The 72,089-nt window shown below is 41.7% G+C and overlaps 2 protein-coding genes across 4 annotated transcripts; both read right to left on the bottom strand.

The window, feature by feature from the left end:
* Positions 1–11,882: 11,882 nt before the first annotated feature.
* LOC113013421 (ADP-ribosylation factor-like protein 8A) lies at positions 11,883–19,072 on the bottom strand. Its single transcript, XM_026154298.1, has 7 exons — positions 18,636–19,072; positions 17,220–17,300; positions 16,389–16,462; positions 15,418–15,511; positions 15,003–15,070; positions 14,607–14,677; positions 11,883–13,095 (listed from the first exon to the last, which is right to left on the bottom strand). Exons 1-7 carry the CDS (start codon positions 18,756–18,758, stop codon positions 13,043–13,045), a joined length of 564 nt encoding a protein of 187 aa, XP_026010083.1. The 5' UTR covers positions 18,759–19,072; the 3' UTR covers positions 11,883–13,042.
* Positions 19,073–21,498: 2,426 nt separating this feature from the next.
* Positions 21,499–38,801, bottom strand: LOC113013648 (protein tyrosine phosphatase non-receptor type 7). Of its 3 annotated transcripts, XM_026154719.1 has the most exons (12): positions 34,533–34,842; positions 32,198–32,473; positions 30,514–30,680; positions 30,150–30,330; positions 29,334–29,418; positions 29,163–29,242; positions 26,644–26,781; positions 25,710–25,910; positions 24,887–25,083; positions 22,919–23,032; positions 22,749–22,833; positions 21,499–21,855 (listed from the first exon to the last, which is right to left on the bottom strand). In XM_026154719.1, the coding sequence occupies exons 3-12, from the start codon at positions 30,618–30,620 to the stop codon at positions 21,748–21,750; spliced, it is 1,296 nt and encodes a 431-aa protein (XP_026010504.1). In that variant the 5' UTR covers positions 30,621–30,680; positions 32,198–32,473; positions 34,533–34,842; the 3' UTR covers positions 21,499–21,747. The 3 variants fall into 3 exon arrangements, with proteins under 3 accessions (XP_026010504.1, XP_026010505.1, XP_026010503.1); XM_026154720.1 differs by lacking the exons at positions 32,198–32,473; positions 34,533–34,842 and adding an exon at positions 38,724–38,801; XM_026154718.1 differs by lacking the exon at positions 32,198–32,473.
* Between the last annotated feature and the right edge of the window lie 33,288 nt (positions 38,802–72,089).

Below are 72,089 nucleotides of genomic sequence, written 5' to 3' on the forward strand. Positions count from 1 at the left end.
AGGTTTGCTGTCCCGTAAACTCAATAAGATGAGGCATAGAGCAATTAAATAAGTGTGAACACACTGGAGAAACTGTAAGATCTGGGAACAAGTGGAAAGACAACATTACTGCTGACAGGGCAACAAAGCTTTTAAAACAGGACTTTACAAAATACAAATGTACTGTTCTTCCCCTGCTGTATGTTGCAGGACCTTCCTGAGAAGGTCCTGAGAACTACAACTATAAGGTCCTGAGAAGATTAAAAAGAGAGAGGTGGTTTCCAGAGCCTCGTCCAGCAGCTGAAAATCCATCTTGTTGTTTCCACAGTTGTCAGAAAGCCTGTTTGAGGTCCTTCTCACTTCCCTTTTTAACCGTGTCCTTTTTGTTGCAACATGCTGTTGGTTCCACAGACCCTGACTGGTCGAGGTGTTTTTTTGTGATGCTAAATTTCAGAAACATCAACTTACATGTAATATTCACAGGTCTGTTGAAGATCACGGCTGTAGAATTCTTAAATTTAGCGTTCAGTCAGTGAACCTGTTTTTCATTCTTGTTGGGATTCAACAGCTGTTTTAAAATTTCAACACTGAAAAAAACTCAAGTCCTTCTAAGTTTAGGATTTTCTTTTAACTAAACATTAAAATTTATACAATGTGAAGCAAATAAAAGCAACAAATCCCATATATGCGCTGGAACAGCCAAATAATCAAGTAAAAAGTGAAATGACTCATCACTTTAGCTCAAATTAGTAATACATTTATGTATGTGTCAAATCATTTATGCATTCTTTGATTGGTTTTCATAGAAAATCTTCGTATTTTGGTAAATATAAATGAATGAAACAGGTATGAATTTCACTCTGTGGAGAATTTAAAGGTCCTAATTGTAGCTTCTTGGTTCCTCTCTGAGTTCTTGGTTTGAGGATCTCATTAAAGCTTTTAAAGCATTTGTCCAACATGCTGTTTTAAATGGAGTACAGGGATCCTCTCTCTGAGAAGAGTCTAATAGTGAGGAGGATTTTCCTTCAGCAGAGCCGCTGCTGCTCTGCATGTCAATGACCTCACTACTGTCCTGTCTCCATGGGATACAAGCCCAAATTCTCCCTCACACACACACACACACACACACACACACACACACACACACACACACACACACACACACACACACACACACACACACACACACAGTTCTGTTAATCTCGAAACTCAAACTTTTGTAATCTGTGTGAGCGTCTTTCCTGCCCTGTCTTTGCCTGGTTACTCCGAGCAACCAATGAAGGTTATTTAAAAATGTAAACGTCCTGTAGACGGACAAACGGACACAAAGACGGAGGATAAAACCCCCCGAAAATAGGCTATATGTAAGGACACACATCATCCATAGTGATCTAATCAACCCAACTGATGGATTATCACCACCAATTAATAATTTTCATTACAAAAGAAGCTGTAATTTTTAAAATATGTTTTGTTTTTTCAAAGCTTCTTAAAGTTGGATTAAATATTGGCTGTGAACTCTATTTAATATGTAAAGGGGGAATGCTTCTAAAAAAAATAAGAGTTCATCACATGTATGTGTAAATTACAAAACTGTCGATTAGGATTGTAAGCACCCAATCCAGCTTTCTGAGTCAGGACTGCACCAATATCTGATCCAATAAAAAAGGAGACTTGAGGTGCTGAACTTTATGTAATTTGGTACGTTTATGTAATTTGAGCGCCTCTAAAATCTGCTTATGAATCGTGGATGAAAGAGTGGAACGAGGTGGAGAAACAGGGAGAGTGAGAGAGAGACTGAGTCAGAGTTGGAGGAACAGAGTGTTTCAGGAGGCTGGAGATGTTGTTCTCATTAGCAGTGATGAGAGCTCGCCCCTGTGATCCAAACTGGTGAACAAACCGCCTCTGTTCACTAATGAACGCACACACAGGGGCGACTAGACCTCCATTGGTCATGCGAAAGTGTCACTGGGACAGACTGGATGGGAACCAACTATTGGCTGCAGTTGCATAACAGGAAGGTCACAGGTTCGAGCCCCACATCGGTAGTCGAGGTTGGTGCGTCTTTACTGCTACATTTCTAAATGCAGTTTATAGCCTCTTTTTCTTTTATATGATTAAACTAAAGTTTGGGATTTCATGACTGTAACCTCATGTTTACAGTTTTAGTTGTAATGTAAAAACTTTTCTATTGTTTTAGCAGCACAATGGTGGACAAGCCGAGACAATAATACTCTTACATGTGTATTATGATTAGCCTGCCATCAGTTTAATAACTGTTAGTATTTTTCAAAGAAAGCACAGAAAAACAAACAAACTAAGATTAGCAGTAAAATGTAAAGATTATGTCATTATAAATAATACATCTTTGGGTTTTGGAAGAATTAACACAAAACATAAGTAAATAAATACGAGTGGAAAAGAATATCTAAGACTTTTACAACTTTTTTTTTTTTAACATTTAATGACATTAGCACCCATCCGACCACCAGGGACAAATACCGATTTCTGCACATCTTCATGAGGTAATCTGGTTTTTGATCATAAATTATTATCTTTTTTGCCAATGCTTATTTTCTGTTTGTATTATGTGTCATAATAGTAATGCTAACAATTACTATGATCATTTATTATTTCCAAGGTGCTTGAGAAGGTTGTGGCAGCACAGTTAATTGATTACTTAGAGACTAATCAGCTCATTCATCCAATGCAATTCGGTTTTAGACCAAAATTTTCCACAGAAATGGCAAATTGCTATTTCGTTGAAAATATTAAGTGTAATCTGGATAATGGTAATGTTGTGGGTGCAGTGTTCCTTGACCTAAAAAAGGCTTTTGACACTGTCAGCCATGACATACTTCTTTCCGAGTTGATAAAATTTGACTTTTCAAAGCAGGCAGTTGATTGGTTTGAGTCTCATCTTCACAAAAGAGAGCAGTGTGTGAGGGTTGATAAAGAAAAGTCGTCCATGTTGGAAAACAGAATGGGTTTTCCCCAAGGATCTGTTCTTGTCCCATTGCTGTTTAGTTTGTTTATAAATGATTTGCCTGCCAGTTGTCCAAAAGCTAACTGCCAAATTTGTGCAGATGATGCAGTTATACACGTACCAGCTAAGTCACCTGGCGAGGCAGCAGACACCTTAACGCAGGGGTAGGCAACTCCAGGCCTCGAGTGCCGGTGTCCTGGAGGTTTTAGATGTGTCCATGATCCATCACAGCTGATTTAAAGGGCTAAATGACTCCTCAGCATTTCTTGAAGTTCTCCAGAGGCCTGGTAATGAACTAATCATTTGATTCAGGTGTGTTAACCCAGGGTGCGATCTAAAACCTGCAGGACACCGGCCCTCGAGGCTGGAGTTGCCTACCCCTGCCTTAATGGCACATCTAAATGATGTCTAACAATGGCTGGAACATAATCATCTTGTATTGAATTAAGTTTTTCTATTAGGAAACGAAGTTCATCTGATGATTTTAAAATCAAGTTAAGGAATGAAGAAATAAAGAAGGTCAAAGATTTTGAGTTTTTAGGAATAATTTTAGATTCACATCTTAAATTTGACAAGCATGTAAAGACAAACGATTTCTAAGACGGTCAAGGCTAATCTGAATTGTTTTAAGTTAATTCAGCACTATATACCCACTTCAGCAGCTCAGTTATTTATGCATTCCATGATATTCTCTCATTTTTCATATTGTATGACAGTTTGGACCCAAGCAGCACCATCTACACTTCAGCCTGTGGTGTCCTTATATAACCAGTCTTTAAAAATAATGGATAAAAAATCTGTTCGTTGGCATCACTGTCACATTTTAAAGAATAACTATAATCTACTTAGTTTTAATCATTTGTGTTTTCTTAAATTCGTTTTTAAATGTATAAATAGGATGGCCCAGGAGTGTCTCAATAGATACATCCAGAGACAAGATGGTAATCGTATTACTAGGAGTAAGGTGAACGGCAACTGCAAGATATCATATCGCAGATCTACATTTGGTCAGTCAGCATTTCCCATACAGGCCTGCCATCTGTGGAACACACTTCCAACCTAAATCAAATTGATTACAGACATCAGATCCTTTACATTGAAGGTTAAAGTCTGGTTAAAGGGAAATCATTTTTAATTTAATTTTAATTTATTGTCTATTAATTGTAATTATATTTATGATGTATTTTGGTTTTATGAAAATGTATGTTTTATTGTAAAATGTATCTGTTTTGATTGTAAGCCCAACAAAGGACAATTGTTGAAAATTAGCAATAGCTATAAACGTATGTGTGTTACATCAGTTTCATGTTTTGTACTTGGACTATGTTAAACTGCACTGTCCCTTTAAAATAAATAAATTCAAATTCAAACTGCTTTAAACACAGATCCTAAGGATAAAACTCATCGGGAGACCTTGACCCCACAAATCATGTCAACACACCCAACTGTACAGTGTTAAAAAACTATGGCTAGTTTCCTTCTTTATAACAGCTGTGGGAGGTTTCCTGTATCGCACTCATCTGGATGATAGCGTTGGGAATTACTTCTCTTTGGTTGCCAGATGTTGAGATGCAGAGTTTTAGCAGATCAGTGTCTGCTGGGCTCAGCTCCACCAAACTGGACCTCTCAACTGTGCTAGCACTGTTGGGGCCTTTTGCGCACACACACACACACACACACACACACACACACACACACACACACACACACACACACACACACACACACACACACACACACACACACACACCTGGTACTTTATATCTTAATGTTTAGTCTTCTAATCCAAAAACAAAGGCTCCCATTAGCTTGGCCACATTTACTTTAAATGAATCCAAACCAAAACAACGAAATTCATCAGTCCATTGAAGGCGTCTAATCTTGTGGTGTCAGAAAAGATGCTACTGTGTTTCGTGAGCATAAAATTATTTACAAAGTAAAAAACTAAGCAGATGTTTGACACTAGTAACGCAGGGTTAAAAATGGTCCAAAGCATTTTTAAAACCTGGAAGGATGCAGTGAACCATCACATGCCAGAATCTTCAGTAAACATGATCACTTAAACGTTTGAGGAAAATCAGACGATAACAAATCAACAGTAGAACTCACAGCTCTGTCTCAAAGTGAAAACAAAAGCATTTTCACACATAATGTGACAAAGAATGGCTAATGATAAAAAAAGATGGCTTCGACTTGTCAGAAAGACTGAACTCTGGAGTAATTCAGAAGGGTCACCAGGTCTGATGATTTACTCTCTTCCAGAGTGATGGGCATCCTTGGATAAGAAGAAGAAACACTGATGAAGTGATGCATCTATCACAGCTAGTAATATATCAGTTTTTTTACACAGTGACTGGCCACCAGTCGACAGAGTAACCGTAACCCTGCTGACAATCTTTCAGACGCGCTGCAGAAGCTTGAAGCAGTGATCTGACCCCTGCTATTATCAATACAAGCTCTCAGTGAAAAATGAAAGAAACACTGGACAGAATTAAATATTGTGACATTGCATGAGCTTATTTAAACAATGCCAACATGAATCCATGCCAATAAAATATCAATGCTTTTTTTTCTGGCCCAGCAGTGTATACGGCTTATGATAAAGCTCTGAGCCCTCACAGTGGACCTTTTAAACAGCATAAACATAAGTGTTTGCAGCAGAATTCAGAAGCTCCACATGATAGGACAAATGTCCTGCAGTTCATTATTGGTCACTAATCACTCTCAGGTATTGAGCTGGCTCATAAATTTAGAGTTTTGGAAACAAACATAAAAAATGCTCGATCGGTTTGGTGCATGCAACATAAAAAGGTTTCTCTGTCGTCCTCATTACTTTGCATCTGAAAAGGCAACCTCGCGCTCCCCGTGTGAAATCCACTGATATGGAGAACTTCTCTGGAAAAGTGTGTGTGAATCTTGGCCCTCTTATCGCCAAGATGAGGCCGAGTGAATGAAGAGCAACAAGTGTGTATGTGTGAGGATGTGTGCGTTCATTTGTGTGTCTTCGAGTCCAAGCTCAATGAACACAAACTAATCTGACCTGAATGTCTCATGCATGCATACACACGCACACACACACACACACACACACACACACACACACACACACACACACACACACACACACACACACACACACACACACACACACACACACAAAACCAGGAGCACAATGTTGGTTTTGTTCTGTGGGAAAACTGATGAGGAAAGGAGTTAAGAGGAGGAGGGGAATACCGTTGCCATGGCTACAAGGACGGGGTCCCCGATGGAGAGCTGGGTTGACTCTCACTGGAAACAAATACATGCACACACACACACTGGTGGGACCACCTTGTACTGCAGACAGGAAACTGTGAGGCCTGCTTCTTTGTCGATTGGTATAAAAGTAGTTGCACACACACACACACACACACACACACACACACACTTCACACTATGAAAGAGAAGTTTTGCCCACTTGTCGACAAGTAGCTCAGAGAAAAAAATGGAGGGAGGGTCTGCGGAGAGAGGAATGGATGGATGCAGAGAAGGAGAAATGAGGATAAGGTTAGACTTAGTTGGGAGTTTTTATCAGTGCGATCACGTCACAACCAAATGACCAAATGACCAGCGTTTTCCTTTTTTCCCTTTCAGCTTCTTTTCTTCTGCTTTTTTTGTCCGTCTGCTTTTGAATCGCTGAGAAAACGGAGCTCCACACTGCTTTTTCTCTCCTCTAAACTGTCACTTACCCACCAAAATACAACCCTGAATGGAAAGAGAGTTGCTGGCGTGATGCAACCATACATTCCTCGGGAGGCCGTGCTGGAGGGATTCGACATGCTTCAAACTAAGAGCTTTGTTGAATGTCCATCCATCATACAATAATTTATAAAATGAACTTCATGTTCAAACTAGAGCTGGAACCCATAATCTCGCATGGAAAGTGTTTATTTAGGACAATGAGCATAGACGTCTATAAAACTGTCTGCAACCAGGGGAGTCGCCCTCTGCTGGCCATCACAGAGAATGCAGGGTTAAGGATAGAAAGCAAGTTTAAGGCACTTCCTCGTTGGCTTCATTTTTCCAACCCAGATGTTTTATGTTGTCTGCGCTCTTAACACAGGAATTTTCTACATAAGATATTTAGGAATGTATCTGCTCTAATGGGAAAGCTAGCGTTAGCTGTCATTAGTCCACTGAAAGTCAAGTGAGTGACTTTCAGTTAGTTTCAATCATTCAAAACTAAAGTAAAAAAGAGAGAAAAATAAAGATGTTTAACTTCTTAGTTTGCCATTGACAGCAGCTATTTACCAGTAAAATTCCCTTTATTGCCCTCTTATTAAACAGTAAGTGGCGTCACCTAGTGGCAGTAGAGGGTACTACAACAAACCTACAAAACATCTTCTGGCAGTTACACCATCTCACATTTTTCCTCTGGATTAATCATTAATGTCTTTTTAATCATTAATCACCTTAACTGCAATAAATCTCCAATACCTCCAGTATGTCAGCCCTGTAATGTGTTGGGAATTATAATGAGTGTTGACCACAAGTCATTTATTTTATCGTGGGAACTGTCTCAGTGTACAAATACAGCAGCAGATACATTTCACATCAGTTGTGCCAACATCTGCTGTCTGACTGCTGTTTTCGGTTGTTTCTCTGTGGTCTGCAGCCTCAGAGCAGCTCACAGCCTTCAGTCTCACTGCAATCATGCTTGTCATAGAGCAGCTGAGCTCAGCTGCTCAAGTGACAAATTAGTCTGAATTTGACCCGAAAGCTGACCTAACACACACACACACACACACACACACACACACACACACACACACACACACACACACACACACACACACACACACTGCCCCCTGCTGTCTCATCAGTAATACTGCAGCTCAATTTCACATCGATTTTCCATCAGATATACTGGTTTCTTCCAACATGTCACAGACAATACTGCTCCCTGATTGGCTCAGTCAGTTCTGAATTTGACAGTTTGTTTATAGTCTGAAGCTCTCAGTCAACTGTGTAGTAAAAGTTTTTTAATTTTACAGTTACGCCGTATTTTGTACCTGTTTAGGCTAATAAATAATTACAAAATAAAGAAAAAAGTAATGCTCCCCTTAAAGCTCGATATTTAATTACCTTCGCTCAGACAATGTCTGATTGTACCGTGAGCAAACTCAAGGCAGACCTAGAGGATTACTTACTCTATGGATACTTATTTATAGTTGGATCTATCTATCTACAAACAAATATAATAAAATGTGGTTAAAAAAAAAAAGTAATGTATCACTTTTCGCCATAGTTTTTAATTAGTATCATACACAAGCATGTTTCTATTAAAACACATTATATCAACTTAATTAACCAATAATGTACAAACAGGTTCAAAATGACAGGCTGTCTCACTGTGATCATCCTGCATGTGCAAACTCTGACACACAAAACAACAGAATCAGCAGCATGAGCACAAAGAATCCAGTCAGCATCAGAGCAGAGACGCTTCGCGTTTTGTTCTTTAGAGTCGGCTTCACTTAAAACCAAAAACCAAAACCTTAGGGCATCGCTGAATTTTAGTTTACTTTGTTTTGGTACGTTTCTCTTTCTTGAAAGTTGCAATGTTAACTCTTAAAGTGGTTGAAGTGGTGTGAAAGCTGTTTCACTTATAATAAATCAATAAGTTGCAAAAAAAATGTAAAATTATAAACCTGATGAAGAGGATTTGCAGTACTGGGTGCACACGTATCTGCAGTAATTTTTGAAAGATTAACAAAAAGCTTGGTTTGAAAAGTGCAACACTGTTACTATTTACATGTTTTAGGGTGTGGATTTTTCAGGTTTTTGCTGCTGATTTATGCAAAAATCTTGACAGCTTTCTGAACGCAAGCGCACAGGATGACCATGAAACATTTTACAACACATCCTGCACAATTGTTTTGCACATGCAGGATCACTGGTCTTCACTAGATTATCTGCCATATATAAAAAAAAACCCAAAAAAGCAAAAATCAGGTCAAACTTTCTATCCCAGTGACCATATTCCAGTGTATTCACCTGTAGGAAAAGCACTGCAAGCTTTGTGTGATTCTCCTCAGTCATAAAAACACAATATTTAAGCACATGTCAATACTTTATTGCACTGTTTTACCTTCATCTCCCCTTGTGCACTTGCATTACTTTTCTGACGGTAATACTCAAGTTGACACACTGGATTAAGGCCATTTTATGGTAAAGTTACACCAGAATATGCATTTACATCATCAGGTCCCACAGATATATAATTCCTGTCCTTAGCATGCAAACAGAAGAGGCCAGAGCCAATCAGAGCAGACCTGCAGGGGGATTTCAAGTTTCACACATTCAGAATAACAAGGACAAAAAAGAACCAACAGCTGTTGTTGAATGGTGCTGATCTGTCTTAATGGACTCTTGGCAGGCTGGTAAACTAGTCAAAGTGGCTGGTGAATGTCAGAGTTTACGAGCCGAGGTGGAACTGAAACTATGAATCTCCACTGTTCAGGTATAGACTGTCCATTTTCCCAAATAAAAAGTAAAAGACGGAGAGACTCTACTGTAAATTCCCCTCTGCAGATAAGTCTGTCTGATGGCTCCAATAACTAAACCGAAAAAAAAGAAGAAAAGACTTTGCTGGCTTGATAGATCTCGAGTGGACAAAGTCAGAAACTGTTGTCTGGTTCAGAAAACACCAGAACCTGAAACCTGGAGCAGCTGGAGAGCAAACAGAGCTTTCTGAGGCTGAGGGAGATTCAGTTTTCTCTTTTCTAGCGCTGGTTGTGCTTACTATTGGTTGGTTATGAAAATGCTGCACCTACTGGGGCTGCCAGCTCACGAACACAGCTCCTTCAGATCGCTGGCTCTGGACGGTTGTTAAGAAATAAGCAGCTTTTCACTGTCGGGATAAAGAAGGCCAAACTGCAGATTTAGCGATACCACTGATAATAATATCTGTATAACTTTAACCTCACATTCTTCTAAGTTTTGCACGGAGTTGCTCAGATTTCAACTTCAAAGGGCTGCACTGTCTCAAGCCTCCAGTGCGGAGCGCTTAGCTAATTTTCTCAGGGCTTTTGAACAGAGTTGCTAAAAACTAGAGTTCAGTCGTAGTTTTTTGGCGTGGGAGCATGCATCTTGCACCCTCTGACATTCAATCTCGATTTCCTGAGTCAGCATTTTTAAGAGTTCAGTGTCATACGTCTACCAAGCAAACCTCTCGGAAGCATACATGATCTGTGATCTGTGGAGTTCCTTGGAAGCACAATCTTTTATTGTTGGAACTTCCATTCTAGAGATTTTCAGCTGGGCCAACAGCATTCTTAACAATCACCATTTAAGGTGATATTTAAGACTGTAAATTGAATATTTTGAATTAAAACTGATGTTTTCGACGAATCAAGCACTTTTAAGAGAACCACTTGACCTCCTGTGACTGCACTGCTACAAGAGGTGTTGAGATTAGTTTGTGTTGCTGGTTGTTAGCAGGGTATCTAAAAAAAAGGTTTGGCTGGATTTCCAAGAAAATGTTAGCAAAGTGGGCTGTTTGAATCCTGTTTTTTTCCCCCAATTTCAACAATATTTACCGATCTATATGTTTGTGTCACAGGAACACAGGCTTTACCTAAAATCTTAAGGCAGACTAACCTTATTCGTCGCGACAGTGTAAAGCAGTCTGACCACATTTAAGCAAAGCAACCAAATTACAGAACAAACACGTAATGCTTCTTCCTTTTCCTGTCTGATTGGCTGCTGTCAGGACCAGGATGTCATGTGATCCAACAGGAGTTGACCAAAATGAAATCCAAATGAGACAAACGGGTGACGTGGCATGCCTAAACAATGTTAATGTTAAGCGTGTTCCAGTGCTACGTTATGGAAACCATTTTGGGACATAATTATATGATAACTTGTCAACACTGTGCCTCAACACCTAAAGGTTCAACATTAGCCTGCAGGTCAAGTCCAGCTAACTGAGCACCAACTGAACATATAAATATAAATTATACAAATAAGAGTAAAGTGATATCTGTGTAGCATCATTTTGATACCAGCAACACCCAAAAGAAAGTCCTCTTGTTGTTTTCAATATATACACAAACGTTTGCTGTAGAGAGTTTATGTAGACGCTCACGGCTCCCAAGTGTCAAAAGAAACGATGTGTGCATTTATGTGTGCATGATTTGTAGAAAACGCATCCATTTCAAGACTTAATATGCAAAACTATGACCAAAAAGACACAAATATAACTATGCAAGTAAATGTGAAAGACTCATTTCCAAAACGTGTGATCCAAACTGGGAAATAAAGAGTAAACTGAATTTTTAACTTTCTTAACCAGGTCCTGATTTTAGTTCATTTGTATAATGACTTAATTCTAATTATGAACAGGATATTAAAAAAGTGAACAGGAATATTGTTTGGATTTTAAAATAATAAAAACTGGCAATTATGTCCAGTTTCTGGTGAAAACTTTAGTTCTTTCCAATTTCAGTTCAATTCTGTTTATGTTCATTCGATGGAATTTGATCATTTTCAGACCTTTCTGTGCACAAAATGACAAATAATTTTTAATCCATATTTGCAGTCAGATGAACAAATATGGGCGATACTTATGATGCCATCTTGTGGTGATTATAAATAACACGTTGTCAAATCTGATGTGAGGTATTAATAAGGTGAATAAATATGTGTATAAAAACTTGTAAATTGATCAGCTTCAAAATAAAAATCTGATACGTGAGGGTTTCTCCAAGTCAAGCAAACTACACGGTTTCATTTTGGCCAACATGATGTGATAGCTGCATGTAATCACATGACCCCCGCTGTCCAATCAGCAGACATTTCAGAGCAGTAAACACTAGTCTAGTTAGACAACCATATTCAACTTATGAAGTAAAAAAAAAAAAAAAAAAAACGACAATAAAAAAAAGAAAGAAGCAAAAAAACAAATAGAAAATAAAAAGCTTATTACAGAGATATGAACATAAACACTTCTTCAGTTAAAGTACCATTTCCTTAAGTCTGGACAGATCAGGTTATGTCACAATAAGATTATTAACATTATTCTCATTATTAATATCTTACAAAAAACAAAATTAACAGTGCAATAAAAAGGTATTTAACTCCTCACTCCGCAAGAGAGAGAGAGGAGACGGCGAGGGGCGGGGCTTGGTGACAAGGAAGGACAGAACGAAGGTAACATCCAAAAGAAAAGAAAGGGAACAGAGAGGGAATACAGTGGAGGAGCAGTTTGCAACAGACGGAGGAGGAAGAAGAGGAGGTTCTCAGGATTATACGAAGGATGGAAGATATGGAGGTAGAACGGGAAAATGGGAGAAAGACGAGAAGAAATAAATGATTTGTGGTGATGGCATTTGGAGGGGGCTGAAAAGGCTCATGGGAAATCTTTAGGAAAGATGCACAAAACAGCCGCTCATTAACCAGCTAATAATGCTTAACATGTGTCTTTGTGGCCATTAATCGAAAATAACAGCTTCTCCTGATCATTAAGACTAAAAATGGCTGAAAAACATTTGATCGTTTAAAATCAGGTAATGATGGCGGCTGTTGTGCGAATCTGTAAAGATGCACAGATACCACTTTTCCTGCTGTCAGTCGTCTTTTACCATGCAATCATGCACAGTACTTACAGGTTTTAATGTGTCTGCCTTCATACATGAACAATACAGGTCGGTTCTCTACATAATGCTTCTTTGAATAATGCTTTGAAGAACCAGAAATGGACCATCTAGATCCTTCTGCAGATGCAGGCAAGCAGCCCAAAGTTTGCTTATTGAAACAAAATGGTTGTTTGTTTGGGCCATTTTGGGCTTGTGCTGATTTTGGCTGCATCAGTGCACACGGGGAAATTCTGTAGCCGTGGCTTTGCTTTGGTTTCTTATGTGTTCAACCTGCTATGATACTTCATCAAAAAACAAAGAGGTATCAGTGCATCCAAAGGTGTAGAGGGATCAGGTAACTGGGGCTAGGCGGTATTAAGAGGGGTAGATGACAGAGAGGATAGCTGGGGGGTATTGGGGTAGGTGGGCTTGGCCTGTACTGTTGGGAATGTGTCATTTCTCAGGAACTCCTCTTAGTCCTGGAGTGTTGGATCAACCACTGAAGAGTGATGTCTGCAGAGAGAGATGTGATGTCAGCATTGCATAGAGGCGCTTGAACAGAAATCAGAGAAGAAAAGAAAAGTAAAGAGCAACTTTCAGTTTTAGCTCTTGGCTTGAAGCTCGTTTCTTTAACAAGTTTTATATGTGTAAACACTAATTGAAAACCGTGTACCCTTCAGGCTGGCCATGATGTAAGCTCAGACTGTTGATGGCTCAGCTCTTCTAAGCTGACACATCTCATATACAGAGTGAGCTGGTTAAGCTTCTCCAGCCGGCCCACAGCTGCTCATCTGCAAGCCACTTTACATCCCCAGTTCCTCCATTCAGGCCGTTGCCAGAAAGGGTGTGGATGTCCCATAAATGAGCCATACTGGTAAAAATAAATGACTGTGGATGGGACCATCAACCTTCTTTTGATTATAATGGTGTTTAATCTGAAGTTAAAGGGGGCAAACTTTGTACTGAATATGGTAATGTGCAAATATATATTATATTTGATTATAATATATTGGAGTCTTTGAACGCCTACAGCCTGAAGTCACCAGTCGCTTTCTTCCTACATGTGTTTTCTTTTGTTGTTCTGACTCCACCTTAGCCTGATAAACAGACTCATCATCAACTACTATATCATTTACAAAACGAGTAAGAAATAATTGGTTTCATGATACTTCTCAGCACTTGATGTTTCGTAGTTAATAACTGAGATGTAAAAACTTGTGTCAGACATATTACAAGGATGCTAATGGGACTGTGAGAAATAAGGTCCCCAATGTGCTTTCATAAGAAGTCAAAGCTTTCTTTTTCTCACATTCACACAGTTGAGATGGGCTCCAGTGGCCCCGCGACCCTGAACTGGATAAACGTGAGAGAAGGGATTGATGGATGGATAAAATAAATATGAAGATCTATAATTAATATATTATATTCATTAATACTGACAGTTTTTCTATTCTTTTTTGGTAATAATTGTCTATACAAACTCTTTCATAGTGCTTTTTTTCAATAGCCCGACAGCACTATGAAAGCAACTGCAACATCCTTTGATGTCCACATAAATTCTTGTTAAATGATGAATGAAATTTACTCGTTCATTTAAAGTGACAAAATCAAACCATTTTTTAACAGCTTACCATCACAACCTATTGTTTCTGTGGTTTACGCATGCATAGCACGTGTCTTAATGGAAACCAAAGTTAAGGATCGGCTATCTGCACTGTGTTCTGAACAAACCTCTTGTCTCTGTGGTCTCATTAATGTTTCTCAGGGATTTCACTGCGTCCAGAGACAAAAGTTATCAGCCAAACACACGTACACATGTTTGTGCAATTTAACAGACACTGAGTGTTTTGCTGGTTGACCTTTAGGTTTTTGCCAGAAACTTCAATTTGGCATGGAAATGTAATGATGTGTTTGCTTTGTTTCCACAAAATAACAAAACTGTTCTGAACATAACTTTAGGGCTAATGCACAAAGAACATACGTTTTTTTAAATTTATGAGCATGTGTGTGTGTTTGTGTTGTACCAATGTTGTCTTTCTCTTTGCAGGAGATGGAGTAGCAGCAGATCTCTCTGTCCTGGATTGCCGACAGGTTCCTGATAAGAAACAAACACACACAAGGTCAAAGAAAAATGTATTCCACTCAGAAGGATTTTGAATTTAACTTCGTTTTTTGAGCTAGAATTCATCAAATATTGATGTATGGAAGTGTACAGAAATAGAAAAAAATATGTGACGTCAAAAGGTTGTTTTGCCTTGAGAAAAAAATGTTTGCTCACTGGATGTTTTTTAGGCATTCAGTGAAAAAGTTAATTTTGGACACTGAGTGTGATGATACTACAGCCAATGCACCAAACGACTCCACAGGGGAACATCAGGTCTGAGTCAGAAGTGAGACTCAGCGTGTTGGCGTGGACTTACATCCTCTCTATGAGCTCCTTCTCATCCAAAGCTCCTGGTAGGTCTCTCTTATTCCCCAGAACCAAAACCTGGAGATGCAGGTGAAACAAAAATCAGCTGAACATATTGCAATATTTAATTTTACTTGTTAAATGGCAGCTGTAAACAGCAGACTACCTGCGTAAATAAGGAAAAGGCCTGAGCTTGATCTAAGTCAAACAGTTAACTCTGGTTATTTCTTAAATGTGCTCTCCCCTCATTTCCTCTAGTGGCTTGATAACTGCTCTTCTGTCTGTTTAGCTTCTGCTAGGTTCAGCTGGTTCCCATTTCATGTTGTGCATCAATGTCATGTGTCGCTATCAGCTTTGTGTTTGTGTAAGTCGGGCTCAGTGGGAAAGCTCGGCTCTGCTTGGGTCAGTTGGGTTGTTGTTCTTACAGGAATCCCCTGCAGCTGCGGTTTGTCCAGCAGGTTGTGGAGTTCATTCTTGGAGGCTTCAATCTTCTCTGGGTCTGCTGCATCCACCATGTAACTGCAACAGGAAAAAACAAAAAGCAAGAAAAAATTAAGTGGGAAGGTCGAGGGCTGAAAAATAGTCAACACAATAGTGGGAGAAAAATTCTTGTTCCTCTAAGGTCCACTAGAGGAAAATCAAGGTCCAGAAAGAATAATTAGGAGCTTCAACTGATTCCAATGTCTGAAATGAGCCTCTTGACCATGTTTTGTTGTTTGTGCCTATAGCAGCCCTTAATGAAATTATTTGACATATATCATGACTTTATGTGAAGTTAAGAGTCTAAAAATCTGTTCAGCAGTAATTCTATTATTTCAATGATCTGCTAATAATACAGGACAGCGGGCATCTCAGGTATCTTTGTGTTAAATGTGACAGTTTATGTATTGCTTGCATTAGCTGTTAACTAAGAACTCCATCGTCTCATCTAAACACGGTCACTAAAACACTCCAAAATGACAAAGGACTAATTGCTAAGACTGTCCATGGTTAATATACAGTATATGGAAAACCTGTGTAAAAAGTCATCAACTTGACAAATAAAATTTGCTTAACTTCACATTTTAAGATATCAAGGTTGATGAAAATGTTTGGGAGCCTTTCAGTATCACTGTTACTGCATCTCAGCTGCATTTGCAAACCAACGTTGGTGCTTCTTGTTACATAAATCTGACCCACATTCACTGCAGCGCTCCTGTCACATCTCAACAACACAACTGGGTTAATATGAGAATCCTGCATTTCTAAAGATCAGTTTCAAGGGTTTTTCTAACATGTGTTCATTAATCTGACCACTCATACCCACAGCAGTTTTACAGCTCAGGGCTTGCACTTTTTATTTTTACATTTAGGTTCTATAGTCAGGAATATCTCAGTTAATGAAACCAGGACTTACACGATAGCGCTGACTCCTCGACAGTAACGCTCCCACATGCTCCTGAACCGAGGCTGACCGCCAATATCCCACAGCTACAAACACAAGGAAGAAGAAACTAAGTGAGAACTACAAATTTAATATAAACTACAAATTAAAAGGCAAAAGAAATAATATTGATAAAAAAGTAAAAATAATACCAATATCATTATTTTTGTTAAAATTGCTGTTTTTAAAGGGTTACTGAAATAGCTGAGACACATATAGTGTATAATGCTAAGTACCAGAATGATTGCTATGATTTATAAATTGAGGACTTCAGTCCAAACTTCAGTCAGGAGAACAACTGAGATCATTCATCCAGGTTAGTTATTAATATACTGCAAAAATATGGGAACAGAGCAGCTGCGAGAGAATTCAACATTAATGAATCAATGTTACGGAAGTGGAGGAAGCGCAGTTTTTGGCTTTCCCCATATTTCAAAAGTGCTTCATCTCTTTGCTATGACTGTCGCCCACCATAATTTGCAGATGATAATGGTTGTAGCCGTTGCGATGCTTTCGACCAAAACAGGCGCAGCTTGATGACATCATCAACATGTGCTATCGCAATAGAGCGATATAGTCAAAATCTCTATCGTTGGCCAAATTTGTATTGTTTCTATCGTATATAGTTTCTATCGCCCACCCCTACCCCCCCCAACACAAACAACAAAAACCCCCAGCTGTTTTGTATCCCTTATAATGCTAAATACATGTTTTATGGATTATTGTTTCAAATTAATTTGAAAAAAAAAAAAAAAAAGAATCCACAAAGCACACATGACAAAGGCAGCAAACGGAGCTATCGACCTTGATGGTGACGTTGCCTTTAGTGATCTTCCTCATGTTGAATCCGACTGTGGGAATCATGTCTTCACTGAACTGACCAGACTGAAAAACACAAAGAAACGTACAGTTATACAAAGACTATATCATAAAAGGTGCAGAGAGTAACTCTGACATCATCCACTGGCTGGTAAAGTTCATTTGGAAAGTTTAGCTACTCACTTTGTGTGAATCAACCGTTCAGATAACCACAATATAAATAAGACTTTTGGAAAAGACAAAAACAATATTGAGTTCTCACTAAAATAAAACATACAGGAAGTATCCTAAGTGTTACTTTTGTATTTTAACACTTACTTTGAACCTATATATATGAAAAATAAGGATATCCACAGCTCAGAGCCAGCTACAGCAGCATGGCCATTATAAAGTTTAATCATTTTCATTGTTATGAAAACACCATTGAAGCTTGATTTTTGTTTTGATATGTTTTCAGTTATAGTTTCGTAGAAAGAAAATCTGAATCTGCAAAATATCAGCAGGTCACAGAAAAGTCTGAAATCATGAAGGCCAAAAAGTTGGCTTCCAAAAAGTTGAACCCCCCGCTCCCAAACAAACAAGCTTAGCTAACACTAAACCTAAACAAAAACTACAGTGAAACTACATAGAACATCTATAAATTGTAAATATAAACTTAACAGAACATTGTTCTCCTAGTTTTTTTAAGGGAAAGACGAGCATTTATGGGAAAAAAGCATATTTTATAAAGCATCTTCAGACTTAAAGATAATAGAAGTGAAAACATGTGCAGATCTAATATCGGTCACACAGAAAACTGATGGTGAATCAATAAAAGAATATGAGCCATAAGAATAATCAATAATGGTGTCAAAATCAATAAAAGACAACCAAGGAAACCTCACTGAGTTAAGGACAATATATGTTAGTGGGTCACTCAATCATTAACTATGTTACTGGGCAGCACAGGAGGCTAATGAGGTATGACAGGGGGGTGACTAGTGTGTGATAGGGTAGGTCAGTGACATGAGCTGGGCAGGGTCGGGTTGGGCTGTTTGGGGGGGGGGGCGCCCATCATCACTAGACATGAAAGTCTCAACAGCGGCCCTGATAACAGGGCTAAGCATGACAGTCCAGTCCCAAAGGGTGGCCTTCACTTCTGTCCAAAGCCCACCGGTGCAAATGTAAAAGCAGTTGTCATAAATTATCGCTCGATCATGGGCTTCATGCGAAGCCTTAGCAGCTTCTATCACCGGGGGGACATGAAGTCGGGCTGCAGCTCTGTGCAGAAACTGATTTAACAACCACCTTATCGACTCCTGTTGGAGACACGCTGACCTCACCGCTGCAGGACAACAATGGATGCAACCAGATGCTAACTGACAGCTGGCACATCTGCTAGCAGTTAAAAATTAGCCTTACCGCTATCACATTAACGAAGGTCGTCTTCCCCGAGTACTGCAGCCCAACTAGGGTCAGTTCCATCTCCTCCTTCCAGAAGAGCGCCTTGAACCAGTCCAGCAGCTTGTTGATAAGGGCTATCATCTTTGTCTTCTGCTCCTAATGCTAATGCTAGCTGCGACTGATGCGGCTACGTCTTGATGGCTATGCTAGCTTGTTAGCTGGCTGGCTAACGCCCCGACAGTTCTGGTGTTTTGGAGGCTGACAGTCACTATGACAACCGCGGACGGCACCGGGAGAACCAAACACACCGGTAGGCTTAGCATGTACCGGGGCACGGGTTTAATCAATCGGTGTTTTCAGCCTCGGACGTCTGCTGTGGTGTTTACTAGCTACGCCTTTTACTCACGGCTATGTCAAATACGAAAGTAACGCAGCTCATCACATCCGGTGTGGCACCCTTCAAAATAAAACAGTACACAAAAAACGTATGTTCAAACCTTATATTAAACAAACGTTTAGCGTGGGCACGTATACATGTATACAAGAAGGTCTCTACAGTAAATAAAATTAAAGCTGTTTTAGTCTACCGTTTTAATTTTCATTAGGTACGTTTAAATTGTTAGTTAACGTGTTGGGGAGGGGGGGGGGGGTTTAGGGGCTACTTCCTGTTTGGGTGGGGCTGATACATGAAGAAGAAAGCAAAGCAAAGAGGAGTCAGACGTATGTATGAGTGAAACACTGCCCTCCTTCGGCTTTTCACGCTAAAAAAAAAATACAAAGTTTTTTTTCCTTTTTTCTGGTTTAAACTTCATAATAATAGAAGTTTATCACGTTAGAAAAACACACATTCTCATTTTTAAAAAGTTTGCTTTGCTATATAATTATTTAACTTGGAGCACTTTCTTTAAATGAATTCATAAAGGACTGACTCGGGAATGGCACCAGGGCCACCACTAGGGGACACCGTGAGGTGCGTCATTCGTGAAACACATTTGGCAGTAAAGGGAAGTAAATATTGTAATATCTTATCAATGACGAATAACGAGTCATTTCAGATCAAATTTTAAGGCACATCTCTAGAAATGACGTTCTGCAAACCAGATATATGTATTTTGACCTTTTACATCCCCTCTATAAAGAAGACTGTCGGCTGCTCTCTGCCCTCCCAGCAGGGCTTGTACACCTTTGCTGCCTCACGAAGGCCAGAAATGTTTAGAAGGACCCCCCGCATCCTCGATTTAACCTGTTTCATCTCTTGCCCTCTGGCAGCTGCTACGGGGCCATCTAATTAAGGACAACAGGTTTCAACAATTTTTTTTAATCTAAGATGTATAACAATGATGGGCCTCAGCAGACATCGATGATCCGTGTCTCTCTCTTCTTCTGACCTACCTCTCTGTCAGCTTCTCTCGTCCATCTCGCTCTCTCATTGCTCTGTGTTAAATCATATAAATATGATTTAATGTGTTTTGTGCAATAACTTTCACACAATGTACAAGTTATTGCACATTATGTGCGAGGACAGTCACCACTATGAAATCAATGTTTTTGTTTCTGGAATAATTAAAGCTAATATGAAGCACTTACTCACTGTGCATGTCTGCATTATTAGCAATTTTCTTTGCAATATTCACGCTATTGATAATTGATTGTGCAATAAATGCATTATTAGTAACACTTTAAACATTCATCTTTTGCACATTTACTGTTGAAATGATTGTATGTTTCCTTTCTTGCATGTGAAATCGTAGGCTCTTAGTTATAATTCCAGTAATATGAAGCCATTCATCTTAGAGTTCAACATGAACCTGGAATGGACCCGTGATTCAAGTCATAATGTAAAAATGAATTAGTCATAATTTTAATAAAGTGTTTCCCATTTACAGGCACTGAAAGTAGATGGGATGGGTCATGTTTTGCCTTGATTATGTCAAGTGCAGGACTTAAGGCTTTTAATTAAAATAATTGGACAAATAGTACACGTGGCAGAATCTGAAACCAGAATCACATTTTGTTAAAAGACCATTTTTTCTATAACAAACTTTGAACATCGGTCACGGCACAGATCATTGTTTCCAGGCAAAGCTGCCCCAGTTTCATGTCCATGACACAGAGGACCAGAAACAAGCACCAGCGCCCTGAATGTTTGATCTGCTTTCTGATGATTCACTTTGAACAGCTGGCAGCTGAAGGAATTTTGAATGCACAGCAACACCAACGAAAAATCATTTCTGATGTCAGGAGGTGCGCTGTTTGAACAGAAGAATGTTACATCTTTTAATATTTTTGCTCGAAGGGCTGAAGAAGCATTTTTCTTCAGCATACCACCCTCATCTCTGGACACAAGGGTCCTTACATGTTTACCTGCTGTCCAGATATTTCCATAGGGTGTACTTACTTATTCACAGGACTTTATTGGAAGCTTAAAACATAGAATTAAAATATTTAAACTTTCTGAAAAAAATTTAATGCAGAGCTGGTCGGCTGAATGTGTCCTTTAAAAATTGCTGAGTGAAAAAGTATTTATATTCATAATTTATTGATCTGATTGTTTTATACACATTAGTCTCTAAAGGAGATCAAAAAACAGCAGATTTCAACAAGGCTCAAGAGGTGTTTTTGTTTCATAAATTAACAGAATGGGTCAAATAATAAGAGAGAAACATGGTGATCCAATGATTTGTGATTGTCAAACATGCCACTGCTGATGTGACAAACTGTCCTGGTCGCATTTCATGAAGAGATCTATGTGATTTGTTTTGATACCCTCAAATGTTCTGACTATTAAAACATGTCTTCATACTTAGCAGGCCATATTTAGAGTTAAACAAATGAATGTGTGTGGTAAATAGCTGCTCGAAAAACACCACAGCCAAGCCAATGAATATTCCTGCCTTATTTTATTTAATTAGTCTGATTCAGTCTTAGTCTGTCATGAACATGATGCTTTTGATCTTCTAATTATTCCTATTCTCTGCTTGTTCAGTCAAATTGGAGCCAAACACCAGTTCTTTGGGGCCCCTGTAGGATCCTCCTCGTCCCCCTGCTGGTGCATCAGTTCTGCTGCTGCTGGCGTCTTTCTCCTCGCTTCTCCTGGACTTCTCTGAAGACACTGCTGGTTATCCAGGTTCTATGAGATCTTCCTGTTCTGTTTGCTGTGTAGCTCGAGGTTCTGCAGCTGTATGCTGACCTGGTCCTCTGGGTTCTGCTGGCTCTGAGGCAGTGTGCCAGGCTGGTTCTGTAAATATTCAGAATTGGTACACTGTTTACAACCTCAAACCAAAAATTACAGACGCAGCTGTCCTCTGATGGCTGCTGTGGTTCAGGTGATTAAGGTGCGGCTGATGTTACATGTTTCATTGCTAACACACAAACTGTTGTTTATTTGGATTCAGTTCCAACCACATCATCCTGCCACCACAGACATGCACCACCGCACCAACTGTTGATGAAAACAGTTCCCACCAAGTTCTAACTATTTTGGTGCAAAGCGCTGTGCAGCAATGACTGCATATATTAACACTAGGCAGCAATCTGTGGCTGCAGCGCCAATAATGGCCACTCGAGGCTCTAACAGTCCCCACAGACTGTATGAACAGAGTCAGTGTGGAAGTGCCTTAAAGCTGCATTTCTGGTTGTTTACAAGACTGTGGCTCCCGTTGCACTTACTCAATACAGCTCAGTACAACTTATCATGTCATTTGTGGTAGCAAATACACTTAAAAAACAGGCTAAAGTAGGGTATGCTCACAGGCTTGTGATGGACAAGCCTGTGAGCCTATAGTGTCCCTCAGTATCATGCTTAGATTCAGGCACACTCCCCAGGTCTAGTTTAAAAAACTGTGCCCCAACTAGTGGGTCACACCGCCACGATTGACTCCATCTTTTATATACAGTCTATGAATTGTCGCATAGGGCACATACCCGACAACAACACCAGGACCCCCAAAAACTGTTTTTATAGTTGCTGCCACTCAATGTGCAATAAATCTACAAACACATTTAAAGAAGGAAAATCAGAAAACTAGACTTTTTGAATGATCTGTTTGTTGTTTTTAGACATTTGTATAAACCACTGGGCTCAGAGCTGAAGGCCACAGGCAGCAGTCTCGGCAGGGTGCTGCTGTGTACCTGTTTCTGCTGCAGCTGGGAGCTGTACTGGGCCAGTGTGGAGTACAAGAACTGGTACTGCTCTGAGGTCTGGATCATACCGCCCCTGCAAATGAGCAGACCACAGGTTTTAAACATGCAACTGCATGTTAAAGACGGACTGCAAAGGAAAGAGAGAGGAAAACACCCACCTGTCGAGTCGAAGCTGACAAACTGTCTCCAGGACATCAGCTTGCCCGGTTTCTCTGAGCTGCTGACAGCCGATAGTGCTGGCTATAAAACAGCCTGTCCGCCCGATACCTGCACTGTAGAGGGGAGGACAGGGGAGATGTTAGGAGAACAGCAGTGTAGATTTAGGATGAGTATTGTATTCATCCGACTCATCCATCTGTCTCATCAACACAAAGAACAAAATCTTGATCAATCAAATAATAATCAAAGTTTTTAGAGCTCCACCTTTGGATGCAGTTCTTACTTGAGAACAGGAACAATTACAAAGATTGTCTTGTGACAGTCCTACGATATTCAGCTAAAAAGCGGCTAATGTGGAGGAGATGATAGGGAAGGTTTCTAGAAAAGTTGGTAAGATCCATGACCTTTGTGCTGACTTTTCTTTGAACTCAGTCACAGCAGATTTATTTACTCTTTGCTCAGAATCTCTGGTTTCTGTGTGCTTCAGGCATGCAGCAGCATATTGGTACTCAAAGACGTGTGTCAGGTCACCGCAGCCCCATCGCTTTAAACTTTTATCTGTCCTCTCTGCTGTGGTTGGCTGCTCAGTCAAGGCAGCCACCCCTGCTCTCAGGCAGGAAGCAGCTTTCGACACATCGGCCGCGGCTCTGGTTTGACACATCGCAGTCTGTTCACCCATAACCATCACGCTGCTCTCAGCGGATGTATTTCAAGAGTGGTTTATTGATGCATGTTTTAACTTCTGTTTATGGTCCTCACTCTCCTTTATGTACACAATGTATTTTATATTTTACTGTATTATTGTCTTTTTGGATTATTGCAAAGCACCTTCTTGTGCAAAGAGGTCTATACTTCAGTTTAAAAACATGTTCCTGAATGGTCACACAGCTGCCTTGTCGTCAAGCACAAGTAAACGTAAAGTTATTTTTGTAAAATTAGTTTGTAAATCAGTTATGTTTTGTGACTTTATTTGAAGCAAATTTTTTGCACACAAGCTTTTATTTAGAAAATTCTTTTCCCCTTCCAGGGTGGGACTTGTTGCGTTTATTTCAGTGCAGGAGAAAAATGAAACTGTAGCTGGTTAGCACTTAGTTCTCTTTTACCAACGTTGTTTATAAAAACATGGTGCAATGATCAACTTCTTCATTTTAATGCATAAACAGCATAAACAGCTGTTCTGTTCTCTTGTGACTTTTTCATAATGAGATTTAATTGGCCAGTGGCCTCTTCTGTGGAGCCAGCTCCCAGTTTGGATTCAGGAGACAGACACGATCTCTACTTTAAAGATTAGACTTAAAACTTTCCTTTTTTAAGAAACGTAAAGTTAGGGCTGGATCAGATGACCCTGAATCCTCCCTTAGTTACACTGCAATAGACCTGCTGGGGTTTCCCATGATGCTTTGAGTGATTCTTCTTCACTCACTATGTGTTTATACACCTCTCTGCATTTAATCATAAATTATTATAAATCTCTGTCTCTCTTCCCCAGCCTGTCTTTGTCCTGTCTTCCTCCAATCATTGCTAACCAATCACAGCAGATGGCCCCGCCCCTCCCTGAGCCTGTTTCCGCTGGAAGTTTCTTCCTGTTAAAGGGAGTTTTTCCTCCCACTGTGCTTGCTTGGAGGGGATCATATGATTATTGGGGTTTGCACTCTATCATTAAATAGTCTTTTCTTTACTATGTAAAGCACCTTGAGGGGACTGTTGTTGTGATTTGGTGCTATATACTAAATAAAAATCAAATGAATTGAGTCGTAGCCACTGGAGCTTGACAGCAGATTTTATTTATTTGGCTAACTTGTTTATTTCTCTCGATGCTGTGAGCAAAATGAAGCGAGAGAAGTGACGCTTTAGTTGAGTAAGATATGACACCTGTCTGTGTTTCGTCAGGTAACGTGAACTAACCAGAACCAATTTTATCCATTTTGAGAAATCACAATTTTTTTTGAAGGAAAACTAAAACTGACCTGCAGTGGATGATGATTGGTCCAGGGCTGGAGGCGGGCGCAGAGACTTCCTGAGAGCTAGAGGGCGGCACGAGGGACTTGCTGTACGTCTCCACCTCTTCCACCAGCCTTAGATATGGAGCTATGCATTGTGGGATATGATGGTCAGGCCAAGATGTGAACCAGTAGTGTCTGACGTGTCGACACTCTGAATGGAGCTGAAAGCACACAAACACACAGTTATCAAACAAAACCAGGTGCACAGACTCAGGTGCTTCTGTTGGTTTTATTTTGGAAACGTGCATTTATAATAAAGTACTATTTTATTTCTTCCTAAAATTTAAAAAGGTTTTAAACCTTAAGTAAACTAAACCTATCAGCCAAATGTGAATGAATTGTTTTTTTTATTCGTTACAAAGATGTTTTTGTTAGACTGACAAGGAAACCCACATGGAAAAGAAATAGTAAAAACTTTAAAAGACGTAATTTCATTTTCACTGATCATGATTCTGCTTTAGTTCACTCAGCTACTTCCACTCACTGCTATGAATGTACAAACCTAATAACATCTTCTAGAAGCTTTAAGAAGCTGATAAAAGCCTAAGAAATATTTCATAAGTCTGTAATCAGAGTGGTTTCACCAGAAAAAACCCCCAAACACCTCTGCAGATGTCTAATCGGTCCATCTTTGTTTAACCACAAAGCATTTAAGCAGTGCAGCTTTGTAGAGCAGGACTGCAATAACATCAGTCATCCATTTAGACAGTGATCTTCAGAAATGACAAACATTTAACACATGGCTTCATCTGGCTCATGGAGGTGAAATCTGCGAACTCTACTGTACCTGAATCTCCATATCTGTGACCGTGAATCCGTCTTTCTCTCGGCTGTCTTTCACTCTGATAAGGAATCTGCCGATTTGTCTCGTCTCTCCTTCCTCTTCATTTTCCTTCTCCCTCTGCCCGTCCTTCTCCTCCGTGTCTTCGTCCTCCTCCTTTACCCTCTTCGTCTTGTCTCTCGGCTGTGGCCAGTACACCTCACATTTCTTCAAACAGACAAACAGCCAAGTGTTCAGATCCATAATCAGATGGATGTAGCATGAATGCACAGCTCAGTGCACAGTAGAATACAAGAATAAAGTCACATTAAATGGAGTAGAAAATATACAACATAAATATATATAATAAATATAATAAATAATAATAAAAAGCAGCTTTCTTTAATGGACTCTGTACATCATATTTACTGATGAAAGCTGGCCTGCCAATCACCCACGCAGAATTTCTTAATACAGAGGAAGCTGCGTGAGTAAACATGCATGACTAGAACTGTGGTTGTTATTTTGTGCGATATCTGTGTTGTTGTGCAACAGCGAATTCAGCTGCGACTTCTAATTTAACGTTGTCACTTTAATCAATCTGAACCTTGGTGAAAAGGCGCTGCTGTGCTCCATCTTGAATACAACGGCTCCCAGTGTACTGACAGTCCACAACAATTTTGGCTGCTCATCACTCAGGCTACCTGACAGATTTGGCACCCTGTGAGGTCATCCTGTTCCCCCGAAATAAAGTTCAGGTTGAACTTTTGACATAATGGAGGCGATCCAGTGAAATGAGGACAACCAGGGAGTGTCTCAAGAGCGACAGCAGTGCAGAGGAGGGTGTGCCGCTGCATAATGTCACTACTTCAGTTTGTTTTTCCACAAATTTGCGGTGCAGCACAGCTATTACACAAAAGGATGAATTGAACACAGGGAAACAACACTTGTGTCTCCTCACCTCGTTGTTCTCCTTCAGCCTCGTAACCATGACGATGATACTGCTCCTCTCCTGCCACACCATGTCCCAGAAGTCTCCCACGGTGTGCACCATGGGCCCCTGGGTAGCGATGTAGGCCCTGGGAGCCCCTTTGTAGCCCTGCCACATAAAGAGCATCAAATCTCACAACAATCAGTCAGTAAACTTTCTCACAGTATAATGCTTTACTCTGAGGTCAATACCAGGACACTAGAACCACTGGAGGTTCTAGTGTCAAAAATGTAGGTATAGGAAGGAAATATTTAATGATATTTTGGAGGAAACTGAGACTTTAGTTGTCAAATAAAATAAAGAGAAAGTCCACAGAGTTCTGTACTTGTGGTAGAGACATCTAGGGGACACCTTTTCAGCATCGTAGCTGCAGCAGTTGTGTCTTTGAGACAAAGCACAGTTCACCCAGCCCCGACGCCACAGTTTAAAGCATGTTTTACATCCTAATTTCTATTTTAGTGTTCTCTGTTTCCATCTCAGCTCTGATTAGGTGACTGACAAGCGCATTTGCTGACTTGTGGACCGGGCATTTCCAGACCAGGCTTGCACAAATCAACTATGAGGTATTTTCCAGCAGAGCTGGATGCACTCTGACCGTTTTCTTCGTGTTGTTTCATTTCTCAGGTTGGTATAAATGGATGCAAATGCAGATTAAGAAATGTCACTTGTTGTTTTTGTCACACACATTCATCATATCCTCTAGACTTCTAAAACCACCCTGGCCTCACAGGGCAGGAAGTGAATGATTCAGATTCAATAACAACTGTCAAGGGTCCAACCAGCACGCCACCAAATATAACAGGAGTTTAACTGAACGGGCAGATGAATGAATGCTACTTTTTACTTGTTGTTGCACATCAGCAGAGGCAGCAGGCGCTTCATGAAAACTGTCAAAAATTAACAACACAGGCGCACACTCCACAAACACACACAAATTGAGCTGAGGCTGCACAGTGTGAGGGATGCGTGGGCCATAAGGGAAGACAGGGGGAGGGGGAGTCGGGGACATGTCACTTCCTCCCTCACTTCCTGTGGTTTTCCTGGTTGCAAACTCCCACGCTGACAAACCGACGGCTCATATCTGAGTTTCTGTTTGTTTAGCTGTCCAACACACACACACACACACACGCACAAAACACACACAGACACACACAAACGAGAAGACACCCACGCAGAGTGACAACGCTGTCACACACTCTATCAGCTTGTTTCCTTTTTAATAAAACCCTGAAGGAAACATATTTTCTTTTCTGTCACTTGACTCATTTAATCCAGGACTAAGTAATAAAATGAAACGGCTCAAATGAAAGAAAAGACATTGTTACTGAACCTGAGATCTCAACAACAGTATCTATTTTCAAACAATTTTATCTGCAGTATATTTTTTCAAGTATAGATAATAAATATACACTCATAGAAGATGCAGCAGCCCTGAAGATGACAGCCCAGACTCTGACAGTCCAAGCCTTTAAAAGCTCCTAATCATCCCAGCACAATTTTAGAGTTAGGAGAAATGTCCAGGATTCAGTTTCTCTCTGCTGCGGTACGGCAAGGATCTCTGATAAGGACCTCTGACGCGTCTTTTTAAACCACCATGAGCCTGAATTAAAAAGCCTCTTAACCGTCACTTTCTGTCTTTTTTTCTGTTTTTAGGAACAACACTGGAAATAAGCCATGGAAATTTCATAGGGAGCAGCCATCGGAAGATGGAAAGGATGGACATAGTCAGCAACAATATGTTTATGTTTATGTTCTTTATGCCAAATTCTGACCATCCAAATGTTGCAGCAGAAAACATGTCGGCGGTCTCATTAGACCAGGCAACCTTCTGTTTTCCAGAATACTTAATGTGGTCTTCTGCTGCTGTAGCCCACCTGCTTCAGGTTTCCACATGTTGTGCATTAACAGATGTTCTTCTGCGTACCTTTGCTGAAACATGGTTATTTGAGTTACTGTTGCCTTCCTATCAGCTCAAACCAGTCCGGTCATTCACCTTTCACCCTGAGAACTTCCACTCACTGGATGTTTTCTCTTTTTATGACTTTTTTTTAACTCTGTGTGTGAAAATCCCAGTATTTCTCAGCAGTTCCTGAAATAGCTGCCATATTCAAATTCGCTTAAATGACCTTTCTTCCCTATTCTGATGCTCAGAATGAACTTCACCAGATCATCTTGACCACATGTCCAGATCCTTTGAGCTTCTTTCCTGTGATCCTGTGGCTTAGATGTTTGCTGATGAGTGTATACTATCAATTTTTATTTAAACAAAAAATATATTAGTTCCAGAAAATATATCACACTTTTCATTAAACCATTAAAATTAGCAACTAAAACCACAAGAGCACAACATGCTCATTTGTGCTGAGACAAAAAAGGAGATTACAGAGACCTGATGTGGTCGGTGGGAAAGGCCCACCTGACATAGAGTGTGAGAGGACAGAAATCTGTGGGGTTAGTTGACTTGGTAAGAAATAATGTTAGACTCTTACCCTGATGTAGTTGGCGTTGATGTAGCGATCAGGCCCAGGTTCATCGTCCGGGTTCCTCAGGATCACTCGGCTCTCAGGGTCTAAAGACAAACATACAAATAACGCACGGTGATAAATGGGAATAAACACACCAAGAGCTTTTCTACTGAGGTGAGACGGACAGTAACTGACTGGGGAGGATGGTTTTGTATCGGTCTTTCATCATGTGTCCCGGAACATCGAGGTCAGCAGCGTTCACAAAGTTCGGAGGGATCTTCTGTTGGGGAGACGGGAATATTAATGAATGTTAAAACTGTCCTGAAAGTTGGAGAGTTTAACAGTCTCAGAAAGCTATTCCATACCTGCTAGAAAGCACTAATTCTGGAGTAAATGTTCAGGATTTTAAGGTAATTGGTGGATCTGATGTTTTCTAGATATCATAGCTTTGCTTTTGTACTGCAGGTACATACAGTCAGACAAACAGGAAAGAGAGGAGGAAGGTAAAAAATTTCATAGACATTTGTTTTCAACTGTTTTGGGCAAAAGACTCCAATAAAGACTTCACAATATGAGCAATTTGAGGGGTTTTCCATTGTCCATGACAGTACAAAGTGCAACACAAAGTGATTGTGCTTCACTGTGTCAAAACCTGAACTTTTCAGAAGTTTCAGAATGCAACCCCATCATCCTGAGCTGATGAGCCATCTGCGGTGTTTATCTTTTACAGTGAAGACTAATATTCAGCAGTGACAATCATCAACATGAAAGTTGGGCCAGTTTAGACTTTGACACAGTGCTGCTTGTAAGACATGAAGCAAATCACAAATCTACTGAAGGTAGACCTAAAAACACGTTCAATCCAGAATCAGCAGTTACTGCTGGCACGTGTTACATGCACAGCAGGAACAGTTCAAAGTCCTGCAGATATTTAGTTTGTTTCACCTCATATTTCCCTTTTGTCTCTGCTTAATTTTAATGTGTTGAATGTTTGCAATGTTTTGAGTGTACCTGGTACTCTACATTCAGCGTATTTGTGTCAATGGCAGCTTCCTGCAGCAGCGTGTGTGTGAGTGGTCGTGAGGAGGTGTGAAGCAGCTGAAGCCACACCTCCTTTGGGGTGGAGACAGAACAGACAGTCTCCACCCCCAAAGTGTTCACATCCAAAAGAAGAGACAAATTAGAGCCCCGCCTGCAAAATAAGAAAACATTCAAGAGAAAAAGATGATTGATAGCAATTTTAAACTAACTAAAGAAAACATATATTGAGAGTTTTAACAAACACATTTTAGTCACAAAAGTGTAAATTTAAAAAATGACATTTTTAGAGGACTGAGGGTTTTAGAAAGCAAGATTATGCATAGTTAATGCTCACCTCTCCTGGAGCCGGACTGAAGCTTTGCGAGGAGGTGTGGTCAAGGGTGGGGGTGTCACTGGTTCCTCAGCAGGAGGGGAGGCGGAGTGCACTGCTGACATGCTCATGGTGAGTATAGGTGTATTTCAGTGGTTGGGTCCTCCTTATCTGCGCCTCACCACAGCATGCTGCAGTACAGAGAGAGAAGGAGCTTTAATATCCCCACATCATTTAGTTTTTCAGTAACCAGGAAGCAGGATAGGCTGGCAGAGTGATCGTGCGAATCAGAGCTGCTGATAACCAATCAGCAGCCACTATGCTCAAGCGTCACTGCACCCACCAAAGTTTGCTGAACTCTGGGAAAAGAAGTACACACTGTTTCTGAAGTTAATTTTTAGTCTAAACTGTAGATAAATGATTTTGGAGGTTTTTTCTTGTTTTTTCTGTAAATGTGTAAAACTGCTTCACAAAAAATTAAGATGTCACAAAGGTGATGTTCAAGTGTAAAATCAGCCAGTGAGATCTACACAAAAATGTAAAACAGGCTTAAGTGACTTGCCAATACAAGTAAGAAAGATTGAGAAAGATTGCTGACTGGGAATTACGTTTAAAGCAACGCCAAAATGTTTTAACCTCTGTTTTCGACCGTGGCGTGAAAAAAACAGCGTGTTTTGATATGAGACACAGAATATAAACCACGAAGAAGACAGAGGCTCTCTTTACCAGCCTCAGTGAAATAAACATTGCTGGAATTTCAGCTGTTTTTTGGTAAATGGTCTGTATTTGTATAGCGCTTTACTAGTCCCAAAGGACCCCAAAGCGCTTTACATATCCAGTCATCCACCCATTCACACACACATTCACACACTGGTGATGGCAGCTACATTGTAGCCACAGCCACAGCCTGGGGCGCACTGACAGAGGCGAGGCTGCCGGACACTGGCGCCACCGGGCCCTCTGACCACCACCAGTAGGCAACGGGTGAAGTGTCTTGCCCAAGGACACAACAACCGAGACTGTCCATTTTTACATAAATTTGCTTATAAATGACTTTCTGTGAGTTCACATCCACTCTTAGTGCATTATTACTATTAGACTGATGCATCCCGATAACTAATTGAATTTCTGAATAGATGATCATGCATCTGGTGCTGCTTCTGTTGTATGCCTGTTAGTATTCTGCTGCTGTGCATTTTGGATCAGCAGTAGTTCTTCTTGGCTCTAGTCTGGCAAAGATTCAGGTCCATTTTGCCTCTAGCCCAACCTGGTTGAGTGACAACATCAGTCTAGGCACGTCAGGAAGAAATACGAAGACATTAGCAGCTTTTATCATGTAATTATGGTCACAGTAACTCAGAATGCATCATAAGAGAAAAATACTGAATATGACTCATGGGCCTGTAGTACAACAGATATTTCCCACTGCTTTTTATAACAGCTAAAAATACAAGCACTGTGTGAAAAATCAAGCAATAATATCTGAGAACCTGTATTGTCATTGTTATTACAGCAGAATGCAGGCAGCATAAGATGAATGACCGTTACAGCCCCATGCTGAAACATGTGGCTCTGCAACTGCATGACTTAACTGTATACAATTAGAGAAGCTACAGTGCAAAAAAACTGAATAAAGCGGCATTTTGGCATTTCTAAGCCTTTTTGTTGTGGCCAGTTTTCCAAAAACAGAAAGTGTGTTTGCACTCACCATTCTGTTCCTCTGTTGCTTCTCAGCTTCACTTTAACTTAAATTTCTGTTCTGTTTTGCCATTCAGGAGTTTCCAAACAAAATAAGAAGATCACACTCCACGTGTCGCTGCTGACAGCCCTCGTGATCGCAACAGTTCGTTGTTGTCATCTGACATGCTGAACAAATTATTAATGCGATGATGAGGCAGCGCTCTCGTCAGACGGAGCACAGATCTGCCATCAGTACCCGACAGACGAGACCCGATGAGCGCTGGTAGCAAACTCAGCCTGAACCCTGATGAAGTGAAAACAAGTGTGTGTAAATAAGTGTGTCTGTGTTTGTGTGTGTGTTGTCACTGTTCAGTGTGTTTCCACATCAGTTCGGACCTGAAACGTTTCAGCGTGTCTCCATCGGAAGAGAGTTTCCTCATAGCAGGAAGTCAGCACGCCCACACTTACTCAACACACTCATACAAACACACGCCTCAGTCAATAGACTCAAACATAAAGGCCAGACTTACATATATTACTATTTTGATTTTTTAGACTCAATTGAACTTCACAAAATGTGTTTCTTTAGAAAGCTGCAGAGAGTTTGTGCTTGATGCTGTTGTTATGCAACTCGATCATGAGTCAAAACTCTACCACAAGCTTAGCAAAGTTTGGATGATTCACAGAGCTGCAATAGACACATTAATGGGAAACACAGCAGGCTGGAATAAACCAGAATTACAAATCAACACGTACGTTATCTGTGCATTCACAAAACTGGTTTAAGTTCTCAGAAGTGCTGTTTAACAGAGAATCAAGATAGGAGTTAGATGGAAATGGACAATCGAGTTTCACCAGATTTTCATGGATGTCAAACATTCTCGTCTTGCTGTAATGAATTTTTGTTTTCTTTTTGTGCACGGCTCATTTGGGCTTTTACCTAGAAAACAGTAAATGTTATAAGAACCCCAGAGTGCAAACTGACAATAAGAAAAAATGCATATTAACGCTCTCTGGCTGCTGAGGCACCTTATCTCTTTGGTTATGGTTTAAGTAATTCTGGATAATCAGTAATAAATAGCAGATATAAAAAAATGGGTTTAATGTTAGGGAGGTCCTGAGGTGAGGAGTTATTTGTTCCTCTGTGCTTTAATCTGGACCTCAGGACAGTTGGGGGCATTTGTTCAGCAGACCTCAGGGATCTTGACATAATGTGTAAACTTAAAAGATCACAGAGGCAAGACGGTGCAAACCCATGCAAACTCTGGCAGTTGGTGGAGGAGCTCCAATATGGGGGACATGAAGTCTCGCTTGCATCTGAAAATTAATAACTGTCCCGCAGCATTTTGGACCAGCTGCAGTGACCGACTGACACCTGAATAAAGAGTCTTAAAGTCGAAGTGAAATGAATGCACAGCTAACGCTCTCAAAGTCTCTGAAACAGCAGAAAGATTTCATTTTTGTGAGTAGCTGGAGATGAAAGAAGCTAGCTTTGATGACAGCATTCACGTGTTTGTTCCTCGCAAAGTGCTTTTTATAAATGTTTAAAGAACCGAGGTCACAGAGGTCAGGAAACGTCTGAAACATGTAAGTTTGACGAATATGCAAAAAATCAGGAACAGCGACTTCACAGCTCTGCATATTTTCAGGTTCCTGACAAAATGAACTTATTATGCTGAATCATGCAAACATCGGGATTCTTCTGTCACCTAACTAGAAACCTTCAATGTGGCAGCTGGAGGTGATTTTACTACTTCCATATTTCTGGGTACATTTTGAATGCAGCATAACATGCGAGTTGATTTATATTTCAAAATCTGCAGTTTTAAAATAAATGGTATTGAGTGCAAAGCACTTTGTTTATATTTGAAGTATTTGGAGTAAAAGTGCAACGCGCCATAACATAAAGATGCTAAAGCATTACATTACATTCCTCTGCTGGTCCTATCCATTCTGTCATCCAATCATGTGGAGGATTGTAAGTTAATTGTATGTTAGTCCTACAATACACACACACACACACACACACACACACACACACACACACACACACACACACACACACACACACACATGAACACCACACCCCCCCTCCTGGACACACCCCTGGCCATAGCAAACGCTAAATCTTCAGGAGGTTGCTTGTTGTGCACAACATTTTCCTGGAAACACCGCATCCTCTCGAGCTTCTAATTACACTCATGTAACAAATTTAAAACAATTTGTTGCTGTGGGTTATATTTATAGTTAAAAGTACTCATCTTTTTAGGTCCCATGAGATGAAACAGGGGACAGTTATTGAAGAGTTATCGACGGTTTTCAGAGATAAGAAGAGAAGAATGTCTGAAATTGATCAAGCTTACCAGATGTTTCTTAGCCATGATGTTCTGTGTAATTCAGGTCTGTAAGATGTAAATCCGTCTCTGATACTGAAGCTCCTGCTCACTTTACTCGCACAACTAATAAACTAATCAGCAGCTCAGCAAATCGCTAACTAGCACTGGAATAAATGGGTGCTCCCCATTTGTTCTCTCTCTTTCCCACCTTCCTCAAATGAAACTAATTACTTACTGACACACTGGGGGCAAGAAGAAACAAGTGAACGGAGAGGGAAAGTGATAGTAAACGAGGGAGAAAAAACAGAACATTAGGTGAAAGAGAGAGAAGAAGCAGCAGGAATAGACTTGTCCTGTTTTTCTGGCTGTTATTACCTTGGTTCAAGGTGTGCAGGTAGAGAGGGAGAGGCAGAGAGACCTGAGGGAAGAGAGAGAAAGAGAGAGAGAACGAGTGAGAGGGAAAATTAGTCAGAAAGAAAAAGAAGAAAAAAGAGATGGAGAGATAATGAAAGAGAGGAAGAGTGAAATGCTCCGGGCGTTGATTATTAACACACCAGCAACAGCTGCTCATGAATCATTCATGTCAAATCACACAGCACATCGCTAACAGCAGCAGTACAGGAACATGCACTAATGTAACACGCATTCATATAAAACAGCAAAATAACAAACAGGAATATTAGCCTGCACCCCCTGACACTGATGGCTATTTACCACAGAGGAAACTTAAAAGTCAACCCTTTTTATGAGAAAACACTGACTCAACCTCACACCTCCACACTGTTTTTCACTCGTCGCTTGACAATGGAAAATTCTGTCCTTTGGACCTTTGAACCCCAAATGTGTGACTTTGTTTAAAGGACTTTCTGCTCCTTTAGAACATTTTTATTTTGTTTTATCGTGAAACTCCACTCGAGCCACCTGTTTTATCTCCCATCTCCCTAAAAGCTCACTTTTGACTGGGCTCTTTCTGGAAGCCTACTGAAGAGCAGCACACTGTACTTATGAGCTGCTCTCATTCGTTTTAATCTCAATATGACTTTAAATTGGAGAAATAAAGAATGTAATACTAGGCATTTTACTCCACCTGTTGAAGTGGACAGCATGTGGGACTGGATCAGTGCAGAGGGGAATCAGCAGCGACTGTTTGCTTTGTTACAAAAGCAATTTATGTATCTATGCTGCACCACACTTACTGTAGTCAGCACAAAAATGCTGGTTTTCTTTCCGAAATATATATCTCTAGTAATATTCAAGATATTCTTCCTACATCCAAGTAGAAGGGTTGGATCAGGCTTTCTAGAAAATATTGTGAAATTAACAGAGCAAAACAAACCTAGCATTAATCTTGCAGACGCGTCTAAAACCTGCATTCAGGCAGGTTAAATAGTCACTGGAGCCTAAAGACAAGTGGAAGCTAAATTTACTTGAACTTTTACACGCTTGCTAACAAAGACTGAGAAGTTTGCCCGTATTACTTTACATATTCTATATTAGGATTAAAAACAGTAACAGAAACGAAAATCTTACTCAAATCATTTATGGAGCCATAAACTCCACATTTGAGTCACCTGGAAACATGTAAAACTCATCTGGAGACTTTTCAGTAGGTTGCAGATCAAAGAGTTCATTTTAGCTTCCAGCAACTTTTCTCCTTTTGGCTAAAAAACAAATGGCCTGCTTTTATTTTTTGTCAGAAATGATGGATGCATTCTTCCATTTATCTAATAGGGGCTGATGCTCATCCTAATTTTGAGAAAAATTGCACAAAACCCCCCAAAATAACACGACGATGGAGCTGCATCTAGGACTTTAATATTGTGCAGCAATAAGAGGGAAGGGACTTGAATTTCACTTTCACTAAGTGGAATTTAAGTGAAGTTAAAGGGGTGAATGCTCGGGGAGTCTGGACTTCATTACCAAATCCTCACAGCCAGTCACCACTGCGCTAATGAAAATATGCAAGACTGTCGTCTCAATTTCAATCATGTTTTGGTAAGAGAAGTTAAACACTATTTATTTTCATACTGTCTTATACCATCCATCCATCTTTCTATGCCATGTTATATTATATTCATATTATACTTACTCAGGAGCACAGGTACAATAACAGAACAGTCTACACAGGCCCTGAGGATTAATAACTGGGCTTTAAGTGGCTCTTAGATGTCTCAAAACTTCATGTTACCAGGAAGCAAAAGGTAAATATTTGCAGCATTTCTTCTGGGTGTTAATGTGCAGATTTTCAAGGCAGTCTATAACCAAATACTGTAACAAAAATATACATTTTGCTGCTTCTTCCTTTGAGTTATATAAAAAGGTTTGAATGACATGTTTTGTATTTTAGCAGCACAGCGATGCAGAGATTAGCTCCATCTGTTGCCTCACAGCGATAACGTTCTGGCTTTAAATCTATCTTTGTGGTTGCTGTAGGTGGAGATGTGAGATAAATAAAGCTGATTGGTCAGCAAGTCGTTCAAAGTGATAAACTGATGAACATCCATTTGAAATTTCTCTAGTTTTGCATGTTTTTTTAAAGTCAAGTTACATTAACGTACAAATTTCCACCAGCAGTTTCCAGCTGTGCTCTTTTCACAACGACAAATGCTCCGTGTGAAAAGTCTCACAGCAGAAGTTTCTTTACCTCCGATGGTACAAGATATTTTTTGTTTTTTGAAAGCGTGCTGCACAACAAACTGAGTCATATGTTACTGGAGAAAATACTGGGCTGAAGTCTGCAGTTCAATAGCAACAAGTAATGTGCAATAAACACAAAGATGAGTGACAATATTAAACAAAACTGTTAATGAGTTTTACTAATGATTCTGTTTCTGGAGCACTTCCAGAGCAAATGAATGCAACTCATCCAAAAGACTTCCAGGGTTTGACGGTTGGTTTGAGTTGATATTTAGAAACTGAGAGCCAGCGTAAGAATAAAGGCTGCACAGGGAAAAAAGGACAAACACTTTTCTGTGTTTGTAATGTGTGTCTTAATTATCGTGGTTAGTACTGGTAACCATTAGCAACAGTTTCTTAACCATTACTGATGTGGTTGCTACTTTTTGTCATGCTGGCTGTCAGGTGAGGAGAGATAAAATTAAAGAGAGGGTCGGATTTTCCCTTCGCTACTTATCTGTATTTATTACAGGTGACATAATAAGCCGAGTGGCCAAGAATCACATCACACGGGCAAATACTGAACCCACGGTGCACGTACCCCCCCAAACTGAAACATCCCCCAATTTTAAAACACTTTACTCAGTGTGAAAACACTGAAAGATTATTTACAACTATTTAGAACCCAGATTGATCCATAAAGGATTTTGAAAGGTTTCTCGTACATTGATAACATCACTTAATACAGTAATGTTATTGTATGCAGTATATATAAAGTTAAAAACAGTCTGTGGGGAATAAACAGCAATGGTGCAGTTATAGTTAGTATAGGTAGTTGACTGTACTTTACTGCAGTAGCTTTTGTAAAGACATTTTGTGATCAACTTCACATTTTACCAATGAAAAACAATATTTGCAACGAGATCACAGTTATGACTTTTAAGATGTTATCTGAAACAGTTAACATCAGCAGAAATATGTATTCACTCGGTCGTGGCCGGGTTCAGTATTTCTGTAAAACAACTTGCTTTTAAAAATGTTGAAATTACTTTAAAGTGGGAGGAGAAGACGCTCCACATCTAAAGCATATTTGTGAAAGTTTTGTTGGTCACAGTTTTCACAAACAGCTGTTCCAGAAATTGAGGCTCAAATTTGTTCAGGTAAAATTAACTTACATAAATAATAACAATAATTCATGCACTACCTTTTTTTTTTACAGTATATCTTGTCAGGTCTTTTAAACATTTAATTTTATTATCCTGATTTTTCCACAATGCGTGTGAGACATATTTATAAGAATAAACATTTTATTTAAGAATCTTATTTATATCATTTTTTTAATCAACACCTAAAAGTAATATTTAGTCTGAACTCACATATTATTTTCAGTAGATGTATGTATAAAATATTATATTAGTACTTTACATGCACTAAAACAGATTTACCTTCGTTTTTAGCATCCAGCAGTAAAGATTGCATAAACTTTGTATGATAAAAGTTTGTCATTCATATTGTATTCCTGTTATAAGTATGTCCATCACAAGTATCTCACACTGCATCCACACTCAGGTTGCCAAGTCCCCCCCCCCTCCTCCTCCTCACCTCTCAGAGATTCCCCGTATCCTTCGATCCTTCCTTCCCGCCTTTCTGGTCTTCCTCCTCCTCTCTTCTTTCTTCTTCTCTGTTCTCTTCTTCCGTCTCTCTCATCTGTTGCTGTTGCTTTCTGTTGTTCTCTCTTTACTTCTACCTTCGTCGCCACTTCCTTTTCTGCATCCACCCACTCACTCATTACCACACACACACACACACACACACACACACACACACACACACACACACACACACACACACACATTTTTTGCGTACATATACGCTTTCTATTCCCCTCGTCCAAGGTTATGGGTCCCCCTTAGACTGCACGCCACAGGCTTTAACTCTGTGTATTTATTTGGTGTGTGTGTTTGAGGCTATCAGCAGTGTTTCACAGTGGGGCTGTACAAACTGATTTTCCACATCTTTTTTCTCTCCAGCTGTCAGATGAGCAGCACCAGGATTAAAACCTATTGGGACACAGCCGGGAAGGCTAACTTTATTAGCACTCACCACAGAAATAAAATGAACAGAAACAGACTCTGCTGTTCACGACTCTCATATCAGGAGACGGTTATGTGGCGGTGTGGCTGTAGGTTATTTTTCAGAGCTGAGGTGCCATTTATGTGCAGCTAAAAAGCTAATTTGAAAAGCTGATGGCCGTGTTTGCTGTTAGCTGCTGCGGTCTGCTGTTTACTGTCAATTAAAAAAAGACAAAAACAAAACGACTTCACAATCAAACGATTTTTTGTGGTCATCGTGTGAAGCAAATACAAAATGGAAAGTGAAACAAAGTCACAACAGGAAGGCCTGTACAACATGAAATTATAATAGTGATAATCAGACTTGATGAAATGTGTTGCTGTAGTTTCTCAAACAAATGTTGCATTTAAACTAAATATCTAATCATATTTTAGCTGGTTGTGGCACTTTGCCCGCCAGCATATGCTAGCTATGCAACTACTATGATATCATTCACTGGTTTTGGTTCTGCATTTTTAAGCCTTGGTGTTGGTGTTTAGTCTGGAATCATCTTTGGGAACCAGAAGTAACCATATTTGGGCAAGAGGGCGCAGTGCTGTTATCAGCTAGCAACTCGATTAGGAAGCTGTACGGGTGCCCAGGCCTTCTTCTTCAGCTCCCTTTAGACGTCTCCAAAATGGACAATCTGCCCCATCTCACCCTGTACACATCATGCCCTCTCTCATATATCCGGTAAACTTTTTTGTCGTCCTCTTTAGCAGCTAAGGTTTCGACACACTTTTCCCAGTATATCCATTATGTTTCTTCTGATGTGGCTAAATCATTCCCAGTCTTGCCTCTTGCACTCCAAACGTTCCAACCTGGGCTGTCCATCTCAGTCACTCCCAAACTTGATCACTTCACAAACCTCCATGTCTGATGAATAGTGCTCTGTGTTGCTGTACCACACAGAGAGGTCCAGTTCAGCGACTCAGGCTAGTAGAGGGAAAACCTAGCAGGATTCTGCCCATGTCAGCTGACACACATCTGACTTTAAGCCTGAATAATATCCACATCATGAGTATCACATCATCAGTTGTAAAGCTGGAGATTTTACCATGGGAGTCTGTGGCACTGACTTGCTTTTGTAGCCTCAAGTGTCTATAAAAGGAACTTTGTCCCGTCCGTCTTTCTATATTCTTATTTTCCTTTTTTAACAGCTTCCTACTTTAAAATAATATGTGTCACTTTCCATGGCTCCACCTTTTTAGACTGAATCTTTGCTGTATTATAGGAAGTAGCCTTAAAAAGTAGTACCCATGATGCCACCCAGTGGTTTTGGACTACTTTATGAATTTTTGACATTAGTGTTCTGACTGCTGCTATGCTTCTTAGAGCCATTAGCAACCTTATATGCATGTGATGCTAATTTATCAGCTAATGTTAGTTAGCTTTATGAGCTAGCTGAATTCATATATTCATGTCAGTTTTATTTCTATAGGGCCAAATCATAACAGCCGCTTCCAGGTGCTTTAAACTGTATGGGTGCTAGGTACGTACACACATATTTATTAGTTAATGCATTAAAATACTAGAATTTTGCTCATCAAACCAGATGCACAAACGTGTTTTGTGGTTTGTATCACCCTGAAAAACCATAAAACTATTATTCAGTTCATCAAAAATACTCAAAAATGCTCCAACAGTAGAAAAGGTTTAACAACATGAACTAGTGGATGAGACCTAACATAAACCGACCAACACTAGCTACCTGCGTCAAACACCGAAAAACAGTTGTGCCCCTAACTCAATTATCCAGATGGACTAATAATTTTTTAAAAAACAATCATATCACTCTGAAATATTACGAAGGAGGAAATAGTCCAAAGATGGAAGAGACATAGAGGGGAAAAACTTTTGTGTACCACACAGTAAATATGCTTTGTGATGCTGTAAACTTGGATATTTTAACACAGTCGATGGGGACTGACATGCTTTTGGAGCCAGCCTCATTTGGCACTGTGGAGCTACAGTTTTGAGTTTTCATGTCAACCAATAGTCATGTGTTACACCTGTATTAGTTTATTGACCTGACAATTGTTTTCTAAGGCCACGTTCATCCATCTGTTCATTGGTTTTCTAGTGGGTCTGTCTGGGTCTTGGCCACAGGGGTAGCAGTCTGTGCAGAGATACTGAGCTCCCCAGTCACTGCTTCCATGTTTCCAAGGTGGTCCAGTATAGCTCAATAGTGAAGTAGTGTTCGCCTCACTGGTGTAAAAAAACTTGCATTGTTCTTGGTCCACTGAAGCTCCTGACGAACACTGTCTGCATACAGACGGGATTTCCTTTTATTTATAAAAGTAACAAAACAACACATTTTTTGAACACTAATGATTTTGCTACTGTTTATAACAAAAAAGTAATCTGAGTACTCTAACATGTTGCTTTGTATTGTACTACAGTGAAGATTTGTTTTGTACACAACAAGAAAGGTAACAGGTCTGCAGAGGCCACCTTTAATAAAGCATTTGTACTCTGAAGTCAGAGTAACGGGTGGTTTTTCAGGTTTTTCCTGTTATGCTGACGTGAAACTAAGCCAGCGTTCATTTGATAAGATGCCAAGAAGAGAAATATTAAACAAACAACTCAAATACGAGTTCATTCCATCCCTTCCTGCAAGAATCTCAGGAGATGCTGTGTTTTTGGTTTCCCTTTAGCTCTTTTCACGTTGGTCCTCATCAGTCCTGTCTCCACATCATACGTCTCAGCCTGCATGAGTGCAGGTCAGAGGTCAAGTTTATTTGTATAGCCTAAAAGCTCAGATCAGATTCACCTCAGAGACTTTCCTCTGTAAAGACTGAAAACATGCGTGTTGTTTGGTAAAAGACTTCCGGGCTTGTTTGTCCCGCTGCAATCACTCGCCTTCATTTGTACATGCAATGATGCCGCCTCGCAGGTCTCTCTAACGGCTCTCTGTTTCATCAGTGGCTTCTTATTGCTCTGCTCTCCCCGTCTGCTCTTATCCACCGTCGTTTACCTCGCTGATGTTCTGTATGCTGTGCGATTAGCTGCTGTGCGTTTTCCTCCAAAGCCTGTCTGCAAACCAAATTTCCCTTATGAACAATAAAGGCAAAATGACTGAATGACTCAGACAGGGGAGTCTGAGCGCACTACAGCGCTCCTGACTTCAGCGGCTCCCTGTGAAGTTGTTTCATTAGTTTCTATGGTAATTCAGCACAGCGCTGGAAAGCAATTCAGCTCACAAGTAAAATACTTTAATTCTTTCCCTTAATGACACAGGGAGCGCTCATACTGTCATCTGTGTCATAATGGGACATGGGGAGAAGATGGAGAGAAGAAACAAAAGAGAGACAGAAAGGATGCAGAAAATAGAAAGAGCAGCTGATTAGACCGGAAGTAATAGGAGAAAAGAAAATTTTGTATTTTTAGAATATTGATTATCTGGTAATGTAAGTATTGTCTCTTATATTCAGGAGTTAAAATGAACCAGTGTTATCTGAAACCAGGGTGGTACTATCAATTAAAGGTACAATAAGTAAAATACCTTACTTTATTAGGAGTTGTGATTATTTTGTAGTGACTTCTATCCCTTGTGATCTTTAATCTCTACAGCACATGGATATCATGATATGACTATGACCACTAGATAGCGCTACAGTATAGAAACCATCCAGCAGCTAACATGCATGATGCCTGCTGCACAACCCCAGGTTGTTGGGGCGACACGGCCGTCACCTGATGCAGGAGGTCCAGCGAGAGAATACTGTGAGTGCAGACTGTATATGGTGCATGAGGATATGTAAGGATGTAAGTGCAGCAGAATGTGGTAGGATGACAGCGAGCCCTGACCTTTCTGCTCTCCAGTTGTTGGTTGCTTATTCTACGATATGATTGAAAGCAGGTTACTGTTTTTACTGTTGAGGCAGATCGTATTAGACTGCAATAATGTGTATATGATTTAATAATCCCTGCATACGCCATAATATTATCTGAACCTCATATTGTTATCCTTTAACAGTTTTCTGTTTTTCACAACTCATCTCTTTGATTGCACACATTTTGATCCTATGAATTATTTGATAGCCATACTTGGCTATAAATTTTTAGAATCATAATACTTTACTACTATACTATAGGTGTGAATGTGCGAATGAATGTGAGTGCGAATGGTTGTTTGTCCCTGTGTGTTGGCCCTGCGACAGACTGGCGACCTGTCCAAGGTGTACCCTGCCTCTCGCCCTATGACAGCTGGGATAGGCTCCAGCGCCCCCCGCGACCCTGAAAAGGATAAGCGGAAGCAAATGGATGGATGGATGGATAATACTTTACTAATTTGAGAGGAAATTATGTAAATTATATAATTTTGTGAAGACTATGTTTAATCAACAACATTACATATTATAGCTTTAAACGATTCTATAATGTTCATTTCCACCTCAATATTTTTATTCTAGCATGATACACAGTTTAAGAAGAATGATCTTTATTAATATTAAATCGGGCCTTGGTGCAGCCCCTCAGTTCATCCTCAGTGTAAAACAAGCTGTTTTAACTCCTCCTTCCTTAAGACCAAGTTTCCTTTAAATTAACTTTCTTCTGATTGCCTACCATTCACAACAACAAGCAGATGGGTGGGGAGTCTGTGCTCACCTGAGATGACCATATTAGGATCTCTTGAGCTTTGACTCACAAGCATTGCTTATATAGTGAGACTTTAAACTTGAACATGAACATCCACCACTGATACAACAAATATGGTAAAATGTCCTCCAGGAAATCACTGTGAACTTAAGCAAAGGTTATCATCATGTAGATGTAGAAGCAAAAAAGGAAAAGAAAATTAAAAAGAAAGAAAGAAATGCCTGAACAGAACTACTGTAGGAAAATAACTGGAATATCAACCTAACAAGAGGTTACAGAGAAAAAGTGATACAGCAGTGACCTCCAGTGGCCTCTATTTACATTACATATGTTTTTTAGTTGTCTGGGCAATTAGGCTTTAGATAAATAAAATGCATCTTTCCAGCGGATTTTCAACAAAGTATGTAAACTCTACACCATAAGGACAATAGGCTGAGGCATAACTGTAGTGAGGCAGAGATCAGGGTTTAAAACAGTTTAACAACATTGAGTGAAACTCTAATACCTTGTGTAACCCTACCAGTGCAGCAGCTTTCCTACGCTCCAAGCTCTGCGTTGTGTTGCTTTGTGTTGGATTGGTGTGTGCAGCACAGAGACCAGTCAGACACAAGCTTTCAGTTTGTGGCTGGGATTGCACCATTGCACCATTTATTTAGACACCAGGGCATAAACCACTTCATCTCTGCTGCTGGCCCTTGCAAAGCAATTACAGTAAACACTTTGCTTAAAAATTAAAATATAGTTAAGTGCAACAAAAAAGCAAATTGTTCGAAACATAATCATGTAATTAAGGAACGTTTACAACAATCTCTGGGTCCAGGTGCACGTGTGAGACAAAATGAACATAAAAAGACTGCTAGCAAACCGTAGCTGAAGCGCTAATGCTTTGTCTTGTATTACTGTGCATGAATGAGTGCTCTGTTAACACAGGAAACATAGCACAAAATCGCAGCAGATATTTCCAAAAAAAACATAAAACTACAAACTCCTCACACTCTCATCAGACAGTACATGAACATCTGAATACACTCAATGTATACATAATTTGACTGGACATTTTACAAAGTATAATACTTATTTTAAACGAAACTCATGGGGGATGCCACTAACAGTACTTACCTTCTTACAAAGCAATCACACTGAGTCAAGATGGCGCCCACGCAAATGAGAAACTACCGTGTCCTGTGGGGACAAATGCCCCAAATTGCTCGAATTTACAGTGTATACGCAGGTCAAGAGTGACACCCTGTGATCTGTTCAAGTCACTACATTACACTTGAAACTGCCAGGAAACTGTCAACTTGTGTTTTAAGGGGCATCTGATGAAACAAAAGTGTCGGCTGAACAGCAGACATTATTCATTAGCTGCTACTTACTTCCCACGTCTGTCATGGTCCTGGGTCATCATCATTTTTGAGTTTGTTAAGCTTGTTGTGATTTTTTGCAAAATAATGAGATTCTGATGTTCGCTGCCTCTGAGTTTTGTAACTTAAGTTCTAGTTCCTAGTTATTGTCTAACTTAGTCCTCAGTCTCATGTTTGTTTTCTTTGTTTGTGTCAGCCACTGTTGTTCCCCCCCTCGCTCTCTGTCTCTGGCTTTGTCTGCTGTATATGCTATTGTCTTCCCATGGCAAGTTGTGTGTCTTAGTCTAATTCTCCATGTGTGTTTCTCGTACTGTGAAGCATAACTGTGGCATCATGGCCCTGAGTAAATGTGGTTATCCCAGCTGGACTTTTGTCAAAGCTGGAAAGGCACCTAAAGAAAGCTCCGACCCAGGAGAGAAGGACAACTGCTGACTAAACAAAACCCTTAGTGATCCCTTATGGGGCAGGAGTATCGGGATAGTTGAGACGCATTTTTTCTAAACACCGCGTCTCGGTGGCTTTTAAACCCCCCAAAAATCTGCGCCATGTATAAGTAACTTCTTCAGTCTCAGCTGACTGCAGGTTTCCCCAATCTTATAAACATTTGCACAATAACTGAAACTAGCACCACTGAATGAACAATGGGCTGTGAGGTCAGCTCCTTGATGATTAATATGCAAATTGTCATGACCATTGATCAATAACCACTGATCAAAGACCATTAATGAAAGCTCATTGATCAAGACCATTGATAAATGGCCATGAGTACCATTCACAGAGAGTTGGGGAATGGCTGCAATCAGTTCAGAGATGGTCTTTCCCTTTTCACATAAATGGCCTCCCTGACTCAAACCAGCGTTCCTCCCTGTCCAGGATGTTACATCCTCATCGTTGAAAGAGTGTCCACTGGCCTGATGAGGTAGCTCTTCTGTGTTGTGCCATCCGCTTCGCCAGAGGTTATTTGGTTTCCCTGAGGGGACCTAAGGGTACATCTTTCGCTATGTTACAATGCTATGATTGCAGCCATTCAACCAAATTTCTCTGAATGGCACTCATGGCCATTGATCAGGGATCTTTAATCAATGGATAATAAAGGCACAAAGGCATGTGCTGTGATGCTCACACCTCTGATGAAGTCTCACAAGTATCAGCTTTCTTTTTATTGCTATAAATATGGATATGTACTGATAAGCAGTGTTGGTCAAGTTACTTGAAAAAAGTAATCAGTAACTAATTACCGATTACTTCCTCAAAAAAGTAATCCCGTTACTCTACTGATTACTTATTTTCAAAAGTAATTAATTACTTAGTTACTTAGTTACTCTTTAAAAACACGATTTACAACCTGAATAGGTGATAGAGCGATAGATCTTTCAGCCCAATTCTACTTTTTCTGCATAATCCATCATACAAAATGTAATCAAATGGAAAAGTCTCTTTTTAAAACATTTTTATTAGTTTTAACCTTTTAACTTTATGGATCAAGCAAAAATTAAATTATATGCAACATTCTCTGACTGGAAGAAATTTGTTTAACATTTAAAATAGGGGTGGGTTTTTATAATCGATTTATCGATTAAAATCGATTCTGGCTTGGATAACGTAAAATTGATTCATTAAAATCCTGAATCGATTTTTTAATATAAATTTATTTTGCCCGAAATGCCAGAATCTCAGGTGAAAGATCACAAAATTTCAACAACCACCAAACAGTTAAGACAGTAAATGAGAGCAGGAACACGGCTTCTGCACAAAGACTTAAACACACAGCACGGACCCGCGGATCAGAATCAGTGAGATGTTGCCTTTCTCAGCTGACGGTCGGGGCTGAAAGCCGACAGCTCGCTGATTCTGATCCGCGGGTCTGCGCTGTGTGTTTATGCCCTTTTTGCACTGATCATACGACTGTTAGTTTTATCTCTCTCCAAACAATATTGACCGAACCAGCAGCAAAAGAAGATCCAAACTACGCTTCACATAAACATCGTCATGAATTCCCTCTGACTTTTGCTGACTTTTCAGGATAAAAATCACACTTCATGCACAGCTCTCTCTCTCTTTTCTGCATTATTCGCTTGCTTGTTACGCACAAGTCTACCGTTGTTTACAGCGCTGTCGGCCGACGGTTTTTTTCCCTTTTACATTCTTCCGAAAAGTAAACCTAATTTCTGCCGTTCAATACTGAACAAATTTAAACTTTTTAAAATTAAGCAAAATGCAAAACGCTTAGCCGTGTCTCTAATAAAACCGCTGTAACTTCAGAGGTGATGTTCATGTGTTGATTAATGGTTTTCTTTCGTTTTTGATGTACTGCAGATTATTTTTATAAAATCCCAGGCCAGGAAAATCACCTTCATGTTTTTTTTCTGTGTTTTATCTTCAGCTACTTTGACACAAAGGCATCTGCTGTGATGCTCACACCTTTGATAAAGTCTTGCGTGTGTCAGCTTCCTTTTAATAGATACAAAAATATGTAAATGTACTGATCTGAATTATAATATTTCTGACTGTCAAAATTTCCCAGATTCAAATCGAATCGAATCAAATTAAATCGAATCGTGGATCGAATTGATTCGGGACCTTGTGAATCGGAATTGAATCGATTCTAGAAATCAGTGACGATACCCAGCCCTAATTTAAACCTATTTTCTGCACATTCCAGCACATAAATTAAAATATTTTTTGTGTTTACACTCAGTCTTTCAAATAGATGCAAGTAAAACACAGCAGAAAATAAATAAAATCAAACACTCAGCGGTCCTGTTGCTCTATTTTCACCTGTAAAGCAGGAGTGGGGTAGGCGGAGGTTTACCCTGGTGCAGGTGTGCCGCGGTCAGTGGAAGAATCCGCGAGTTTCTCTGTGAGTTTCCCATTACGTCGTAGCTATTCGGTGCTTGCTTGGAAGTTTAGGGGTTTTTTTCGCTGTAAAAAGAAGTTTTCTTCCCACGCACGATGGACGCTAATGTTTTTATCACTTTTTATGGAATCAAACTCAAAGTAAGGTCAGTACTTCCACGCTTTAAACGCTGCACGCTCATACTCTCTCCCACAATCGATATATGATCCATTGTTGATCTGCACACAGCTGTTGTCACGAACGTTGCACTCGCTTACGTCACTGTCATGAGACATTTTTGCTAAAAAATCACGGTTTTAGTAACGCAGTAACGCAGCGTTCCTACGGGAAAGTAACGGTAATCTAATTACCGTTTTTGCAATAGTAATCCCTTACTTTACTCGTTACCTGAAAAAAGTAATCAGATTACAGTAACGCGTTACTGCCCATCTCTGCTGATAAGTGATCAGAATTATAATATTTCTGACTGCCTGAGGCAAATTTTCCCGATTCGAATCAAATTGAATAAATAAAAAAATAAAAAAACAGAGACCCAGCCCTAGTATAACTTTTAGAACTTAGATCTTAGAACTTTTGGAACTGTAGTAGTGCTACTGCCCTCTCCACAACAGTTGGAATTAAAAAAATGGCCACTCCACAGACAGGACCACGAATAAGCTACTATACTGCTTAAATCTAGAAAATGGATAGGAGGACAAACATACGGCCTACCTGTGACTGCCGTGCAGTTTAATCAAAACTGCCTGGTTATCTTGAAGAAAGTACATTAGTGCTCAATACAGCACTCGCAGAAGGCAAATGAGCAACGATTGGGGAAAAAAGCATGTGTGGTCCTATATCAATCAATCAATCAATCAATCAATCAAGGCTTTACTCGCCTCTGTCAGCGCGCCCCAGGGTGGCTGTGGCTACAATGTAGCTTGCCATCACCAGTGTGTGAATGTGTGTGTGAATGTGTGGATGACTGGAGCTACGTCCACACGTACACGGGTATTTTTGAAAACGGAGATTTTCCGTTTTCATTTTAAAAAATAATCCCGCCCACACGTAAAGGCAGAAATGAAGGAAAACGCTGCTATGAACATGCCAAAGCAACAGGTGGTGATATATTCCTAACCGTGCAAAAATGTTGGCCAATCAGAAGTCTAGAAGCCTCGGTGGGAAAAAGTAAACAAAGCTGGGGCATAGAAGCAGAACCGAGTCGTATGTGTGGAGGGACAGTAACTGTGTGTATATGTAAGCATTTAAACACTGCAGAGAGTAGAATTAACAGTAACAGTATTCTAGAAATTCATTTCACCGAAGCAATAACGTGGCGCACAGTGTGACGTCAAAAAATGCGCACACCTTTGACACTGCGTTTTCCGCGTTTTCTCCATTTTTCTGTCCACACGTAAATGCAAAATCTGAGTTTTTAAAAATATCCACCCTGGCTGGAGTTTTTAAAAATCTCCATTTTCAGTGACCAAAAACGCCGTTTACGTGTGGATGAAAGGTGCAAACGCATAGAAAAATCTGTGTTTTCAAAAATACCCGGTTTGTGTGGACATAGCCTGGATGTGTAAAGCGCTTTGTGGTCTTTAGGGACTAGTAAAGCGGTATACAAATACAGGCCATTTACATGCAGGTTGCCCTGCAGTGAAATGGCCTGTACTTGCCCCCCCCCCTCAGTCCAAACATACACAACTTATGTTGTGTTTGAAAATAAAAGTTGGGCTGATTTTAACATCATTACAAAAAGTGTAGTTAATTATTTTTAATCATATTCAGATTACCACAAATTGTTTTTTTCATTTAGTTGAACTTGAAATGTTTGTCAGTAGGTAAACAATTAGTATTGTACAGTTGGAAATATCAAGTTATTCTTAATACTGCAGACTTGCAATGAATAAGTTGTCCTAACAGTCATCTTAAGTAAGCTTTACTTTTTTTTTTTGAGGCAACGAGTTTACATAGTTTTGAGTTCTGTGAACTAATTAGATTTTACAGTGTGCCCCGGGTCCAGTGGCGGTGGCGGCGCTGCATCTCCGGCGGCCTGCCCCGGGTCCAGTGGCGGCGCTGCTCCTCCAGCGGCCTGCGGCGTAGCTCCGACGAGCGACCACGAGATGTGGCACCTGATCTACGATGTGCTGGTTGCGGACGTGCCGTTCGTGGACGTGCTGGCCGGGCGGGTCGCGGACGTGCTGGCCCCTCCAGCTCTCCGAGGTCTTGCGCGGGCAGCGCGGACTCCTCCTGCTCGCTGAGCTCCTCTGGTGGCGGTGCAGGCTCCTCCCGCTCGCTGAGCTCCTGCTCCGGCTCGCTGAGCTCCACCTCCGGCGGAGGCTCTGGCCTCGGCTCGCTGAGCTCCAGGCTGAGCAGGTCCGGGTAGCGACGTAGCAGGTGGTGAAGATGATGGCAGAATGGCGGCTGCAGGCAGATGAGAGAACGGTGATACAGCCACGGCAGATGGTGAAGCCGCGAGTGGTGTGGAGACCTCTGACTGAGGTAACGCTGCCTGCGTTAACGGCTGGTTAAAAGCAGCGTTATCATCCACTGCAGACACAGACAAAGATGGTGAGGAAAACGAAAAATTGTCCTTATTACTCACCCCAGCCGGCTCTTGAGATGTCCAGGAATCCGGCTGTGATGAGGAGCGCAGGCGGCGTGTAGACGTCGGGGCCGGCGTGTCAGGCTGTGAATCCACCGGCTGCCCGGGCCAGTGAGCAGCCTGAGTAGGAGAGTGGAAGTGGAGGGTAGAAAGCAGAAAGTCCAGGATGGACTGGCTCGGTGGTGCACTGGCCACCTCTGACCATCACCAGTAGGCAACATGGGGTTAGTATCTTGCCCAAGGATATTTGGCATGCAGCCAGGAGGCAGCCTGGGATCGAACCACCTTCTGATTAGTGGCTGACCTGCTCTGACACCTGAGCTACAGCCACCCCTGTAGCTCAGGTGTCAGGGAAAGGAGGACCCAGCCGCGGAGCTCTGAATAAAGACAGATTTATTTAAAGTGAAGTTAACAATAAATGCACCATTCATCCCTGTTGCTCCCCAAGACTCCCGTGAGTGTCTCCCACTCAGACGTCTGTGTTCGTGCTCCCCGCTGTAGAGTTTCTGCACACCCTGTGCGTGCTGCCCTTCCTCTCCACGTTCCTCCTGTAGGAAAACAATAGAGGCGGCCGTTAAACACTGACCCCCGCGGGCACACACACACGGTCTGCACTTCCTAAACACACACACTGACTTGGGAGTCTAACGTAATGATCCCGCGCCGGTGGGAGCTCCAACACTCTCCTAAATAGTTCCCCCACGAGCCCTGAATGACAGCAGGTGTGTGGCAGGAGCTTCGGGTGTGGCCAGTCCGCCAGCAGAGCCACACCCACCAGGCCTGAAGGCGCCTGCAGAAACACATACACACATCCGCAAACAGGGAGAAGAGGGACAGCAACACCAAATATACATGCAATACAAGACAAGTCCATAACTGCTCAGGGTCCAGGGTCACTCAGACCCAGGACCCTGACACATTGATCAGTGCTTCCAGGATCTCGTAATGAAGAAGGCTCAGAGTGCATCTTCCCCGGCCAAATCTGAGATGCCGTCATCCAAAAGATGTCGCCCGGCAGATTCTCCCGGCACAACATCGCCAGCCGGTAAAGATATTGCCGACATACTGGAGTCAATCGACAAACGATTGTCCAGTTTCGATGCAAAGCTGTCCTTGGTGGAGATTCTTCACCGGGAATTTAAATCCTTGCGAGAATCCCTGGAGTACAGCCAGCAGCAGGTGGAAACGCTCGCTGCTGAAAATGCCACGCTAAGGGAGTCAGTGAAATGTTTCACAGACAATGTTACCCAGCTAAATAGAGAAAATAAAAAAAATAAAAGAGACAGTTATTGATCTACAAGCTCGTGGCATGCGTGACAATCTTGTACAGTATTTTCTGGTATTCCAGAAGCCGCTGGAGAAGACGCGAAGACTACAGTGAAAAGCTTAATCAAAACCCACCTGAAGCTGCCATTAACATTGATGACACTTGCTGACTTTTTATCCTCACTCTATAAATGCTGACCATTTAAAAGGCCTTACCTGTAAACGCTGCCTTATCCACCAGAGTCCACCGAGAGTGGATTCTAGAGTCTTTCCATGCTCCTGTTAGTGATCCTCCTCTGTAGAAGGCTCTACTGGTCCATATCTATGGGCCTTATTTCTGCAAATAACGCCCATTGAATGGACTGATAACATCCAAAGCTGGTGGAAGTGACGTACCTTTTGTTGTGAGAATAAAATTGTTTTTATGGCTTTTCTTTTTTTTTTTTCAGAAGTTGGGACACCAACATGAACTCTTTACAAGCATTTGACATTTCAAATATAGGAGATCAAAGGGCTTATGTGTGGTCAAAATAACAAAGATTCTGTTTAGTTCAAATCTGAGTTTTATTATGGAGGCAGCTAAGGGTTAATGGAATAATAAAATGAAAATGAAATAGAAAAAAAAATATAGAAAATAAATAAAATGAGAAAATACCATAAAAATCAAACAAAGAAGAGCATCATTGGCTCCACATGCTCGACAGGAGCCTAACCAAATTCATGCCATGCTTGGATAAAGACAATAATGCCATTTTGAAATTTTTGCTTCTTTAACTTAAAATTTAAATATCTGCAACATTTAGGATTGGGATTCAACTTTATTGTCATTACACATGTATAAATACAGGGTAACGAAATACAGTACAAGTAAAGAACGGACCAAAAAATACTTTTTTAGAGCAGTGCCACAAGATGGCAGCATACCCCTATGTGGCTGTAAGGTAGATACAAAAATAGGCAGATCCAAAAGTATCAAGCAATACTTTTCCTTTCTTTCTTTCATTTCTTACTCCTTATTTGTAGGATTTGTATATATGTGTATATATGTGTGTATATATTTGTATATATATATATACAGATAGATAGATGCAGTTGATGTAACTCTGTACAGGAGTGGAAAGAAAAAGTAACTCATTCAAAGGGAAAAGATAGATTTTTGTCAATGAGCTTGAAATTTTTAAGTTGATTTCAGCAAACCATTCATGAACATCCAAATTGTGTTTTTTTGGATTTTCACTTTTTTATTTTTTTTCTTTTGCAGCAGACTCATCAGGTCAGAAACAGTCAGTCATCTTCAACTTGCTTGTCCCCCCTCCCCCTGTGCCTGTGGAACCTCCTGTGGGTCATTCAACTGTTTTTTTTGTTGTTTAGAAAGCACTGGTTTTTCTGAGCCTTCAATAATTTCTGCAGCGATATTTCTAAGATCTTTTATCCATTTATCTTTATTTTGCATTGCAGGTTGCGGTGCAGGTTGCATTGCAGGTTGCGCTGCAGGTTGCGCTGCAGGTTGCGCTGCAGGTTGCGCTTCATCTATTTTCTCAAAGATGCGTTTGGTCAACTGTTCTTTTGCAGCTTCTCTTAAAGTCTCTTTCAGTACCTCTTCTGCCTGTTCCAAGATCACTCCGTCATAAACAGCTCTTCTGCTACAACAGCATTTACAGAAATCATAGCATTTACAGCAATCACAACACAGGGACTTCAGGGCCACCAGAAAAACAATACCAAGGAGCACCGAGAATCCAATAAGCTGAAAAGGAATGATCAAAGATCAGTTAGAATAACACAAAACAAAATTAAATGCTGCAGATGAGAGAAAAAACAACAACAACAAAAGGAAAAACTCACCCTTGATGTGTTTTTCAGAGAATTGATCATCACATTTTCCTCAGCTGTGATGTTGGTTTTATTTTTGCAGGCTAACTGTGATTTCTCTGCTTTCCTCTCACAGCAAACATACCAGTCTCCATCAACGAGCACAGAGACGACCCATAGCACACCAACACAAAATGCCTTGAAAATTTGACTCCAGAAAACGCCACATAACTGTGTCCTGACACATTGCTGGTTCTGTTGCTCCTGATTGTTAAATTCACACACACATGTATAGTTGCAGATCCTCTGTAATGTCTTGTCTGTCGAAAGTATTAAGAAAAATATAATGCAAAATGGTATGAGCATGTATGGGTAGCAGTCTAGAGCTACATTTTTGCACGTGCATTGTATATCACGCTCAAGTAAAATATTGTAAGTAAAACTGCCAACGATGGTAACAAAAATGCTGAGAGCCCTAAAGGGAAAATTAGTCAGAAAATCCCTCATCTTTGGCAGAGAGTTTGTATCTGATGAAAGCTGCAGCTTAGAATGTGAACAAGTAACAGTGAGACCACAAGCATTTCCCTTTTGGGGGAAAAAGGTTCTGAAGGGGTGGGACTTTGCGACTGAAGTCCCACCCCTTCAGAACTCCTCCCCCTTTGTGAGTGTGGACTAGTGATGTGTCCTGTGTGTCGAAGCGTCGAATCGTGTGTCGGGTAATCTCGGGGGCGTTTTTGTGAGACTTGCTTTGATTACGTATGCAGTGACGTTCGAGGCCTCGCGGGCAGTCCGTACCACGTGACTGATTCAGGGACTGGTTCACCGGTTCGCGCCAGATTCGAAATAAAATGGGCAGAAAAACAGCTGATTCCCCATCACACTGTGTTGTGGAATTGGATTACCTACGTGCTACATAGTTACTTGTGCATTTCTTCTTCGATGGAACCAGCAAGGAAGAGATTTTTTTTTTTTTTTTTTGTCTCTCCTAATAAAGTATGCACACAGTAATAAATATCACAAATGATAAACACCATAATATAAATAAACAACACTACACATCCTATAATCTGATTTCTGTCTTTTAGTTTATTAAAAAATGAAGCACCAAACACTAGTTTGTGTCATTATCCAGATGTACATAAGCATGATTACACAGGTACTAGGAGCGGGTTTTGATTATCGATTAAAATCGATTCTAGCTTGGATAACGTGATATCGATTTCATTAAAATCCTGAATCGATTTTTAATATAAATATTACTACATTTCAACCACCACCAAACAGCTAAAACAGTAAATGAGAGGAGGTACACCGATTCTGCACAAAGACGTAAACACAAAGCTCGACCCGCCGACGGATCAGAATCAGTGAGATGTTGCCTTTCTCACCAGACAGCACGGACATGGTCGGGGCTGAAAGCCGACAGTTCACTGATTCTGATCCGTCGGCGGGTCCGTGCTTCGTGTTTACGCCTTTTTTGCGCTGATTCTGAAGCTGCAGGTTTTATTTCTCTTCAAACAATATTGACCGAACCAGCAGAAAAAGGAGATCCAAACTATGCTTCACATAAACATCGTCATGAATTTCCTCTTGCTTTTGCTGTTTTGCTTTCACCAGGATAAAATCACACTTCATGCACAGCGTTCTCTCTCACACACACACACTCTCGCTCTCTCTCTCTCTCTCTCTCTCTCGCTCTCACACACACACACACACACACACACACACACACACACACACACACACACACACACACACACACACACACACACACACACACTCAAAAAAATAAGTCATTGGATGAACTCAATTGGACTGATGGCAGGTTTTCCACGTAATACATCTATTTTGGTCCAACCTAATCTACATACATCATGACAATTCAATTAAATTGAGTCAGTAGACTTTGTGACTGATAATGACTGATATTTCTTACTTAGTGTCCTTTGATATGCCAAAAAGATACATAAATAAATCTTTGTATAAAATGATTACCAATTTACTAAGAATTACACATTGATACATTCACTCACACATTATCAAAAGCAGATGTATTAATATTGAAAAAGGTCAAGTTTTGATCAAAGGGTCAGGTACGAGGAACCCAACTGTCTAATATTGTGACATTAATGCTGAGTTTCCTAAAGGTGTCATGGTCCAGGAGAGTGCTGGATTTTTCCATAGTGCCGGTGATTCCACCTCTGGGCGGATTAAAGCTTTTGGACTGTGTTCAGCACAATTTTAATTAGCCATTGTTGATTGATTTGTCTCCTATGATGAATTGTAATGGCTTTTGTTAGCAATTTGCATACTATGCATGCTTTCTCGCTCTCTCTCTCCATACACACACACACACACACACACACACACACATATATATATAAAAAAAAAAAAAACACCCAGCACGCCCCTGCGGGCGGTTTATCCTTCAAGCTCGGGTCCTCTACCAGAGGCCTGGGAGCTTGAGGGTCCTGCGCAGTATCTTAGCTGTTCCCAGGACTGCGCTCTTCTGGACAGAGATCTCCGATGTTATTCCCGGGATCTGCTGGAGCCACTCGCCTAGCTTGGGAGTCACCGCACCTAGTGCTCCGATTACCACGGGGACCACCATTACCTTCACCCTCCACATCCTCTCGAGCTCTTCTCTGAGCCCTTGGTATTTCTCCAGCTTCTCGTGTTCCTTCTTCCTGATATTGCTGTCATTCGGAACTGCTACATCGATCACTACGGCCGTCTTCTTCTGTTTGTCTACCACCACTATGTCCGGTTGGTTAGCCACCACCATTTTGTACGTCTGTATCTGGAAGTCCCACAGGATCTTAGCTCGGTCATTCTCCACCACCCTTGGGGGCATCTCCCATTTTGACCTCGGGACTTCCAGGTTATACTCGGCACAGATGTTCCTGTACACTATGCCGGCCACTTGGTTATGGCGTTCCATGTATGCCTTGCCTGCTAGCATCTTGCACCCTGCTGTTATGTGCTGGATTGTCTCTGGGGCATCTTTACACAGCCTGCACCCGGGGTCTTGCCTGGTGTGATAGACCTCAGCCTCTATGGATCTTGTACTCAGAGCTTGTTCTTGTGCTGCCATGATTAGTGCCTCTGTGCTGTCTTTCAGTCCAGCTTTGTCCAGCCACTGGTAGGATTTCTGGATATCAGCCACCTCCTCTATCTGCCGGTGGTACATACCGTGCAGGGGCCTGTCCTTCCATGATGGTTCCTCGTGTCCCTCCTCTTTCTTGGGTTTCTGCTGCCTGAGGTATTCACTGAGCACTCGGTCAGTTGGGGCCATCTTCCCAATGTATTCTTGGATGTTCGTTGTTTCATCCTGGACTGTGGTGCTGACACTCACCAGTCCCCGGCCCCCTTCCTTCCGCTTAGCGTACAGCCTCAGGGTGCTGGACTTGGGGTGAAACCCTCCATGCATGGTAAGGAGCTTTCTTGTCTTTATGTCAGTGGCTTCTATCTCCTCCTTTGGCCAGCCTATTACCCCAGCAGGGTACCTGATCACGGGCAGGGCGTACGTGTTGATGGCCCGAATCTTGTTCTTACCATTCAGCTGACTCCTCAGGACTTGCCTGACCCTCTGCAGGTACTTGGTGGTTGCAGCCTTTCTAGCGGCCTCTTCATGGTTCCCATTTGCCTGCGGGATCCCCAGGTACTTGTAACTGTCCTCTATGTCTGCAATGTTGCCTTCTGGTAGTTCGATCTCCTCAGTTCAGGCTACCTTCCCTCTCTTTGTTACCATCCGACTACACTTCTCCAGTCCGAACGACATTCCAATGTCATTGCTGTATAGCCTGGTAGTGTGGATCAGTGAATCGATGTCTCGTTCACTCTTGGCATACAGCTTGATGTCATCCATGTACAGGAGGTGGCTGACAACTGCTCCGTTCCGTAGTCGGTATCCGTAGCCAGTCTTGTTAATGATCTCACTGAGGGGGTTCAGGCCTATGCAGAACAGCAGTGGGGACAGAGCATCTCCTTGGTAGATCCCGCACTTGATGGTGACTTGTGCTATGGGCTTGGAGTTGGCCTCTAGTGTTGTACGCCACATCCCCATTGAGTTCCTGATGAAGGCTCTTAGGGTCCCATTGATCTTGTACAATTCTAGGCATTCCAGTATCCAGCTGTGGGGCATTGAGTCATAGACCTTCTTGTAATCAATCCAGGCAGTGCACAGGTTGGTCAGTCTGGTCTTGCAGTCTCGGCTGACTGTTCTGTCTACCAGTAGCTGGTGTTTTGCGCCTCTGGTATTCTTGCCAATTCCTTTCTGTGTCCCACTCACTTTGTCCCACACGCCATCAGACTGTTTAACTCCTCTCTGGAGGGGAGAGGGAGGGGAAACAGGAGGACAAAGGAGGGGGGAACAACTAAGCTGTAGTGCCTCTTCACCTCACTGTACAATACCTTGTGCAATACTTTTTGTAAATAGTCAACAGTGCAATAGACTCAATACTTGAAATGTGCAATTCACTTGTATTTTTATTTTTTTATTCCTATTTATTCTATTTATCCCCTTTGTATATTTTATTTATATTTGTCTCTGTATTTATATATGTGTGTGTGTGTGTGTGTGTGTGTGTGTGTATATATATATAACAGTTCTGTAACTGTAACTTCGGTCGTTGCTGTGCTTTTTTTGGAAGTCGAATTTCCCAGAGGAACCCACCCGAGGGATTAATAAAGTTCTATCTTATCTTATCTTATGTATTGACCCATGTGCCTGTTCATCTTAGCCGATATGATGCCTGACAGGAGCTTCCATGTAGTACTGAGGCAGGTTATTGGTCGGTAGTTGGAGGGGACCGGTCCCTTCTTGGGGTCCTTGGGGATCAGGACCGTCCGAGCTTCAGTTAGCCATTCCGGGTGTCTCTCGTTAACTAGCAGCTGGTTTATTTGTGCTGCCAGACGCTCGTGGAGTGCAGTCAGCTTCTTTAGCCAGTAGGCGTGAACCATGTCGGGCCCTGGTGCTGTCCAACTCTTCATACTGGAGACCCTTTCTTGGATATCTGCCACTCTGATGGTTACTGGACCCTGTTCAGGGAGGTCGCTGTGGTCTGCCCTCAGATCCACTAGCCACTGAGCATTGCCGTTATGGGTTGCGTCCTTCTCCCATATGCTCTTCCAGTATTGCTCCGTCTCCAGCCTTGGTGGTGCTGTTCTCTTATTATTGTTCCCTTGCCACTGAGAGTACACCTTTGCTGGTTCTGTGGAGAACAGCTGGTTTATTCTCCTGCCTTCTATCTCTCTGGTGTACCTCCTCAAGCGGCTGGCCAAGGCTGTGAGTCTTTGCTTGGCAGTTTCCAAGGCCTCAGGTATGGACAGCTTGCTGTATTTCTTATGCACCTTCTTTGTTGCACCTTTCTGCAGCTCCGTTAGTTGGCTAACCTCCCTCCGTGCTACTTTGATCTTGCCCTCTAGCCTCCTTCTCCATGGTACTGCCCCTTGTGGCTGTTCAACTTGTAGCCAAGCATCTCACTGATCACTGCTGCCGTATTGTAGATCAGCTTGTTAGTGTCGGTAATCGTGGTTGTAGGTATTGTCCGTAGTGCTGCATTAACATCATCTAGCAGACCTTCTGAGGGTACTTCATGTAATCTTGGTAACCGGCTACGGGGGATCCAGGTTTCAAGCTTGGCCATTATCCTATTTTTCAGGTCAGTTCCTCTCGCACTCAACGATCCTTCTCCTATCGCACTTGGGGCTATGTACCCAATCTCGGGTGGGGGTGATGATATCTCCCCCCTGACCTGGCGTCCTGACTCCTCCTTGCCGTAGCATTTGTGTTGTACCTCGTCAATCTCTAGCTGTGAGAGCAGTCCCTTCTTTCGAATGTTGGAACACTGAGCTACTAGTTGTTTTGCCGTCATTGTGGATGTTGGGCATCGAAGAATCCATAGGTCCGTCATCCTATTCATGTAGCCCCTTCCGCCGGGGTTACTTGTGTAGTAGCATTCCAACAACGCCCTGTTTTCATCTCTTGCCCACCGATGCCTTCTTGTTCCAGTAGCCCACTTTTCGTCAGGGTGCCCTGGTTCCTCAACACCTGACGCGGACCTTGTTGATCCGGGCGACGTCCGAGCCAGCATGCCTTCATATTTATCTGTCTCGCTCATGTCTGCGGTAGGCTCGCTTAGCATAGGGGGTCTAGCCTTAGGACCCTTACTGGATACAGACGCCCCAGGCAGGAATCGAACTTGCGATCCTGGGTTCCAAAGACACAAAGAAATATGAAGGCATGCCGGCTCGGACATCGCCCGTATCAACAACGTCTGCTTCAGGTGTTGAAGAATTGGGCACCCTGACAAGGCTCTGCTAGATGATGTTAATTCAGCACTACGGACGATACCTGCAGCCACCATTACCGAGACTAATAAGCTGATCTACACCATGGCAGCGGTGATCAGATGCTTGGCTACAAGTTGAACAGCCACAAGGGGCAGTACCCTCCATGGAGAAGGAGGCTAGAGGCTAAGATCAAGGTAGCATGGAGGGAGGTTAGCCAACTATCGGAGTTGCAGAAAGGTGCGATGATGAAGGTGCCTAAGAAGTATAGCAAGCTGTTCACACCTGAGGCCTTGGAAACTGCCAAGCAATGACTCATAGCCTTGGCCAGCCGCTTGAAGATGTATACTAGAGAGATTGAAGGCAGGAGAATAAACATCCAAGCCAAGGTGTAGTCTCAGTGGCAGGGGAATAATATGAGAACAGCAAGGCTAGAGACAGAGCAATACTGGAAGAGCATATGGGAGAAGGATGCAACCCATAACAGCAATGCTCAGTGGCTAGTGGATCTGAGGGCAGACCCTGAACAGGGTTCAGTAACCATCACAGTGGCATTGAAGTAAGGGTCTCCAGTATGAAGAGTTGGACAGCACCAGACGCCGACAGGGTTCACGCCTACTGGCTGAAGAAGCTGACTGCACTCCATGAGTGCCTGGCAGCAGAAATGAACCAGCTGCTAGTTGATGAGAGACAATAACCGAAGGTCGGACAGTCCTGATCCTCAAGGATCCAGATCCCTTCTGGGGATTCTCAAGGATCAGGAGGCTCATGGGTCAATACATGAGTGGGGCACAGAAAGGGATGGGCAAAAATACCAGAGGTGCAAAACACCAGCTGCTGGTACACAGAGCAGTCAGCCGAGACTGCAAGACCAGACTGACCAACCTGTGCACTGCCTGGATTAATTACAAGAAGGCCTATGACTCAATGCCCCACAGCTGGATACTGGAATGCCAAAAACTAAATACAGTGGGGCAAAAAAGTATTTAGTCAGCCACCGATTGTGCAAGTTCCCCCACCTAAAATGATGTTTTGGATCATTGTCATGTTGGAAGACCCAGCCTCGTTTCATCTTCAAAGTTCTCACTGATGGAAGGAGGTTTTGGCTCAAAATCTCACGATACATGGCCCCATTCATTCTGTCCTTAACACGGATCAGTCGTCCTGTCCCCTTGGCAGAAAAACAGCCCCATAGCATGATGTTTCCACCCCCATGCTTCACAGTAGGTATGGTGTTCTTGGGATGCAACTCAGTATTCTTCTTCCTCCAAACACGACGAGTTGAGTTTATACCAAAAAGTTCTACTTTGGTTTCATCTGACCACATGACATTCTCCCAATCCTCTGCTGTATCATCCATGTGCTCTCTGGCAAACTTCAGACGGGCCTGGACATGCACTGGCTTCAGCAGCGGAACACGTCTGGCACTGCGGGATTTGATTCCCTGCCGTTGTAGTGTGTTACTGATGGTGACCTTTGTTACTTTGGTCCCAGCTCTCTGCAGGTCATTCACCAGGTCCCCCCGTGTGGTTCTGGGATCTTTGCTCACCGTTCTCATGATCATTTTGACCCCACGGGATGAGATCTTGCGTGGAGCCCCAGATCGAGGGAGATTATCAGTGGTCTTGTATGTCTTCCATTTTCTGATGATTGCTCCCACAGTTGATTTTTTCACACCAAGCTGCTTGCCTATTGTAGATTCACTCTTCCCAGTCTGGTGCAGGTCTACAATACTTTTCCTGGTGTCCTTCGAAAGCTCTTTGGTCTTGGCCATGGCGGAGTTTGGAGTCTGACTGTTTGAGGCTGTGGACAGGTGTCTTTTATACAGATGATGAGTTCAAACAGGTGCCATTCATACAGGTAACGAGTGGGGGACAGAAAAGCTTCTTACAGAAGACGTTACAGGTCTGTGAGAGCCAGAGATTTTCCTTGTTTGAGGTGACCAAATACTTATTTTCCACCCTGATTTACGAATAAATTCTTTACAAATCCTACCATGTGGATTCATGGATTTTTTACGTAGCACTTTTAATTCTTATTCTTATTTTTATTTTCATGTCTATTTAAGCATAATTTATGACAGTATGGATTATGCCACTTCAAATATTTTACACCTCATCACGAACACATGTTAAAAATATTAATGTTAGTTTTTGCCTATAGTAAATGCTAAAACATATAAAGAAAGCTGACCATTGATGGAATTTCCTTGGCTTACCAGCACTACTACTGACTGCAGCAAAAAGCTGTTTTGATGTTTTCCAGTTTGGTCATGTGACGATCATTTGTTACTGTAAGCCAAATCCACCTTATAAAAAGAATGGTGTCAATAGATAGAAAGACTTCATGTACTGAGCAACACATTTGGTGCCACTGACCTGGTTTTGGGGGCTTTTGACCTGGTTTTGGGGGCTTTTGGGAGTCAGCCCTTAAGGGGGCGTTCTGTCATGGTCCTGAGTCTAGTGACTTAGTGTTTGTTTTTTGATGATTAATATTGGTTGTTGCTGTTAGTGTCTGGTTGTATTTTAGTGAATTTTGTATCTTGGATTTTGTTTCTTTGCCTCTCCTGTGTTACACATTTCTTGTCTAGTCTCCCCGGTCTCTATGTTTGTGCATTTCCTGTGTCTTCACAGTCAGCTGTGCCTGCTGGTCAACTCTGCATCTCCATGCCTGTCTTGTGTTTCCTGTTTTACTTTGGTAGTCTCGTGTCCTGTGCTCAGTGTTTTGCTTTAACCCTGTCTCGTTAATTCTGATTAGTCCCGGCTGTGTTTCCACCTGTTGCCCATCCTCTACTTATCCTGCCTGCTTATTTTAGGCCTCAGTCTTCCCCTGTTTGTTGTCGTGTCATACCACTCTATGTGCTGTGTGTTTCCAAGCTACTTCACTCCTAGTTTTCTAGTATTTCTGGTTTCCCTAGTGTTTAAGTTCTTAGTCTCTAGTTTGGTTCATTCTTCGTGAGTTTGTGTTTCGAGTATCAACAGTGCAATAAAGCTGCCTGTTTGAGTTTATCTTCTCTGTGCTTACGAGTCCTGTGTTTGGGTCCTCATCCTGCCAGCCACAGCACCAATCCACGACAAGAACGATCTGTCGAGTCTGAATTCTGGGTCCTTACTTCCCACCGTTTTGACATATTCAAACAGTCTTTATGCTTTGCGGTACATTTAATTTGTTATTTGAGGCATCAGCATGTTGACGGAAGACGGGGAACACACCCACATAGAACCTCTTGTTCACACATTTCTAGAGCATCAAATGTGCATGCACTGAAACTTCAGCATGTTGAAACATGACAGGGTTTTTGTTTTTCATCGAGATATGTGGCCTCGGGTCTTCAGCACTCTTGGGGAGCCGTGGATGGCCACGCATCTGAATCAGAGTCAAAATCAGCATACTTTATTAATCCCTAATGAAATTATGTGGGTTACAGTTGCTCCAGTATCAATACAGCAACAGAAACAGACAAGATCTTTTACAATACAATATGTTACAGATTTAAGAATTGCAAGAAATAGCAAAATATATACAAATGACTCAATAATAAATATCAAGGATTGACAGAGGTGATTATAAATAAATATCAAGAATGTTGACAGGAATATTACAGAGTAATATGAGGTCTTTGCCTGGCTCACTAGGGGCATTATAGTAGTCTCTCACACTCATTTTCAAGTATGTTTCTTGGAAAATGCTCATACAGACACTTGCTCACACACACAGAAAATGCGATGTTTCTTTATGTACCTTCCCTTTCTTGTCGTTCAGGTGTTGAGTAGAGTTTGAGTGTGTTTTGTTACAGATGCAGCATGTCTCTCTGTTTTAGCCTCAATCCACCTCCTGCTTCATTCCCCTCCGTCTTTCTGTCTTTTTTTATATTCCACACAGATAATAATATGAAAACAAGATTAGAAAAGAAGCCTACAGAAAGTGAACAGTGCCACAGTGCTCCTCTTGTGAAAGCAAATGTGTTTGGCACAACAAAGCATTCAGTCTATGGTTCTGTTTGTTACAACTGATGGACAGAACAGGTTTAATTAAAGGCCATGGAAGCAGCAGAGCTCCATCAGTAGTTGGCCCTTTTACCAAGGCAGGTGAGCAATGCCTCTTTAAGCTTACTCATATAATAATCATTCTTAGTGAGTGTGATCAAATGACTTTATGTTTTGAAAAATGGTCTCTGTGATTGAGAGAGACATTTGTAATCCTGACCACCTCTAAATGTGTTATTCAAGTTTCAATGCAATTTTATTTGTATAATGCCAAATCACAGCAGCAGTTGCCTTAAGGCGCTTAATACTGTAAGGTATTATATAAGAGGGAATCAAGCAAGTTAGGGCAGAGCAAGAATGAAACTGTCAAAGTTGAAGAAAGAACAATGTTGCGTTGAATTCGGTTAGAACAGGTTCTGGACTGAGGACATGCTGAGACAGGCTCTGTTCGGAAGGGAAGGGGTTACCAGATGACAGGGAAAGTACAGCTGAAGTGGTGATGGAAACTGTCACTGTCAGGATGCTGGGTCATTGGCCCAGCATTTTGAGTTTATTTTGTATTTATCATTCCCCTTTGCTGCTTTTTTTGGAAATGTAGTGTAAAGCACTTTGGGGTCCATAGGGACTAAGTAAAGCGCTATACAAATACGTTCCAGTTTTTACAGTTAGTGTTGAGTTTAGACAGAAACATTCTTAGGGTGGCATGGAAATCAAATGGGGTGTCAATGTCACGGCTGTGGCAGCAGTCGTGCGGTATCTGAGAGTATGAACCCAAGATGCTTGCACAGGCTGTGATGCCAGTGAGCTTTATTTACAGGAGTGGCAAAAACAGGAAATGCAGAACGGGGAGCTACCAAAACCTAGACCGGGGAAAACTTATGAAGTAACCTGAAAACCATAAAGACACGGGATGATGAGCAGGGATGGCACAGAGAATGTAGAGCAGAGAGCTGACGATTTTTGTACAACCTTTTAAAACTATGAAAACTAAAATGAGAGACCAATCAGGTGTCACAATATTTATTTGTGCGAGTGCAAAAAATAGTTTGTCCGCACAAAAGAGAGAGAAGAACACCACCTGCAGATAAAACCTGCAGGCCTGACAGGAGGTGTATCACTCATTCACAGTGTGCATGCGCCAACCAGCGTGCAGCCTGTTACAGTCGCTTTTCTCTTGGTTTAGCTCTTTTTTCTTACGTATTCTTTTTTTCTTCTGACTTGTATTTTTATCCGTTTATTATCTCTTACTCAATCATGTGGATTGAGAGAGTTTTTGTTCTTCTGGTGGCCGTGGAACTGTTACTTTTATCATGGAACGGGACCGCGGCACATCTCCTACACGCACGGACTGTTTACTCCAGAGATCAGCTGATCGCCCTGATGCCGGCCGGCTCGCTGGCCAGGCCCGCAGAAGTGCCCGCAGAAGTACCAGCTGAAATTTGGAGGAAAACACATCGGGGATGCAGAGGTCAAGGACAGAAGAGAAGAAAAAAGGAGACGGTGAGACAGCGGAGGCTCGAAGCGAGGAGGAGGTTTAAAACGTGTCTGCCGTCTATCGTGATGGGTAATGTGCAATCGTTGGCAAATAAAATCGACGAGCTCTCAGCACTGGTACGGAGTCAGAGGGAATACCGAGAGTGTAGCCTGATGTGTTTCACCGAATCATGGATGCATCAGGACATTCCCGATGAGAATGCTTCCGTGGAAGGCTTCCACACTGTTCGGGCGGACAGGGACAGCATCGCTAGCGGTAAGCGTAAAGGAGGTGGGCTTGCTGTTTTAGTTAACAACCGGTGGTTTAACCCTGCCAACATAACAATCAAAGAAAGGATTTGTTGCCGGGACACTGAACTGTGTGCTGTTGGACTCAGGCCGTATTATTTACCCAGGGAATTCTCTCACGTCATCTTGGTGGCTGTTTATGTTCCTCCCTCTGCTAACCCCACAGCTGCATGTGACACTATCGACTCTGCCATAGCTCGGCTACAGACTCAGCACCCGAGTGCCTTTATTGTGATCTCGGGTGACTTCAACCATGTATCACTGGACAATACACTAACAACATTCAGACAATATGTGGACTGTCCCACCAGGGGAGAGAAAATTTTAGACTTACTGTATGCTAACGTCAAGGATGCATACAGCTCCTCCACCCTCCCCCCACTTGGTAGGTCAGATCATAACCTGATTCACCTCACCCCCTGCTATGTGCCAATTGTGAGGAGGGAACCTGTGACCACCAGGACTGTTAGGAGGTGGTCAGAGGAGGCAATAGCGGAACTACAAGGGCTGTTTCGAGGTGACCGACTGGGAAACACTCTGTGAGCCTCACGCCGAGGACATCAATGGGCTTACTGAGTGTATCACAGGCTACATAACTTTCTGCACCGACTCCATTGTTCCAGCTCAGACTGTTCATTGTTACCCAAATAACAAGCCCTGGGTGACTAAGGACATCAAAGCCCTCCTCAACAACAAGAAGAGGAGGGCATATTTCTCCTGTTTTGGCTTCCCTTCATTGGCTTCCTGTTAAATCCAGAATTGAATTCAAAATCCTGCTCCTCACATACAAGGTCTTAAATAATCAGGCGCCATCTTATCTTAATGACCTTGTAGTACCATATCACCCTATTAGAGCACTTCGCTCTCGCTCTGCAGGCCTACTTGTTGTTCCTAGAGTATTTAAAAGTAGAATGGGAGGCAGAGCCTTCAGTTTTCAGGCCCCTCTTCTGTGGAACCAGCTTCCAGTTTGGATTCAGGAGACAGACACTATCTCTACTTTTAAGATTAGGCTTAAAACTTTCCTTTTTGCTAAAGCATATAGTTAGGGCTGGACCAGGTGACCCTGAATCCTCCCTTAGTTATGCTGCAATAGACATAGGCTGCCGGGGGATTCCCATGATGCATTGAGTTTTTCCTTTCCAGTCACCTTTCTCACTTACTGTGTGTTAACAGACCTCTCTGCATTGAATCATATCTGTTATTAACCTCTGTCTCTCTTCCACAGCATGTCTTTATCCTGTCTTCCTTCTCTCACCCCAACCGGTTGCAGCAGATGGCCCCGCCCCTCCCTGAGCCTGGTTCTGCCAGAGGTTTCTTCCTGTTAAAAGGGAGTTTTTCCTTCCCACTGTCGCCAAAGTGCTTGCTCATAGGGGGTCATATGATTGTTGGGTTTTTCTCTGTATCTATGAAGCGCCTTGAGGCGACTTTTGTTGTGATTTGGTGCTATATAAATAAAATTGAATTGAATTGAATTGAATTGTGAGATTCCTGACACCCCTCCCCCACCCATCACCCTCACTCAATACCAGGTTGAGATGCAAATGAGGAGACTTCACTCGGGCAAGTCTGCTGGATCAGACGGAGTGAGTCCCCTCGTCCTCAAGACCTGTTCCCCCCAGCTGTGTGGAGTCTTTCATAAAGTCAAAGGAGCTTGCAAAGAAGGGCGTCTGGACTTCTTTAAGTTACTTGAAGACGTTTCACCTCTCATCCGAGAAGCTTCTTCAGTTCTAAGGTCAAATGGTGGAGAGTCCCAGATATAAACCTAGTGGGAGTAACCCCCCACAGAGGGACAAAAGGACCCCCTGATGATCCTCTAATCGCCTGAGCCAAGGTGTGAAACTGGGTGTGGGTCCCAATCAGCCAACTCTCTGCCATCTATAATCCAGTTTTGAGATCCCTTCCCAGACGCCTTAACGCCCACTCACATCCTGGGCCATCTGATCTCAGGAATTCGCATGATAAGGTGGGGCCAGGTTTCACAATAAACCCACCCGAAACTCTGGCTGATTGGGTGATATGGCTGATATGCAAGTTAGCACAGGGTCAACATTGCAATGAAATGTGTTTGACGAGCAGCAGTCACTCAGCAGCATGATACAGTAGGAGAAAATATAATAAAATAAAATAATAAAGAAAATAGAAAAATAGTAAGGAGCAAAATATTAGAGAGACATGGTAAAAGAGAAAAGATGACTAAATATATATATATGTATCTATAAATATAAATATATGTACACTAGTGATTAAATAAGAAAATCTTGAAAAGAAATATGACGGGAGGGCAGATGGGATATTGCACAGGAATGAGCAGCAGAAAATTACAGTATTACATAGAATTGGTGAACCTAGATCTCCAATCCATCTCTTACCTATTTCTCTAAGTTATTTAATATGCAATAATGTTAAAATTGTGCTTTTTAGACTTTTTTTTCATGACTGCACAGGAAGAAATAAGTCTGCTACCTCAGTTTTTTGAATAAAATATGAAAGTCTAGAGAAATTAAAATTGTACATCCAGCAGTGGACTGCTACATAATATGAACCTGTATGTGTCTGCCGTGAAGTCATCACTGAGAGCTTGGAAAACTCAAGCAGTCAACCCACCAATCCAAGCACCAGAACACAAACTGACTGGGTTTAGCATGCATACAAAAACTGTACCAGAGTAATGAAGTACTTTAGCTTTCACTTGGTTTATTTGTTTGTTTTGTTTTTGTAGTTTTCTTATTATTTGATTTGATTTTTTTTAAAACTATATAGCGATATAGATAGATATCCACACACACACACACACACACACACACACACACACACACACACACACACACACACACACACACATATATAAATACAGAGACAAATATAAATAAAATATACAAAGGGGATAAATAGAATAAATAGGAATAAAAAATAAAAATACAAGTGAATTGCACATTTCAAGTATTGAGTCTATTGCACTGTTGACTATTTACAAAAAGTATTGCACAAGGTATTGTACAGTGAGGTGAAGAGGCACTACAGCTTAGTTGTTCCCCCCTCCTTTGTCCTCCTGTTTCCCCTCCCTCTCCCCTCCAGAGAGGAGTTAAACAGTCTGATGGCGTGTGGGACAAAGGAGTTTTTAAGTCTGTTAGTTCTTGTCTTGGGGAGAAGCAACCTGTCACTGAACAGACTCTTCTGATTGTTTATGGCCGTGTGCAGAGGATGCCCAGCATTGTTCATAATGTCCATCAGTTTCTTTAATGTCCTTTTCTCTGCCACTGTCACCAGAGTGTCCAGCTTCATGCCGACCACAGAGCTAGCCCTCCTGATCAGTTTCTCCAGCCTGGATGAGTCCTTCTTTGCTGTGCTGCTCCCCCAGCACACCACAGCATAGAAAAGTACTCCAGCAACCACCGACTGGTAAAACATCCTCAGGAGCTTCCTGCAGATGTTAAAAGACCTCAGCCTCCTGAGGAAGTACAGTCGGCTTTGGGCTTTTTTATACAGGTGCTCTGTGTTGCATGACCAGTCCAGTTTATTGTCCACCCACAGCCCGAGGTACTTGTACTTGTTGACCACCTCCACCTCCTCCCCCTCTATCTGAACTGGCAGTGGACCTTCTCTGGACCTCCCGAAGTCCACAACCAGTTCCTTAGTCTTTGAGGTGTTGAGTTGCAGGTGGTTTGTGTGACTCCATGCGACAAAGTTCCTCACCAGACTTCTGTACTCCTCTTCCTGATCATCCCAGATACACCCCATGATGGCCGTGTCGTCTGCAAACTTCTGAATATGGCATAATTCAGAGTTGTAGCAGAAGTCAGAGATGTACAGGGTGAAGAGAAGAGGGGAAGTGAAAGTTTACAAGATGGCAGTGAGACCAGCTGTGATGTATGGTTTGGAGATGGTGTTACCGAGAAAAAGGGGCAACCACAACAGCACAAGAAGACAAATGTTTCCTGTATTTCATGCAAATTAGTAGTGTCCATGTTTTTTGTTACAGCAAATGTTTCTAGGTCTGGTGGACCCACTGTGGCTTTCGTTTTTAAATCAAAGAAGCCTAAAAATGCATGTAAAAATATAGTAACTGAGAAAAAGATATTAGATTAGATTAGATTAGACTAGATTAGACTAGATTAGACTAGATTAGATTAGATTAGATAGGACTTTATTAATCCTTCAGGTGGGTTTCTTTAGGAAATTCTGACTGTCAGTGTTTTGTGACCTTCTAAAATCATACTTCAGACTTTCGCTTGTGGTTTAATGTCCTTGAGACTTTGTCACTTCTGAAAAAAAGATATGAAAATGGAAGCACATGTTGTCCTAAAATCTATTCGTATATACGTTAGAGCACTGATGGTTACAGAGATACAACATGTGCAAAATGAATGTCAGATCTGCCAGTTTCATAGGCACTCACAAACTCTGACACAATCAGAGATGCAGGATTTTGTAACTGAGCACTGATGATAAACTGGATGGTCTCTCTACTCGTTAGTTCAGAGCACATGGTATACATGTTTTCCAAAATGAAATTCACATTATAATTCATTCTTCCACAAAGTTTTCAACTTTGCATCAATTCACTTCCTGCCATTTTTTCTTTACTCTCATATCATTTTTGACTGCTTACTCTAATTACCAGTCCATTTCTTACCATGTTCACACCATCCATCCATCCATCCATCCATCCATCCATCCATCCATCCATCCATCCATCCATCTTCTTCAGCTTATCCAGGGCCGGGTTGCAGGGGCAGCAGCCTAAGCAGAGAAGCCCAGACCTCCCTCTCCTCAGCCACCTCCTCCAGCTTGTCCGGGGGAACACCAAGGCGTTCCCATGCCAGCCGAGAGATATAATCTCTCCAGCGTGTCACCGGGCCTCCTCCCAGTGGGACATACCTGGAACACCTCACCCAGGAGGCACCCAGGAGACATCCTTGTCAGATGCCCAAACCATCTCAACTGACTCCTTTTGACTCTCCCTTCTCTAAGGGAGAGTCCAGGCACCCTTCAGGGTAAGCCCATTTCCACCACTTGTATGCGTGATCTCGCTCTTTCGGTCACTACTCACAGCTCATAATCGCTCAGCTCTCTCTTCACCATGACGGACCGGTAAAGCGTCCGCATCACTGCAGTTGCAGCACCAATCCATCTGTCGATCTCCGGCTCCCTTCTCCCATCACTTGTGAACAAGACCCCAAGATACTTAAACTCCTTTATTTGGGGCAGGAACTCGTCTCTGAGCCGGAAAAGGTTCTCAAGGTTCTCTTTCCGGCTGAGAATCATGGCCTCTGATTTGGAGGTGCTGATCCTCATTCACACTCAGCTGCGAGCTGGAAGGCATCAACCGATGATGCCCACAGAACCACATCATCTGCAAAAAGCAGAAATGACATTCTCAGACCACCCAAGTGAAAGCCTTTCAACACTTGGCTGCGCCTAGAAATTCTGTCCATAAAGATTATGAACAGCATCAGTGACAAAGGGCAGCCCTGGCGGAGCCCATCACGCACCGGGAATGAGTCCAAGTTATTGCCAGCTATGCGGACCAAGCTCTTGCAACTGTTAGCCTGTAGCAATTGGCCAAACACCCCATACTCCCACAGCACCTCCCACAAGACACCCTGAGGGACACAGTCGACAACACACAAAGACATGTAGACTGGTTGGACAAACTCCCATGCCCCTTCAAGTATCCTTGAGAGGATAAAGACCTGATCCAGTGTGCCACGACCAGGAGGAAAACCATATGTTCCTCCAGTCCAGGTTTGACTAACGGACGAACTTTCCCAGGGAGGCTGAGGAGTGTGATCCCCCTGTAGTTGGAACACACCCTCCGGTCCCCCTTCTTGAAAGGGACCACCACCCCGGTCTGCCAGTCCAGAGGTACTACCCCTGATCTCCACGCAACATTGTAGATGCGTGTCAACCAGGACGGTCCTATAACATCCAGAGCCTTCAGGAACTCAGGACAGACCTCATCCAACCCAGGGGCTCTGCCACCAAGAAGTTGTTTAACTGCCTCAGTGACCTCACTCCCAGAGACTGGTAGGTCATTTCCTTTGTCCCCAGACTCTGCTTCCTCAGTGGGATTTAGGAAGTCCTGGAAGTATTCCTTTCATGGAATACCTGCATGGCATCCGCAATCATGCCCTGCCTACTTAAATACTGTAGTGGGTCCTGCGTGTGGTTGTTGCGGTTGGTACGTTGAGCTGGCAGCGGGAGAGCTGCAGCTCTGTGTATTGTGGACAGCAACCGTTAAGTATTAATAAAGAATGATTAAAATGCCACTGGGTCTGCCGTGGTTGTTTACACACAACTTTATTATTT

Source organism: Astatotilapia calliptera, chromosome 20, assembly GCF_900246225.1.
Source record: "Astatotilapia calliptera chromosome 20, fAstCal1.2, whole genome shotgun sequence".
Classification (NCBI taxonomy): domain Eukaryota; kingdom Metazoa; phylum Chordata; class Actinopteri; order Cichliformes; family Cichlidae; genus Astatotilapia; species Astatotilapia calliptera.

What these genes read in the sequence shown, in the direction of transcription:
- LOC113013648 (XM_026154720.1), bottom strand. Translation starts at nt 30,620, where the DNA reads ATGAGCATGTCAGCAGTGCACTCCGCCTCCCCTCCTGCTGAGGAACCA. An exon ending in CGCTGAATGTAGAGTACCAG is followed by an intron (nt 29,419 to 30,149) that starts GTACACTCAAAA and finishes TCTCCCCAACAG; the next exon opens with AAGATCCCTCCGAACTTTGT. An exon ending in TCACAGATATGGAGATTCAG is followed by an intron (nt 25,084 to 25,709) that starts GTACAGTAGAGT and finishes GTGTGCTTTCAG; the next exon opens with CTCCATTCAGAGTGTCGACA.
- LOC113013421 (XM_026154298.1), bottom strand. Translation starts at nt 18,758, where the DNA reads ATGATAGCCCTTATCAACAAGCTGCTGGACTGGTTCAAGGCGCTCTTC. An exon ending in AAGGCAACGTCACCATCAAG is followed by an intron (nt 16,463 to 17,219) that starts GTCGATAGCTCC and finishes TTGTGTTTGTAG; the next exon opens with CTGTGGGATATTGGCGGTCA. An exon ending in CAAAGAGAAAGACAACATTG is followed by an intron (nt 13,096 to 14,606) that starts GTACAACACAAA and finishes CTCTCTCTGCAG; the next exon opens with ACATCACTCTTCAGTGGTTG.